Here is a 72,089-nt window from a genome sequence, read left to right as displayed (position 1 = left end):
ATATATATATATATATATATATATATATATATATATATATATATATATATATATAACAATATATGGCTTGGGAACAAGATTGAATGGTCCCCAAGCCAATATGCAATTGAAAACTCCACACCCATGAAGGATTCGAACCCAGACAGCCAGGAGAGCTCTTCATCCCAAAGAGGGGGGGAACCGGGGCAGTGGTGCAGGTGAAACAGGGATGAAGAGGGGGAACAGGGGGAGAGGTGCAGGTGGAACTGGGATGAAGAGGGGGAACAGGGGGAGAGGTGCAGGTGAAAAAGGAATGAAGAGGGGGAACAGGGGGAGTGGTGCAGGTGAAACTGGGATGAAGAAGGGGAACAGGGGGAGAGGTGCAGGTGAAACTGGGATGAAGAGGGGGAACAGGGGGAGAGGTGCAGGTGAAAGAAGGATGAAGAGGGGGAACAGGGGGAGTGGTGCAGGCGAAAAAGGGATGAAGAGGGGGAACAGGGGGAGAGGTGCAGGTGAAAGAGGGATGAAGAGGGGGAACAGGGGGAGAGGTGCAGGTGAAAGAGGGATGAAGAGGGGGGAACAAGGGGAGTTGTACAGGTGAAAAAGGGATGAAATGGAGGTGAAGGAGGTGCAGGAAGGGGGGCAGAGAGTGTGATGTAGGAGGGAGGGAGGACGATGGGAAGGGATGGCGGCGGGAGGGAAGACTACATGATGGGTAAGAAGGGAAGGTGAGTGAACGAAGGGAAGGACTAGCAACGGGAGGGAGGAAAAACAGAGGGAAGGGCGAGAGTGAGAAGCGGCGGAAGACATGAGAACGAAGGGATGGATCTGCGGCGAGAGGGAAGACGATGGGAAGGGCGGGATGGGAGAGGGGCGGGAGTGGGAAGGGCAAAAGGATGGAGGATGAGCAGGTTTATGAGAGGGAGGAAAAGGGAAGGAGAAGGTGCCAGAACGAAAGGAGGGAGTTTGGTAGTAAAATAGGAGAGGGAGTGGGGAGGGTGTTGATAGATGCTTATGATAAATGGATAGATTAATGGAAAATTTATATAGGTAGATAGATGGATGGATACATTGATTGCTAAATATATATATTGACGGATAGACGTATGCATAGATGAGTTGATGGACGGAAAGACAGATGACTATATGGATGGATAGAAAGATGAGTTGATGGACGGATACATGGATAGATAGATGTATATAATGATAAATGGTTGGTTTAATGGGAAGATAGATTGATGGATTGACAGATATAAGTAGATAGATAGATGGATACATTGATGGATACATTTGTGCTAGGTGAACAGTCGAATCAGGCTAAAGAATATCTTTCGATTTGCTATTGCATAAACCGGGATTCGATCGGGGACCATTAGGATTATAACCATCGAACTCTCTCTATTTAGACGCTACGCCTCCAGTTTGTGTGTGTGTGTGTGTGTGTGTGTGTGTGTATGTGTGTGTGTGTGTGTGTACTCACCTAGTTGTACTCACCTAGTTGTGTTTGCGGGGGTTGAGCTCTGGCTTTTTGGTCCCGCCTCTCAACCGTCAATCAACATGTGTACAGATTCCTGAGCCTATCGGGCTCTGTCATATCTACACTTGAAACTGTGTATGGAGTCAGCCTCCACCACATCACCCCCTAATGCATTCCATTTGTCAACCACTCTGACACTAAAAAAGTTCTTTCTAATATCTCTGTGGCTCATTTGGGCACTCAGTTTCCACCTGTGTCCCCTTGTGCGTGTTCCCCTTGTGTTAAATAGACTGTCTTTATCTACCCAATCAATCCCCTTCAGAATCTTGAATGTGGTGATCATGTCCCCCCTAACTCTTCTGTCTTCCAGCGAAGTGAGGTTTAATTCCCGTAGTCTCTCCTCGTAGCTCATACCTCTCAGCTCGGGTACTAGTCTGGTGGCAAACCTTTGAACCTTTTCCAGTTTAGTCTTATCCTTGACTAGATATGGACTCCATGCTGGGGCTGCATACTCCAGGATTGGCCTGACATATGTGGTATACAAAGTTCTGAATGATTCTTTACACAAGTTTCTGAATGCCGTTCGTATGTTGGCCAGCCTGGCATATGCCGCAAATGTTATCCGCTTGATATGTGCTGCAGGAGACAGGTCTGGCGTGATATCAACCCCCAAGTCTTTTTCCTTCTCTGACTCCTGAAGAATTTCCTCTCCCAGATGAAACCTTGTATCTGGCCTCCTGCTCCCTACACCTATCTTCATTACATTACATTTGGTTGGGTTAAACTCTAACAACCACATGTTCGACCATTCCTTCAGCTTGTCTACGTCTTCTTGAAGCCTCAAACAGTCCTCTTCTGTTTTAATCCTTCTCATAATTTTAGCATCGTCCGCAAACATTGAGAGAAATGAATCGATACCCTCCGGGAGATCATTTACATATATCAGAAACAAGATAGGACCGAGTACAGAGCCCTGTGGGACTCCACTGGTGACTTCACGCCAATCGGAGGTCTCACCCCTCACCGTAACTCCCTGCTTCCTATTGCTTAGATACTCCCTTATCCACTGGAGCACCTTACCAGATACACCTGCCTGTCTCTCCAGCTTATGTACCAGCCTCTTATGCGGTACTGTGTCAAAGGCTTTTCGACAATCCAAGAAAATGCAGTCCGCCCAGCATTTGTATATGTGTATGTTTGTGTGTGTGTTAGTTAGAGAGAAATAGATGTAGTAGATATAAAAGAGGATAAATACATTTATTTGATAGGCGGGGTCCAAGAGCTAATAACTCGATTCTGCAGATACATATAGTAAATATAAGGATAAAACACACACACACACACACACACACACACACTAGTTGATAATGGACTGTTTTGTGTTCGTATCCATGTGTACTATTGTCATGACCGACAGACACGTGAAGCTATATGTGTTTATGTGTACCTGTAATTAAACTGACATGTGTACGGTAATTATCTGTATGTGTCCATTTTAAAGGTACATATTAGTGAATGTTTATTTATGTAAGTTGATTGACATATGTACGTATGCGCGCGTTTAGTGTTACTGTAATTTATATGGTTAACATGTATACGTTTGAATGACATAGTTTCCCATTATTGTCACATTTTTTGTTACTGTTTCGCTGTTCACTCTCACTCTCTGACCCCCGTCGACTAATTGTGCTCACGTGTGTTTGTTCAAGGTACGGTAACCATTGGCTTTTTACCCAATAATTTACAACTATTTGCAAACAAACATTTCTAAAGAACATCTATGTTTCTGATAAATATTCTTTTTCCTAACATACAAGTAAATCACACAGTACCTAACCTCAGTCAGAAACACTTTTCTTACTATCTCTCACAACGTCTTTTGCATATATATCCTATCTTAATAAATTTATAATTTAAATTCATAACTGGCAACCCTCTTCCAGCGCCTTAAAGGCCACCAAACATCATTCTTTTCCATTAACCTCTCCCAAATTATCTTTTGCACCAGTACACACACTAGGGGGCTTTATAACTGAGTGGACAGCGCTCTCGACTCGTAATCCTAGTGTCAAAGTTCGATCCCCCGGTGATGGCGCCAACGAAAATCAGCAGAGTTTCATTCATTCATGATGCTCCTCTTACCTAGCAGTACATAGGTACTTGGGCATTAGACACCTGTTACGGGCTGCTTCCTGGGTGTGTGTATGTGGAATTTTTTTTTTTATTAGCTAGTAAAAATTGATTGATTCACAGTTGAGAGGCGGGCCGAAAGAGCAGAGCTCAACCCTCGCAAGAACAACTAGGTGAACACAACAAGATAAATAATGACTAACCAAGATCTCGTATAATCTACTACATACGCTACCACCTCCCCCAGTACCTCCCCACCTCCCCCCACTCCTTAAATCACTCTACCTAAGTCATTAAAAATATAAAACAAATCAATTAATACACAAAAAATACTAACTATAAATAAAGGAACCAAATTTTAAACATACAGCGACTCCAGCGTGGTCTAGTCGGAGGAGAACGTGTTCTCATCTGGATAGATTGCGATCGAGCCTGTCGGAACGGTTGTGTAACTGCAGGGCACAAATATTTGTGTGTGTCCCCTCCTGTAGCTGCCTCTGTTTCGACAGGTTCCCTGGATAGCTGGAATTGGCCTGGCCCAAGGAAAGTGGGGAAGGGGTGAAATCCGTTGGGCCCACGGATGGATACCTTGGATCCATAGACCTAGGGTAGGTCTAATCACCTGGGATTCGAACCCACGGTGGGAATAAGGGAGGAGATTTGGGGGAGGAGGGGACACAAATGGTTCCTGGAACCAAACCTCACATAAATCCGGACACTCACACACACACACGCACACACACACACACCCTTATCCGAACATTCACAGGGACACTCACACACACACATCCATAGACTGTCATAAGGGAGACCATCTGAGGGGAAACAGATGGCCTCCTGAAACCACAGATGTAACCGGACACATAATCATCCGGACACTCACAGGGACACCCACACTCACCCGGACACTCACAGTGTCTCACACACTGACACACATCCATAGACACAAACTGTGATAAGGGAGACCATCTGAGGGGACACAGATGGCCTCCTGAAACCACAGATGTAACCGGACACATAATCATCCGGACACTCACAGGAACAACCACACTCACCCGGACACTCACAGTGACTCACACACTGACACACATCCATAGACACAAACTGTGATAAGGGAGACCATCTGAGGGGACACAGATGGCCTCCTGGACCCACAGGGTCCATATCCACAGGCTCAGATCAATATTTAAATATACATATATATTTATATATATAAAATTTTTAAAGAAAATACACACACACATATATATATATATATATATATATATATATATATATATATATATATACATATATATATATATATATATATATATATATATATATATATGCAATAAATATGTATATAATACAATATATATATATATATATATATATAATATATATAATAATATATATATATACAATAAATATATAAACAATAAGTAAATACATGACGAACTAAAAATCGAATCATAACACTTATTAAATGAATGAAAATATAATAAAAAATAATAAATTGAATAAAAAAAATAAAAAAATGTCAATGACACATAAAGGAATAAAAATATTTTATTCATAATTATTATAATACAATATATAATACAATATTTAAATATAATATATATATATATATTATAAATATATTTATATATATATATATAAATATATATATATATATATATATATATATATATATATATATATATATATATATATATATATATATATATATATATATGTCGTACCTATTAGCCAGAACTCACTTCTCAGCCTACTATGCAAGGCCCGATTGGCCTAATAAGCCACGTTTTCATGAATTAATGGTTTTTCAACTACCTAACCTACCTAACCTAACCTAACCTAACTTTTTCGGCTACCTAACCTAACCTAACCTATACAGATAGGTTAGGTTAGGTTAGGTTAGGTAGGGTTGATTAGGTTCAGTCATATATCTACGTTGATTTTAACTCCAATAAAAAAAAATTGTCCTCAAACATAATGAAATAGGTAGCTTTATCATTTCATAAGAAAAAAAATTAGAGAAAATATATTAATTAAGGAAAACTTGGCTTATTAGGCAAATCGGGCCTTGCATAGTAGGCTGAGAAGTGCGTTCTGGCTACTAGGTGCGACATATATATATATATATATATATATATATATATATATATATATATATATATATATATATATATATATATATATATATATATATATATATATATATTTATATATATATATATATAGATTTTTTTAAACCTAGAAAGGGTATCACCTCTAGTGCAAGTGTAGGGACCCATAGCCTTGGAGAAGAAAATAAAGAGTACTCAGAGAAGACCTTGTGGATCCTCACTGACCACCTTGATACTTTCTTCTCTTCTCTAATATATATATATATATATATATATATATATATATATATATATATATATATATATATATATATATATATATATATATATATAACAATATATGGCTTGGGAACAAGATTGAATGGTCCCCAAGCCAATATGCAATTGAAAACTCCACACCCATGAAGGATTCGAACCCAGACAGCCAGGAGAGCTCTTCATCCCAAAGAGGGGGGGAACCGGGGCAGTGGTGCAGGTGAAACAGGGATGAAGAGGGGGAACAAAGGGGAGAGGTGCAGGTGGAACTGGGATGAAGAGGGGGAACAGGGGGAGAGGTGCAGGTGAAAAAGGAATGAAGAGGGGGAACAGGGGGAGTGGTGCAGGTGAAACTGGGATGAAGAAGGGGAACAGGGGGAGAGGTGCAGGTGAAACTGGGATGAAGAGGGGGAACAGGGGGAGAGGTGCAGGTGAAAGAAGGATGAAGAGGGGGAACAGGGGGAGTGGTGCAGGCGAAAAAGGGATGAAGAGGGGGAACAGGGGGAGAGGTGCAGGTGAAAGAGGGATGAAGAGGGGGAACAGGGGGAGAGGTGCAGGTGAAAGAGGGATGAAGAGGGGGGAACAAGGGGAGTTGTACAGGTGAAAAAGGGATGAAATGGAGGTGAAGGAGGTGCAGGAAGGGGGGCAGAGAGTGTGATGTAGGAGGGAGGGAGGACGATGGGAAGGGATGGCGGCGGGAGGGAAGACTACATGATGGGTAAGAAGGGAAGGTGAGTGAACGAAGGGAAGGACTAGCAACGGGAGGGAGGAAAAACAGAGGGAAGGGCGAGAGTGAGAAGCGGCGGAAGACATGAGAACGAAGGGATGGATCTGCGGCGAGAGGGAAGACGATGGGAAGGGCGGGATGGGAGAGGGGCGGGAGTGGGAAGGGCAAAAGGATGGAGGATGAGCAGGTTTATGAGAGGGAGGAAAAGGGAAGGAGAAGGTGCCAGAACGAAAGGAGGGAGTTTGGTAGTAAAATAGGAGAGGGAGTGGGGAGGGTGTTGATAGATGCTTATGATAAATGGATAGATTAATGGAAAATTTATATAGGTAGATAGATGGATGGATACATTGATTGCTAAATATATATATTGACGGATAGACGTATGCATAGATGAGTTGATGGACGGAAAGACAGATGACTATATGGATGGATAGAAAGATGAGTTGATGGACGGATACATGGATAGATAGATGTATATAATGATAAATGGTTGGTTTAATGGGAAGATAGATTGATGGATTGACAGATATAAGTAGATAGATAGATGGATACATTGATGGATACATTTGTGCTAGGTGAACAGTCGAATCAGGCTAAAGAATATCTTTCGATTTGCTATTGCATAAACCGGGATTCGATCGGGGACCATTAGGATTATAACCATCGAACTCTCTCTATTTAGACGCTACGCCTCCAGTTTGTGTGTGTGTGTGTGTGTGTGTGTGTGTATGTGTGTGTGTGTGTGTGTACTCACCTAGTTGTACTCACCTAGTTGTGTTTGCGGGGGTTGAGCTCTGGCTTTTTGGTCCCGCCTCTCAACCGTCAATCAACATGTGTACAGATTCCTGAGCCTATCGGGCTCTGTCATATCTACACTTGAAACTGTGTATGGAGTCAGCCTCCACCACATCACCCCCTAATGCATTCCATTTGTCAACCACTCTGACACTAAAAAAGTTCTTTCTAATATCTCTGTGGCTCATTTGGGCACTCAGTTTCCACCTGTGTCCCCTTGTGCGTGTTCCCCTTGTGTTAAATAGACTGTCTTTATCTACCCTATCAATCCCCTTCAGAATCTTGAATGTGGTGATCATGTCCCCCCTAACTCTTCTGTCTTCCAGCGAAGTGAGGTTTAATTCCCGTAGTCTCTCCTCGTAGCTCATACCTCTCAGCTCGGGTACTAGTCTGGTGGCAAACCTTTGAACCTTTTCCAGTTTAGTCTTATCCTTGACTAGATATGGACTCCATGCTGGGGCTGCATACTCCAGGATTGGCCTGACATATGTGGTATACAAAGTTCTGAATGATTCTTTACACAAGTTTCTGAATGCCGTTCGTATGTTGGCCAGCCTGGCATATGCCGCAAATGTTATCCGCTTGATATGTGCTGCAGGAGACAGGTCTGGCGTGATATCAACCCCCAAGTCTTTTTCCTTCTCTGACTCCTGAAGAATTTCCTCTCCCAGATGAAACCTTGTATCTGGCCTCCTGCTCCCTACACCTATCTTCATTACATTACATTTGGTTGGGTTAAACTCTAACAACCACATGTTCGACCATTCCTTCAGCTTGTCTACGTCTTCTTGAAGCCTCAAACAGTCCTCTTCTGTTTTAATCCTTCTCATAATTTTAGCATCGTCCGCAAACATTGAGAGAAATGAATCGATACCCTCCGGGAGATCATTTACATATATCAGAAACAAGATAGGACCGAGTACAGAGCCCTGTGGGACTCCACTGGTGACTTCACGCCAATCGGAGGTCTCACCCCTCACCGTAACTCCCTGCTTCCTATTGCTTAGATACTCCCTTATCCACTGGAGCACCTTACCAGATACACCTGCCTGTCTCTCCAGCTTATGTACCAGCCTCTTATGCGGTACTGTGTCAAAGGCTTTTCGACAATCCAAGAAAATGCAGTCCGCCCAGCATTTGTATATGTGTATGTTTGTGTGTGTGTTAGTTAGAGAGAAATAGATGTAGTAGATATAAAAGAGGATAAATACATTTATTTGATAGGCGGGGTCCAAGAGCTAATAACTCGATTCTGCAGATACATATAGTAAATATAAGGATAAAACACACACACACACACACACACACACACACACACACACACACACTAGTTGATAATGGACTGTTTTGTGTTCGTATCCATGTGTACTATTGTCATGACCGACAGACACGTGAAGCTATATGTGTTTATGTGTACCTGTAATTAAACTGACATGTGTACGGTAATTATCTGTATGTGTCCATTTTAAAGGTACATATTAGTGAATGTTTATTTATGTAAGTTGATTGACATATGTACGTATGCGCGCGTTTAGTGTTACTGTAATTTATATGGTTAACATGTATACGTTTGAATGACATAGTTTCCCATTATTGTCACATTTTTTGTTACTGTTTCGCTGTTCACTCTCACTCTCTGACCCCCGTCGACTAATTGTGCTCACGTGTGTTTGTTCAAGGTACGGTAACCATTGGCTTTTTACCCAATAATTTACAACTATTTGCAAACAAACATTTCTAAAGAACATCTATGTTTCTGATAAATATTCTTTTTCCTAACATACAAGTAAATCACACAGTACCTAACCTCAGTCAGAAACACTTTTCTTACTATCTCTCACAACGTCTTTTGCATATATATCCTATCTTAATAAATTTATAATTTAAATTCATAACTGGCAACCCTCTTCCAGCGCCTTAAAGGCCACCAAACATCATTCTTTTCCATTAACCTCTCCCAAATTATCTTTTGCACCAGTACACACACTAGGGGGCTTTATAACTGAGTGGACAGCGCTCTCGACTCGTAATCCTAGTGTCAAAGTTCGATCCCCCGGTGATGGCGCCAACGAAAATCAGCAGAGTTTCATTCATTCATGATGCTCCTCTTACCTAGCAGTACATAGGTACTTGGGCATTAGACACCTGTTACGGGCTGCTTCCTGGGTGGTGTATGTGGAATTTTTTTTTTTATTAGCTAGTAAAAATTGATTGATTCACAGTTGAGAGGCGGGCCGAAAGAGCAGAGCTCAACCCTCGCAAGAACAACTAGGTAAACACAACAAGATAAATAATGACTAACCAAGATCTCGTATAATCTACTACATACGCTACCACCTCCCCCAGTACCTCCCCACCTCCCCCCACTCCTTAAATCACTCTACCTAAGTCATTAAAAATATAAAACAAATCAATTAATACACAAAAAATACTAACTATAAATAAAGGAACCAAATTTTAAACATACAGCGACTCCAGCGTGGTCTAGTCGGAGGAGAACGTGTTCTCATCTGGATAGATTGCGATCGATTCTGTCGGAACGGTTGTGTAACTGCAGGGCACAAATATTTGTGTGTGTCCCCTCCTGTAACTGCCTCTGTTTCGACAGGTTCCCTGGATAGCTGGAATTGGCCTGGCCCTAGGAAAGTGGGGAAGGGGTGAAATCCGTTGGGCCCACGGATGGATACCTTGGATCCATAGACCTAGGGTAGGTCTAATCACCTGGGATTCGAACCCACGGTGGGAATAAGGGAGGAGATTTGGGGGAGGAGGGGACACAAATGGTTCCTGGAACCACACCTCACATAAATCCGGACACTCACACACACACACGCACACACACACACACCCTTATCCGAACATTCACAGGGACACTCACACACACACATCCATAGACTGTCATAAGGGAGACCATCTGAGGGGAAACAGATGGCCTCCTGAAACCACAGATGTAACCGGACACATAATCATCCGGACACTCACAGGGACACCCACACTCACCCGGACACTCACAGTGTCTCACACACTGACACACATCCATAGACACAAACTGTGATAAGGGAGACCATCTGAGGGGACACAGATGGCCTCCTGAAACCACAGATGTAACCGGACACATAATCATCCGGGCACTCACAGGGACACCCACACTCACCAGGACACTCACAGTGACTCACACACTGACACACATCCATAGACACAAACTGTGATAAGGGAGACCATCTGAGGGGACACAGATGGCCTCCTGGACCCACAGGGTCCATATCCACAGGCTCAGATCAATATTTAAATATACATATATATTTATATATATAAAATTTTTAAAGAAAATACACACACATATATATATATATATATATATATATATATATATATATATATATATATATATATATATATATATATATATATTTATATATATATATATATATATATATATATATATATATATATATATATGCAATAAATATATATATAATACAATATATATATATAATATATATAATAATATATATATATACAATAAATATATAAACAATAAGTAAATACATGACGAACTAAAAATCGAATCATAACACTTATTAAATGAATGAAAATATAATAAAAAATAATAAATTGAATAAAAAAAATAAAAAAATGTCAATGACACATAAAGGAATAAAAATATTTTATTCATAATTATTATAATACAATATATAATACAATATTTAAATATAATATATATATATTATAAATATATTTATATATATATATATAAATATATATATATATATATATATATATATATATATATATATATATATATATATATATATATATATATATATATATATATATATATATATATATGTCGTACCTATTAGCCAGAACTCACTTCTCAGCCTACTATGCAAGGCCCGATTGGCCTAATAAGCCACGTTTTCATGAATTAATGGTTTTTCAGCTACCTAACCTACCTAACCTAACCTAACCTAACTTTTTCGGCTACCTAACCTAACCTAACCTATACAGATAGGTTAGGTTAGGTTAGGTTAGGTAGGGTTGATTAGGTTCAGTCATATATCTACGTTGATTTTAACTCCAATAAAAAAAAATTGTCCTCAAACATAATGAAATAGGTAGCTTTATCATTTCATAAGAAAAAAATTAGAGAAAATATATTAATTAAGGAAAACTTGGCTTATTAGGCAACTCGGGCCTTGCATAGTAGGCTGAGAAGTGCGTTCTGGCTACTAGGTGCGACATATATATATATATATATATATATATATATATATATATATATATATATATATATATATATATATATATATATATATATATTTATATATATATATATATATATATATATAGATTTTTTTAAACCTAGAAAGGGTATCACCTCTAGTGCAAGTGTAGGGACCCATAGCCTTGGAGAAGAAAATAAAGAGTACTCAGAGAAGACCTTGTGGATCCTCACTGACCACCTTGATACTTTCTTCTCTTCTCTAATATATATATATATATATATATATATATATATATATATATATATATATATATATATATATATATATATATATATATATATATATATATATATATATATATATATATATATATATAACAATATATGGCTTGGGAACAAGATTGAATGGTCCCCAAGCCAATATGCAATTGAAAACTCCACACCCATGAAGGATTCGAACCCAGACAGCCAGGAGAGCTCTTCATCCCAAAGAGGGGGGGAACCGGGGCAGTGGTGCAGGTGAAACAGGGATGAAGAGGGGGAACAGGGGGAGAGGTGCAGGTGGAACTGGGATGAAGAGGGGGAACAGGGGGAGAGGTGCAGGTGAAAAAGGAATGAAGAGGGGGAACAGGGGGAGTGGTGCAGGTGAAACTGGGATGAAGAAGGGGAACAGGGGGAGAGGTGCAGGTGAAACTGGGATGAAGAGGGGGAACAGGGGGAGAGGTGCAGGTGAAAGAAGGATGAAGAGGGGGAACAGGGGGAGTGGTGCCGGCGAAAAAGGGATGAAGAGGGGGAACAGGGGGAGAGGTGCAGGTGAAAGAGGGATGAAGAGGGGGAACAGGGGGAGAGGTGCAGGTGAAAGAGGGATGAAGAGGGGGGAACAAGGGGAGTTGTACAGGTGAAAAAGGGATGAAATGGAGGTGAAGGAGGTGCAGGAAGGGGGGCAGAGAGTGTGATGTAGGAGGGAGGGAGGACGATGGGAAGGGATGGCGGCGGGAGGGAAGACTACATGATGGGTAAGAAGGGAAGGTGAGTGAACGAAGGGAAGGACTAGCAACGGGAGGGAGGAAAAACAGAGGGAAGGGCGAGAGTGAGAAGCGGCGGAAGACATGAGAACGAAGGGATGGATCTGCGGCGAGAGGGAAGACGATGGGAAGGGCGGGATGGGAGAGGGGCGGGAGTGGGAAGGGCAAAAGGATGGAGGATGAGCAGGTTTATGAGAGGGAGGAAAAGGGAAGGAGAAGGTGCCAGAACGAAAGGAGGGAGTTTGGTAGTAAAATAGGAGAGGGAGTGGGGAGGGTGTTGATAGATGCTTATGATAAATGGATAGATTAATGGAAAATTTATATAGGTAGATAGATGGATGGATACATTGATTGCTAAATATATATATTGACGGATAGACGTATGCATAGATGAGTTGATGGACGGAAAGACAGATGACTATATGGATGGATAGAAAGATGAGTTGATGGACGGATACATGGATAGATAGATGTATATAATGATAAATGGTTGGTTTAATGGGAAGATAGATTGATGGATTGACAGATATAAGTAGATAGATAGATGGATACATTGATGGATACATTTGTGCTAGGTGAACAGTCGAATCAGGCTAAAGAATATCTTTCGATTTGCTATTGCATAAACCGGGATTCGATCGGGGACCATTAGGATTATAACCATCGAACTCTCTCTATTTAGACGCTACGCCTCCAGTTTGTGTGTGTGTGTGTGTGTGTGTGTGTGTGTATGTGTGTGTGTGTGTGTGTACTCACCTAGTTGTACTCACCTAGTTGTGTTTGCGGGGGTTGAGCTCTGGCTTTTTGGTCCCGCCTCTCAACCGTCAATCAACATGTGTACAGATTCCTGAGCCTATCGGGCTCTGTCATATCTACACTTGAAACTGTGTATGGAGTCAGCCTCCACCACATCACCCCCTAATGCATTCCATTTGTCAACCACTCTGACACTAAAAAAGTTCTTTCTAATATCTCTGTGGCTCATTTGGGCACTCAGTTTCCACCTGTGTCCCCTTGTGCGTGTTCCCCTTGTGTTAAATAGACTGTCTTTATCTACCCTATCAATCCCCTTCAGAATCTTGAATGTGGTGATCATGTCCCCCCTAACTCTTCTGTCTTCCAGCGAAGTGAGGTTTAATTCCCGTAGTCTCTCCTCGTAGCTCATACCTCTCAGCTCGGGTACTAGTCTGGTGGCAAACCTTTGAACCTTTTCCAGTTTAGTCTTATCCTTGACTAGATATGGACTCCATGCTGGGGCTGCATACTCCAGGATTGGCCTGACATATGTGGTATACAAAGTTCTGAATGATTCTTTACACAAGTTTCTGAATGCCGTTCGTATGTTGGCCAGCCTGGCATATGCCGCAAATGTTATCCGCTTGATATGTGCTGCAGGAGACAGGTCTGGCGTGATATCAACCCCCAAGTCTTTTTCCTTCTCTGACTCCTGAAGAATTTCCTCTCCCAGATGAAACCTTGTATCTGGCCTCCTGCTCCCTACACCTATCTTCATTACATTACATTTGGTTGGGTTAAACTCTAACAACCACATGTTCGACCATTCCTTCAGCTTGTCTACGTCTTCTTGAAGCCTCAAACAGTCCTCTTCTGTTTTAATCCTTCTCATAATTTTAGCATCGTCCGCAAACATTGAGAGAAATGAATCGATACCCTCCGGGAGATCATTTACATATATCAGAAACAAGATAGGACCGAGTACAGAGCCCTGTGGGACTCCACTGGTGACTTCACGCCAATCGGAGGTCTCACCCCTCACCGTAACTCCCTGCTTCCTATTGCTTAGATACTCCCTTATCCACTGGAGCACCTTACCAGATACACCTGCCTGTCTCTCCAGCTTATGTACCAGCCTCTTATGCGGTACTGTGTCAAAGGCTTTTCGACAATCCAAGAAAATGCAGTCCGCCCAGCATTTGTATATGTGTATGTTTGTGTGTGTGTTAGTTAGAGAGAAATAGATGTAGTAGATATAAAAGAGGATAAATACATTTATTTGATAGGCGGGGTCCAAGAGCTAATAACTCGATTCTGCAGATACATATAGTAAATATAAGGATAAAACACACACACACACACACACACACACACACACACACACACACTAGTTGATAATGGACTGTTTTGTGTTCGTATCCATGTGTACTATTGTCATGACCGACAGACACGTGAAGCTATATGTGTTTATGTGTACCTGTAATTAAACTGACATGTGTACGGTAATTATCTGTATGTGTCCATTTTAAAGGTACATATTAGTGAATGTTTATTTATGTAAGTTGATTGACATATGTACGTATGCGCGCGTTTAGTGTTACTGTAATTTATATGGTTAACATGTATACGTTTGAATGACATAGTTTCCCATTATTGTCACATTTTTTGTTACTGTTTCGCTGTTCACTCTCACTCTCTGACCCCCGTCGACTAATTGTGCTCACGTGTGTTTGTTCAAGGTACGGTAACCATTGGCTTTTTACCCAATAATTTACAACTATTTGCAAACAAACATTTCTAAAGAACATCTATGTTTCTGATAAATATTCTTTTTCCTAACATACAAGTAAATCACACAGTACCTAACCTCAGTCAGAAACACTTTTCTTACTATCTCTCACAACGTCTTTTGCATATATATCCTATCTTAATAAATTTATAATTTAAATTCATAACTGGCAACCCTCTTCCAGCGCCTTAAAGGCCACCAAACATCATTCTTTTCCATTAACCTCTCCCAAATTATCTTTTGCACCAGTACACACACTAGGGGGCTTTATAACTGAGTGGACAGCGCTCTCGACTCGTAATCCTAGTGTCAAAGTTCGATCCCCCGGTGATGGCGCCAACGAAAATCAGCAGAGTTTCATTCATTCATGATGCTCCTCTTACCTAGCAGTACATAGGTACTTGGGCATTAGACACCTGTTACGGGCTGCTTCCTGGGTGTGTGTATGTGGAATTTTTTTTTTTATTAGCTAGTAAAAATTGATTGATTCACAGTTGAGAGGCGGGCCGAAAGAGCAGAGCTCAACCCTCGCAAGAACAACTAGGTGAACACAACAAGATAAATAATGACTAACCAAGATCTCGTATAATCTACTACATACGCTACCACCTCCCCCAGTACCTCCCCACCTCCCCCCACTCCTTAAATCACTCTACCTAAGTCATTAAAAATATAAAACAAATCAATTAATACACAAAAAATACTAACTATAAATAAAGGAACCAAATTTTAAACATACAGCGACTCCAGCGTGGTCTAGTCGGAGGAGAACGTGTTCTCATCTGGATAGATTGCGATCGAGCCTGTCGGAACGGGTGTGTAACTGCAGGGCACAAATATTTGTGTGTGTCCCCTCCTGTAGCTGCCTCTGTTTCGACAGGTTCCCTGGATAGCTGGAATTGGCCTGGCCCAAGGAAAGTGGGGAAGGGGTGAAATCCGTTGGGCCCACGGATGGATACCTTGGATCCATAGACCTAGGGTAGGTCTAATCACCTGGGATTCGAACCCACGGTGGGAATAAGGGAGGAGATTTGGGGGAGGAGGGGACACAAATGGTTCCTGGAACCAAACCTCACATAAATCCGGACACTCACACACACACACGCACACACACACACACCCTTATCCGAACATTCACAGGGACACTCACACACACACATCCATAGACTGTCATAAGGGAGACCATCTGAGGGGAAACAGATGGCCTCCTGAAACCACAGATGTAACCGGACACATAATCATCCGGACACTCACAGGGACACCCACACTCACCCGGACACTCACAGTGTCTCACACACTGACACACATCCATAGACACAAACTGTGATAAGGGAGACCATCTGAGGGGACACAGATGGCCTCCTGAAACCACAGATGTAACCGGACACATAATCATCCGGACACTCACAGGAACAACCACACTCACCCGGACACTCACAGTGACTCACACACTGACACACATCCATAGACACAAACTGTGATAAGGGAGACCATCTGAGGGGACACAGATGGCCTCCTGGACCCACAGGGTCCATATCCACAGGCTCAGATCAATATTTAAATATACATATATATTTATATATATAAAATTTTTAAAGAAAATACACACACACATATATATATATATATATATATATATATATATATATATATATATATATATATATATATATATATATATACATATATATATATATATATATATATATATATGCAATAAATATGTATATAATACAATATATATATATATATATATATATAATATATATAATAATATATATATATACAATAAATATATAAACAATAAGTAAATACATGACGAACTAAAAATCGAATCATAACACTTATTAAATGAATGAAAATATAATAAAAAATAATAAATTGAATAAAAAAAATAAAAAAATGTCAATGACACATAAAGGAATAAAAATATTTTATTCATAATTATTATAATACAATATATAATACAATATTTAAATATAATATATATATATATTATAAATATATTTATATATATATATATAAATATATATATATATATATATATATATATATATATATATATATATATATATATATATATATATGTCGTACCTAGTAGCCAGAACTCACTTTTTGGCCTACTATTCAAGGCCCGATTTGCCTTATAAGCCAAGTTTTCCTGAATTAATATATTTTTTCTAATTTTTTTCTTATGAAATGATAAAGCTACCCATTTCATTATGTATGAGGTCAATTTTTTTTTATTGGAGTTAAAATTAACGTAGATATATGTCCGAACCTAACCAACCCTACCTAACCTAACCTAACCTATATTTATAGGTAAGGTTAGGTTAGGTAGCCAAAAAAAGCTAGGTTAGGTTAGGTTAGGTAGGTTAGGTAGACGAAAAAACATTAATTCATGAAAACTTGGCTTATTAGGCAAATCGGGCCTTGAATAGTAGGCTGAGAAGTGCGTTCTGGCTATTAGGTACGACATATATATATATATATATATGTCGTACCTATTAGCCAGAACTCACTTCTCAGCCTACTATGCAAGGCCCGATTGGCCTAATAAGCCACGTTTTCATGAATTAATGGTTTTTCAACTACCTAACCTACCTAACCTAACCTAACCTAACTTTTTCGGCTACCTAACCTAACCTAACCTATACAGATAGGTTAGGTTAGGTTAGGTTAGGTAGGGTTGATTAGGTTCAGTCATATATCTACGTTGATTTTAACTCCAATAAAAAAAAATTGTCCTCAAACATAATGAAATAGGTAGCTTTATCATTTCATAAGAAAAAAATTAGAGAAAATATATTAATTAAGGAAAACTTGGCTTATTAGGCAAATCGGGCCTTGCATAGTAGGCTGAGAAGTGCGTTCTGGCTACTAGGTGCGACATATATATATATATATATATATATATATATATATATATATATATATATATATATATATATATATATATATATATATATATATTTATATATATATATATATAGATTTTTTTAAACCTAGAAAGGGTATCACCTCTAGTGCAAGTGTAGGGACCCATAGCCTTGGAGAAGAAAATAAAGAGTACTCAGAGAAGACCTTGTGGATCCTCACTGACCACCTTGATACTTTCTTCTCTTCTCTAATATATATATATATATATATATATATATATATATATATATATATATATATATATATATATATATATATATATATATATATATAACAATATATGGCTTGGGAACAAGATTGAATGGTCCCCAAGCCAATATGCAATTGAAAACTCCACACCCATGAAGGATTCGAACCCAGACAGCCAGGAGAGCTCTTCATCCCAAAGAGGGGGGGAACCGGGGCAGTGGTGCAGGTGAAACAGGGATGAAGAGGGGGAACAGGGGGAGAGGTGCAGGTGGAACTGGGATGAAGAGGGGGAACAGGGGGAGAGGTGCAGGTGAAAAAGGAATGAAGAGGGGGAACAGGGGGAGTGGTGCAGGTGAAACTGGGATGAAGAAGGGGAACAGGGGGAGAGGTGCAGGTGAAACTGGGATGAAGAGGGGGAACAGGGGGAGAGGTGCAGGTGAAAGAAGGATGAAGAGGGGGAACAGGGGGAGTGGTGCAGGCGAAAAAGGGATGAAGAGGGGGAACAGGGGGAGAGGTGCAGGTGAAAGAGGGATGAAGAGGGGGAACAGGGGGAGAGGTGCAGGTGAAAGAGGGATGAAGAGGGGGGAACAAGGGGAGTTGTACAGGTGAAAAAGGGATGAAATGGAGGTGAAGGAGGTGCAGGAAGGGGGGCAGAGAGTGTGATGTAGGAGGGAGGGAGGACGATGGGAAGGGATGGCGGCGGGAGGGAAGACTACATGATGGGTAAGAAGGGAAGGTGAGTGAACGAAGGGAAGGACTAGCAACGGGAGGGAGGAAAAACAGAGGGAAGGGCGAGAGTGAGAAGCGGCGGAAGACATGAGAACGAAGGGATGGATCTGCGGCGAGAGGGAAGACGATGGGAAGGGCGGGATGGGAGAGGGGCGGGAGTGGGAAGGGCAAAAGGATGGAGGATGAGCAGGTTTATGAGAGGGAGGAAAAGGGAAGGAGAAGGTGCCAGAACGAAAGGAGGGAGTTTGGTAGTAAAATAGGAGAGGGAGTGGGGAGGGTGTTGATAGATGCTTATGATAAATGGATAGATTAATGGAAAATTTATATAGGTAGATAGATGGATGGATACATTGATTGCTAAATATATATATTGACGGATAGACGTATGCATAGATGAGTTGATGGACGGAAAGACAGATGACTATATGGATGGATAGAAAGATGAGTTGATGGACGGATACATGGATAGATAGATGTATATAATGATAAATGGTTGGTTTAATGGGAAGATAGATTGATGGATTGACAGATATAAGTAGATAGATAGATGGATACATTGATGGATACATTTGTGCTAGGTGAACAGTCGAATCAGGCTAAAGAATATCTTTCGATTTGCTATTGCATAAACCGGGATTCGATCGGGGACCATTAGGATTATAACCATCGAACTCTCTCTATTTAGACGCTACGCCTCCAGTTTGTGTGTGTGTGTGTGTGTGTGTGTGTGTATGTGTGTGTGTGTGTGTGTACTCACCTAGTTGTACTCACCTAGTTGTGTTTGCGGGGGTTGAGCTCTGGCTTTTTGGTCCCGCCTCTCAACCGTCAATCAACATGTGTACAGATTCCTGAGCCTATCGGGCTCTGTCATATCTACACTTGAAACTGTGTATGGAGTCAGCCTCCACCACATCACCCCCTAATGCATTCCATTTGTCAACCACTCTGACACTAAAAAAGTTCTTTCTAATATCTCTGTGGCTCATTTGGGCACTCAGTTTCCACCTGTGTCCCCTTGTGCGTGTTCCCCTTGTGTTAAATAGACTGTCTTTATCTACCCAATCAATCCCCTTCAGAATCTTGAATGTGGTGATCATGTCCCCCCTAACTCTTCTGTCTTCCAGCGAAGTGAGGTTTAATTCCCGTAGTCTCTCCTCGTAGCTCATACCTCTCAGCTCGGGTACTAGTCTGGTGGCAAACCTTTGAACCTTTTCCAGTTTAGTCTTATCCTTGACTAGATATGGACTCCATGCTGGGGCTGCATACTCCAGGATTGGCCTGACATATGTGGTATACAAAGTTCTGAATGATTCTTTACACAAGTTTCTGAATGCCGTTCGTATGTTGGCCAGCCTGGCATATGCCGCAAATGTTATCCGCTTGATATGTGCTGCAGGAGACAGGTCTGGCGTGATATCAACCCCCAAGTCTTTTTCCTTCTCTGACTCCTGAAGAATTTCCTCTCCCAGATGAAACCTTGTATCTGGCCTCCTGCTCCCTACACCTATCTTCATTACATTACATTTGGTTGGGTTAAACTCTAACAACCACATGTTCGACCATTCCTTCAGCTTGTCTACGTCTTCTTGAAGCCTCAAACAGTCCTCTTCTGTTTTAATCCTTCTCATAATTTTAGCATCGTCCGCAAACATTGAGAGAAATGAATCGATACCCTCCGGGAGATCATTTACATATATCAGAAACAAGATAGGACCGAGTACAGAGCCCTGTGGGACTCCACTGGTGACTTCACGCCAATCGGAGGTCTCACCCCTCACCGTAACTCCCTGCTTCCTATTGCTTAGATACTCCCTTATCCACTGGAGCACCTTACCAGATACACCTGCCTGTCTCTCCAGCTTATGTACCAGCCTCTTATGCGGTACTGTGTCAAAGGCTTTTCGACAATCCAAGAAAATGCAGTCCGCCCAGCATTTGTATATGTGTATGTTTGTGTGTGTGTTAGTTAGAGAGAAATAGATGTAGTAGATATAAAAGAGGATAAATACATTTATTTGATAGGCGGGGTCCAAGAGCTAATAACTCGATTCTGCAGATACATATAGTAAATATAAGGATAAAACACACACACACACACACACACACACACACTAGTTGATAATGGACTGTTTTGTGTTCGTATCCATGTGTACTATTGTCATGACCGACAGACACGTGAAGCTATATGTGTTTATGTGTACCTGTAATTAAACTGACATGTGTACGGTAATTATCTGTATGTGTCCATTTTAAAGGTACATATTAGTGAATGTTTATTTATGTAAGTTGATTGACATATGTACGTATGCGCGCGTTTAGTGTTACTGTAATTTATATGGTTAACATGTATACGTTTGAATGACATAGTTTCCCATTATTGTCACATTTTTTGTTACTGTTTCGCTGTTCACTCTCACTCTCTGACCCCCGTCGACTAATTGTGCTCACGTGTGTTTGTTCAAGGTACGGTAACCATTGGCTTTTTACCCAATAATTTACAACTATTTGCAAACAAACATTTCTAAAGAACATCTATGTTTCTGATAAATATTCTTTTTCCTAACATACAAGTAAATCACACAGTACCTAACCTCAGTCAGAAACACTTTTCTTACTATCTCTCACAACGTCTTTTGCATATATATCCTATCTTAATAAATTTATAATTTAAATTCATAACTGGCAACCCTCTTCCAGCGCCTTAAAGGCCACCAAACATCATTCTTTTCCATTAACCTCTCCCAAATTATCTTTTGCACCAGTACACACACTAGGGGGCTTTATAACTGAGTGGACAGCGCTCTCGACTCGTAATCCTAGTGTCAAAGTTCGATCCCCCGGTGATGGCGCCAACGAAAATCAGCAGAGTTTCATTCATTCATGATGCTCCTCTTACCTAGCAGTACATAGGTACTTGGGCATTAGACACCTGTTACGGGCTGCTTCCTGGGTGTGTGTATGTGGAATTTTTTTTTTTATTAGCTAGTAAAAATTGATTGATTCACAGTTGAGAGGCGGGCCGAAAGAGCAGAGCTCAACCCTCGCAAGAACAACTAGGTGAACACAACAAGATAAATAATGACTAACCAAGATCTCGTATAATCTACTACATACGCTACCACCTCCCCCAGTACCTCCCCACCTCCCCCCACTCCTTAAATCACTCTACCTAAGTCATTAAAAATATAAAACAAATCAATTAATACACAAAAAATACTAACTATAAATAAAGGAACCAAATTTTAAACATACAGCGACTCCAGCGTGGTCTAGTCGGAGGAGAACGTGTTCTTATCTGGATAGATTGCGATCGAGCCTGTCGGAACGGTTGTGTAACTGCAGGGCACAAATATTTGTGTGTGTCCCCTCCTGTAGCTGCCTCTGTTTCGACAGGTTCCCTGGATAGCTGGAATTGGCCTGGCCCAAGGAAAGTGGGGAAGGGGTGAAATCCGTTGGGCCCACGGATGGATACCTTGGATCCATAGACCTAGGGTAGGTCTAATCACCTGGGATTCGAACCCACGGTGGGAATAAGGGAGGAGATTTGGGGGAGGAGGGGACACAAATGGTTCCTGGAACCAAACCTCACATAAATCCGGACACTCACACACACACACGCACACACACACACACCCTTATCCGAACATTCACAGGGACACTCACACACACACATCCATAGACTGTCATAAGGGAGACCATCTGAGGGGAAACAGATGGCCTCCTGAAACCACAGATGTAACCGGACACATAATCATCCGGACACTCACAGGGACACCCACACTCACCCGGACACTCACAGTGTCTCACACACTGACACACATCCATAGACACAAACTGTGATAAGGGAGACCATCTGAGGGGACACAGATGGCCTCCTGAAACCACAGATGTAACCGGACACATAATCATCCGGACACTCACAGGAACAACCACACTCACCCGGACACTCACAGTGACTCACACACTGACACACATCCATAGACACAAACTGTGATAAGGGAGACCATCTGAGGGGACACAGATGGCCTCCTGGACCCACAGGGTCCATATCCACAGGCTCAGATCAATATTTAAATATACATATATATTTATATATATAAAATTTTTAAAGAAAATACACACACACATATATATATATATATATATATATATATATATATATATATATATATATATATATATATACATATATATATATATATATATATATATATATATATGCAATAAATATGTATATAATACAATATATATATATATATATATATATATATAATATATATAATAATATATATATATACAATAAATATATAAACAATAAGTAAATACATGACGAACTAAAAATCGAATCATAACACTTATTAAATGAATGAAAATATAATAAAAAATAATAAATTGAATAAAAAAAATAAAAAAATGTCAATGACACATAAAGGAATAAAAATATTTTATTCATAATTATTATAATACAATATATAATACAATATTTAAATATAATATATATATATATATATTATAAATATATTTATATATATATATATAAATATATATATATATATATATATATATATATATATATATATATATATATATATATATATATATATATATATATATATATATATATATATATATATATGTCGTACCTATTAGCCAGAACTCACTTCTCAGCCTACTATGCAAGGCCCGATTGGCCTAATAAGCCACGTTTTCATGAATTAATGGTTTTTCAACTACCTAACCTACCTAACCTAACCTAACCTAACTTTTTCGGCTACCTAACCTAACCTAACCTATACAGATAGGTTAGGTTAGGTTAGGTTAGGTAGGGTTGATTAGGTTCAGTCATATATCTACGTTGATTTTAACTCCAATAAAAAAAAATTGTCCTCAAACATAATGAAATAGGTAGCTTTATCATTTCATAAGAAAAAAATTAGAGAAAATATATTAATTAAGGAAAACTTGGCTTATTAGGCAAATCGGGCCTTGCATAGTAGGCTGAGAAGTGCGTTCTGGCTACTAGGTGCGACATATATATATATATATATATATATATATATATATATATATATATATATATATATATATATATATATATATATATATATATATATTTATATATATATATATATAGATTTTTTTAAACCTAGAAAGGGTATCACCTCTAGTGCAAGTGTAGGGACCCATAGCCTTGGAGAAGAAAATAAAGAGTACTCAGAGAAGACCTTGTGGATCCTCACTGACCACCTTGATACTTTCTTCTCTTCTCTAATATATATATATATATATATATATATATATATATATATATATATATATATATATATATATATATATATATATATAACAATATATGGCTTGGGAACAAGATTGAATGGTCCCCAAGCCAATATGCAATTGAAAACTCCACACCCATGAAGGATTCGAACCCAGACAGCCAGGAGAGCTCTTCATCCCAAAGAGGGGGGGAACCGGGGCAGTGGTGCAGGTGAAACAGGGATGAAGAGGGGGAACAGGGGGAGAGGTGCAGGTGGAACTGGGATGAAGAGGGGGAACAGGGGGAGAGGTGCAGGTGAAAAAGGAATGAAGAGGGGGAACAGGGGGAGTGGTGCAGGTGAAACTGGGATGAAGAAGGGGAACAGGGGGAGAGGTGCAGGTGAAACTGGGATGAAGAGGGGGAACAGGGGGAGAGGTGCAGGTGAAAGAAGGATGAAGAGGGGGAACAGGGGGAGTGGTGCAGGCGAAAAAGGGATGAAGAGGGGGAACAGGGGGAGAGGTGCAGGTGAAAGAGGGATGAAGAGGGGGAACAGGGGGAGAGGTGCAGGTGAAAGAGGGATGAAGAGGGGGGAACAAGGGGAGTTGTACAGGTGAAAAAGGGATGAAATGGAGGTGAAGGAGGTGCAGGAAGGGGGGCAGAGAGTGTGATGTAGGAGGGAGGGAGGACGATGGGAAGGGATGGCGGCGGGAGGGAAGACTACATGATGGGTAAGAAGGGAAGGTGAGTGAACGAAGGGAAGGACTAGCAACGGGAGGGAGGAAAAACAGAGGGAAGGGCGAGAGTGAGAAGCGGCGGAAGACATGAGAACGAAGGGATGGATCTGCGGCGAGAGGGAAGACGATGGGAAGGGCGGGATGGGAGAGGGGCGGGAGTGGGAAGGGCAAAAGGATGGAGGATGAGCAGGTTTATGAGAGGGAGGAAAAGGGAAGGAGAAGGTGCCAGAACGAAAGGAGGGAGTTTGGTAGTAAAATAGGAGAGGGAGTGGGGAGGGTGTTGATAGATGCTTATGATAAATGGATAGATTAATGGAAAATTTATATAGGTAGATAGATGGATGGATACATTGATTGCTAAATATATATATTGACGGATAGACGTATGCATAGATGAGTTGATGGACGGAAAGACAGATGACTATATGGATGGATAGAAAGATGAGTTGATGGACGGATACATGGATAGATAGATGTATATAATGATAAATGGTTGGTTTAATGGGAAGATAGATTGATGGATTGACAGATATAAGTAGATAGATAGATGGATACATTGATGGATACATTTGTGCTAGGTGAACAGTCGAATCAGGCTAAAGAATATCTTTCGATTTGCTATTGCATAAACCGGGATTCGATCGGGGACCATTAGGATTATAACCATCGAACTCTCTCTATTTAGACGCTACGCCTCCAGTTTGTGTGTGTGTGTGTGTGTGTGTGTGTATGTGTGTGTGTGTGTGTGTACTCACCTAGTTGTACTCACCTAGTTGTGTTTGCGGGGGTTGAGCTCTGGCTTTTTGGTCCCGCCTCTCAACCGTCAATCAACATGTGTACAGATTCCTGAGCCTATCGGGCTCTGTCATATCTACACTTGAAACTGTGTATGGAGTCAGCCTCCACCACATCACCCCCTAATGCATTCCATTTGTCAACCACTCTGACACTAAAAAAGTTCTTTCTAATATCTCTGTGGCTCATTTGGGCACTCAGTTTCCACCTGTGTCCCCTTGTGCGTGTTCCCCTTGTGTTAAATAGACTGTCTTTATCTACCCTATCAATCCCCTTCAGAATCTTGAATGTGGTGATCATGTCCCCCCTAACTCTTCTGTCTTCCAGCGAAGTGAGGTTTAATTCCCGTAGTCTCTCCTCGTAGCTCATACCTCTCAGCTCGGGTACTAGTCTGGTGGCAAACCTTTGAACCTTTTCCAGTTTAGTCTTATCCTTGACTAGATATGGACTCCATGCTGGGGCTGCATACTCCAGGATTGGCCTGACATATGTGGTATACAAAGTTCTGAATGATTCTTTACACAAGTTTCTGAATGCCGTTCGTATGTTGGCCAGCCTGGCATATGCCGCAAATGTTATCCGCTTGATATGTGCTGCAGGAGACAGGTCTGGCGTGATATCAACCCCCAAGTCTTTTTCCTTCTCTGACTCCTGAAGAATTTCCTCTCCCAGATGAAACCTTGTATCTGGCCTCCTGCTCCCTACACCTATCTTCATTACATTACATTTGGTTGGGTTAAACTCTAACAACCACATGTTCGACCATTCCTTCAGCTTGTCTACGTCTTCTTGAAGCCTCAAACAGTCCTCTTCTGTTTTAATCCTTCTCATAATTTTAGCATCGTCCGCAAACATTGAGAGAAATGAATCGATACCCTCCGGGAGATCATTTACATATATCAGAAACAAGATAGGACCGAGTACAGAGCCCTGTGGGACTCCACTGGTGACTTCACGCCAATCGGAGGTCTCACCCCTCACCGTAACTCCCTGCTTCCTATTGCTTAGATACTCCCTTATCCACTGGAGCACCTTACCAGATACACCTGCCTGTCTCTCCAGCTTATGTACCAGCCTCTTATGCGGTACTGTGTCAAAGGCTTTTCGACAATCCAAGAAAATGCAGTCCGCCCAGCATTTGTATATGTGTATGTTTGTGTGTGTGTTAGTTAGAGAGAAATAGATGTAGTAGATATAAAAGAGGATAAATACATTTATTTGATAGGCGGGGTCCAAGAGCTAATAACTCGATTCTGCAGATACATATAGTAAATATAAGGATAAAACACACACACACACACACACACACACACACACACACACACACACACACACACACACACACACACACACACACACACCCTTATCCGAACATTCACAGGGACACTCACACACACACATCCATAGACTGTCATAAGGGAGACCATCTGAGGGGAAACAGATGGCCTCCTGAAACCACAGATGTAACCGGACACATAATCATCCGGACACTCACAGGGACACCCACACTCACCCGGACACTCACAGTGTCTCACACACTGACACACATCCATAGACACAAACTGTGATAAGGGAGACCATCTGAGGGGACACAGATGGCCTCCTGAAACCACAGATGTAACCGGACACATAATCATCCGGGCACTCACAGGGACACCCACACTCACCAGGACACTCACAGTGACTCACACACTGACACACATCCATAGACACAAACTGTGATAAGGGAGACCATCTGAGGGGACACAGATGGCCTCCTGGACCCACAGGGTCCATATCCACAGGCTCAGATCAATATTTAAATATATATATATATTTATATATATAAAATTTTTAAAGAAAATACACACACATATATATATATATATATATATATATATATATATATATATATATATATATATATATATATATATATATATATATATATTTATATATATATATATATATATATATATATATATATATATATATGCAATAAATATATATATAATACAATATATATATATATAATATATATAATAATATATATATATACAATAAATATATAAACAATAAGTAAATACATGACGAACTAAAAATCGAATCATAACACTTATTAAATGAATGAAAATATAATAAAAAATAATAAATTGAATAAAAAAAATAAAAAAATGTCAATGACACATAAAGGAATAAAAATATTTTATTCATAATTATTATAATACAATATATAATACAATATTTAAATATAATATATATATATTATAAATATATTTATATATATATATAAATATATATATATATATATAAATATATATATATATATATATATATATATATATATATATATATATATATATATATATATATATATATATATATATATATATATATGTCGTACCTATTAGCCAGAACTCACTTCTCAGCCTACTATGCAAGGCCCGATTGGCCTAATAAGCCACGTTTTCATGAATTAATGGTTTTTCAACTACCTAACCTACCTAACCTAACCTAACCTAACTTTTTCGGCTACCTAACCTAACCTAACCTATACAGATAGGTTAGGTTAGGTTAGGTTAGGTAGGGTTGATTAGGTTCAGTCATATATCTACGTTGATTTTAACTCCAATAAAAAAAAATTGTCCTCAAACATAATGAAATAGGTAGCTTTATCATTTCATAAGAAAAAAATTAGAGAAAATATATTAATTAAGGAAAACTTGGCTTATTAGGCAACTCGGGCCTTGCATAGTAGGCTGAGAAGTGCGTTCTGGCTACTAGGTGCGACATATATATATATATATATATATATATATATATATATATATATATATATATATATATATATATATATATATATATATATATATATATATATATATATTTATATATATATATATATATATATATATATATATATAGATTTTTTTAAACCTAGAAAGGGTATCACCTCTAGTGCAAGTGTAGGGACCCATAGCCTTGGAGAAGAAAATAAAGAGTACTCAGAGAAGACCTTGTGGATCCTCACTGACCACCTTGATACTTTCTTCTCTTCTCTAATATATATATATATATATATATATATATATATATATATATATATGTCGTACCTAATAGCCAGAACGCACTTCTCAGCCTACTATTCAAGGCCCGATTTGCCTAATAAGCCAAGTTTTCATGAATTAATGTTTTTTCGTCTACCTAACCTACCTAACCTAACCTAACCTAGCTTTTTTTGGCTACCTAACCTAACCTTACCTATAAATATAGGTTAGGTTAGGTTAGGTAGGGTTGGTTAGGTTCGGTCATATATCTACGTTAATTTTAACTCCAATATAAAAAAATTGACCTCACACATAGAGAAAAGGGTTGCTTTATCATTTCATAAGAAAAAAATTATAGTAAATATATTAATTCAGGAAAACTTGGCTTATTAGGCAAATCAGGCCTTGAATAGTAGGCTGAGAAGTGAGTTCTGGCTACTAGGTACGACATATGTCTATATATATATATATATATATATATATATATATATATATATATATATATATATATATATATATATATATATATATATATATATATATATATATATAACAATATATGGCTTGGGAACAAGATTGAATGGTCCCCAAGCCAATATGCAATTGAAAACTCCACACCCATGAAGGATTCGAACCCAGACAGCCAGGAGAGCTCTTCATCCCAAAGAGGGGGGGAACCGGGGCAGTGGTGCAGGTGAAACAGGGATGAAGAGGGGGAACAGGGGGAGAGGTGCAGGTGGAACTGGGATGAAGAGGGGGAACAGGGGGAGAGGTGCAGGTGAAAAAGGAATGAAGAGGGGGAACAGGGGGAGTGGTGCAGGTGAAACTGGGATGAAGAAGGGGAACAGGGGGAGAGGTGCAGGTGAAACTGGGATGAAGAGGGGGAACAGGGGGAGAGGTGCAGGTGAAAGAAGGATGAAGAGGGGGAACAGGGGGAGTGGTGCAGGCGAAAAAGGGATGAAGAGGGGGAACAGGGGGAGAGGTGCAGGTGAAAGAGGGATGAAGAGGGGGAACAGGGGGAGAGGTGCAGGTGAAAGAGGGATGAAGAGGGGGGAACAAGGGGAGTTGTACAGGTGAAAAAGGGATGAAATGGAGGTGAAGGAGGTGCAGGAAGGGGGCAGAGAGTGTGATGTAGGAGGGAGGGAGGACGATGGGAAGGGATGGCGGCGGGAGGGAAGACTACATGATGGGTAAGAAGGGAAGGTGAGTGAACGAAGGGAAGGACTAGCAACGGGAGGGAGGAAAAACAGAGGGAAGGGCGAGAGTGAGAAGCGGCGGAAGACATGAGAACGAAGGGATGGATCTGCGGCGAGAGGGAAGACGATGGGAAGGGCGGGATGGGAGAGGGGCGGGAGTGGGAAGGGCAAAAGGATGGAGGATGAGCAGGTTTATGAGAGGGAGGAAAAGGGAAGGAGAAGGTGCCAGAACGAAAGGAGGGAGTTTGGTAGTAAAATAGGAGAGGGAGTGGGGAGGGTGTTGATAGATGCTTATGATAAATGGATAGATTAATGGAAAATTTATATAGGTAGATAGATGGATGGATACATTGATTGCTAAATATATATATTGACGGATAGACGTATGCATAGATGAGTTGATGGACGGAAAGACAGATGACTATATGGATGGATAGAAAGATGAGTTGATGGACGGATACATGGATAGATAGATGTATATAATGATAAATGGTTGGTTTAATGGGAAGATAGATTGATGGATTGACAGATATAAGTAGATAGATAGATGGATACATTGATGGATACATTTGTGCTAGGTGAACAGTCGAATCAGGCTAAAGAATATCTTTCGATTTGCTATTGCATAAACCGGGATTCGATCGGGGACCATTAGGATTATAACCATCGAACTCTCTCTATTTAGACGCTACGCCTCCAGTTTGTGTGTGTGTGTGTGTGTGTGTGTGTATGTGTGTGTGTGTGTGTGTACTCACCTAGTTGTACTCACCTAGTTGTGTTTGCGGGGGTTGAGCTCTGGCTTTTTGGTCCCGCCTCTCAACCGTCAATCAACATGTGTACAGATTCCTGAGCCTATCGGGCTCTGTCATATCTACACTTGAAACTGTGTATGGAGTCAGCCTCCACCACATCACCCCCTAATGCATTCCATTTGTCAACCACTCTGACACTAAAAAAGTTCTTTCTAATATCTCTGTGGCTCATTTGGGCACTCAGTTTCCACCTGTGTCCCCTTGTGCGTGTTCCCCTTGTGTTAAATAGACTGTCTTTATCTACCCTATCAATCCCCTTCAGAATCTTGAATGTGGTGATCATGTCCCCCCTAACTCTTCTGTCTTCCAGCGAAGTGAGGTTTAATTCCCGTAGTCTCTCCTCGTAGCTCATACCTCTCAGCTCGGGTACTAGTCTGGTGGCAAACCTTTGAACCTTTTCCAGTTTAGTCTTATCCTTGACTAGATATGGACTCCATGCTGGGGCTGCATACTCCAGGATTGGCCTGACATATGTGGTATACAAAGTTCTGAATGATTCTTTACACAAGTTTCTGAATGCCGTTCGTATGTTGGCCAGCCTGGCATATGCCGCAAATGTTATCCGCTTGATATGTGCTGCAGGAGACAGGTCTGGCGTGATATCAACCCCCAAGTCTTTTTCCTTCTCTGACTCCTGAAGAATTTCCTCTCCCAGATGAAACCTTGTATCTGGCCTCCTGCTCCCTACACCTATCTTCATTACATTACATTTGGTTGGGTTAAACTCTAACAACCACATGTTCGACCATTCCTTCAGCTTGTCTACGTCTTCTTGAAGCCTCAAACAGTCCTCTTCTGTTTTAATCCTTCTCATAATTTTAGCATCGTCCGCAAACATTGAGAGAAATGAATCGATACCCTCCGGGAGATCATTTACATATATCAGAAACAAGATAGGACCGAGTACAGAGCCCTGTGGGACTCCACTGGTGACTTCACGCCAATCGGAGGTCTCACCCCTCACCGTAACTCCCTGCTTCCTATTGCTTAGATACTCCCTTATCCACTGGAGCACCTTACCAGATACACCTGCCTGTCTCACCAGCTTATGTACCAGCCTCTTATGCGGTACTGTGTCAAAGGCTTTTCGACAATCCAAGAAAATGCAGTCCGCCCAGCATTTGTATATGTGTATGTTTGTGTGTGTGTTAGTTAGAGAGAAATAGATGTAGTAGATATAAAAGAGGATAAATACATTTATTTGATAGGCGGGGTCCAAGAGCTAATAACTCGATTCTGCAGATACATATAGTAAATATAAGGATAAAACACACACACACACACACACACACACACACACACACACACACTAGTTGATAATGGACTGTTTTGTGTTCGTATCCATGTGTACTATTGTCATGACCGACAGACACGTGAAGCTATATGTGTTTATGTGTACCTGTAATTAAACTGACATGTGTACGGTAATTATCTGTATGTGTCCATTTTAAAGGTACATATTAGTGAATGTTTATTTATGTAAGTTGATTGACATATGTACGTATGCGCGCGTTTAGTGTTACTGTAATTTATATGGTTAACATGTATACGTTTGAATGACATAGTTTCCCATTATTGTCACATTTTTTGTTACTGTTTCGCTGTTCACTCTCACTCTCTGACCCCCGTCGACTAATTGTGCTCACGTGTGTTTGTTCAAGGTACGGTAACCATTGGCTTTTTACCCAATAATTTACAACTATTTGCAAACAAACATTTCTAAAGAACATCTATGTTTCTGATAAATATTCTTTTTCCTAACATACAAGTAAATCACACAGTACCTAACCTCAGTCAGAAACACTTTTCTTACTATCTCTCACAACGTCTTTTGCATATATATCCTATCTTAATAAATTTATAATTTAAATTCATAACTGGCAACCCTCTTCCAGCGCTTAAAGGCCACCAAACATCAGTCTTTTCCATTAACCTCTCCCAAATTATCTTTTGCACCAGTACACACACTAGGGGGCTTTATAACTGAGTGGACAGCGCTCTCGACTCGTAATCCTAGTGTCAAAGTTCGATCCCCCGGTGATGGCGCCAACGAAAATCAGCAGAGTTTCATTCATTCATGATGCTCCTCTTACCTAGCAGTACATAGGTACTTGGGCATTAGACACCTGTTACGGGCTGCTTCCTGGGTGTGTGTATGTGGAATTTTTTTTTTATTAGCTAGTAAAAATTGATTGATTCACAGTTGAGAGGCGGGCCGAAAGAGCAGAGCTCAACCCTCGCAAGAACAACTAGGTGAACACAACAAGATAAATAATAACTAACCAAGATCTCGTATAATCTACTACATACGCTACCACCTCCCCCAGTACCTCCCCACCTCCCCCCACTCCCTAAATCACTCTACCTAAGTCATTAAAAATATAAAACAAATCAATTAATACACAAAAAATACTAACTATAAATAAAGGAACCAAATTTTAAACATACAGCGACTCCAGCGTGGTCTAGTCGGAGGAGAACGTGTTCTCATCTGGATAGATTGCGATCGAGCCTGTCGGAACGGTTGTGTAACTGCAGGGCACAAATATTTGTGTGTGTCCCCTCCTGTAGCTGCCTCTGTTTCGACAGGTTCCCTGGATAGCTGGAATTGGCCTGGCCCTAGGAAAGTGGGGAAGGGGTGAAATCCGTTGGGCCCACGGATGGATACCTTGGATCCATAGACCTAGGGTAGGTCTAATCACCTGGGATTCGAACCCACGGTGGGAATAAGGGAGGAGATTTGGAGGAGGAAGGGACACAAATGGTTCCTGGAACCAAACCTCACATAAATCCGGACACTCACACACACACACGCACACACACACACACCCTTATCCGAACATTCACAGGGACACTCACACACACACATCCATAGACTGTCATAAGGGAGACCATCTGAGGGGAAACAGATGGCCTCCTGAAACCACAGATGTAACCGGACACATAATCATCCGGACACTCACAGGGACACCCACACTCACCCGGACACTCACAGTGTCTCACACACTGACACACATCCATAGACACAAACTGTGATAAGGGAAACCATCTGAGGGGACACAGATGGCCTCCTGAAACCACAGATGTAACCGGACACATAATCATCCGGACACTCACAGGGACACCCACACTCACCCGGACACTCACAGTGACTCACACACTGACACACATCCATAGACACAAACTGTGATAAGGGAGACCATCTGAGGGGACACAGATGGCCTCCTAGACCCACAGGGTCCATATCCACAGGCTCAGATCAATATTTAAATATACATATATATTTATATATATAAAATTTTTAAAGAAAATACACACATACATATATATATATATATATATATATATATATATATATATATATATATATATATGCAATAAATATATATATAATACAATATATATATATATATATATAATATATAATAATATATATATATACAATAAATATATAAACAATAAGTAAATACATGACGAACTAAAAATCGAATCATAACACTTATTAAATGAATGAAAATATAATAAAAAATAATAAATTGAATAAAAAAAATAAAAAAATGTCAATGACACATAAAGGAATAAAAATATTTTATTCATAATTATTATAATACAATATATAATACAATATTTAAATATAATATATATATATATTATAAATATATTTATATATATATATATAAATATATATATATTTATATATATATATAAATATATATATATATATATATATATATATATATATATATATATATATATATATATATATATATATATATATATATATATATATATATATATATATATATATATATATATGTCGTACCTATTAGCCAGAACTCACTTCTCAGCCTACTATGCAAGGCCCGATTGGCCTAATAAGCCACGTTTTCATGAATTAATGGTTTTTCAACTACCTAACCTACCTAACCTAACCTAACCTAACTTTTTCGGCTACCTAACCTAACCTAACCTATACAGATAGGTTAGGTTAGGTTAGGTTAGGTAGGGTTGATTAGGTTCAGTCATATATCTACGTTGATTTTAACTCCAATAAAAAAAAATTGTCCTCAAACATAATGAAATAGGTAGCTTTATCATTTCATAAGAAAAAAATTAGAGAAAATATATTAATTAAGGAAAACTTGGCTTATTAGGCAAATCGGGCCTTGCATAGTAGGCTGAGAAGTGCGTTCTGGCTACTAGGTGCGACATATATATATATATATATATATATATATATATATATATATATATATATATATATATATATATAATATATATATATATATATATATATATATATATATATATATATATTTATATATATATATATATAGATTTTTTTAAACCTAGAAAGGGTATCACCTCTAGTGCAAGTGTAGGGACCCATAGCCTTGGAGAAGAAAATAAAGAGTACTCAGAGAAGACCTTGTGGATCCTCACTGACCACCTTGATACTTTCTTCTCTTCTCTAATATATATATATATATATATATATATATATATATATATATATATATATATATATATATATATATATATAACAATATATGGCTTGGGAACAAGATTGAATGGTCCCCAAGCCAATATGCAATTGAAAACTCCACACCCATGAAGGATTCGAACCCAGACAGCCAGGAGAGCTCTTCATCCCAAAGAGGGGGGAATCGGGGCAGTGGTGCAGGTGAAACAGGGATGAAGAGGGGGAACAGGGGGAGAGGTGCAGGTGGAACTGGGATGAAGAGGGGGAACAGGGGGAGAGGTGCAGGTGAAAAAGGAATGAAGAGGGGGAACAGGGGGAGTGGTGCAGGTGAAACTGGGATGAAGAAGGGGAACAGGGGGAGAGGTGCAGGTGAAACTGGGATGAAGAGGGGGAACAGGGGGAGAGGTGCAGGTGAAAGAAGGATGAAGAGGGGGAACAGGGGGAGTGGTGCAGGCGAAAAAGGGATGAAGAGGGGGAACAGGGGGAGAGGTGCAGGTGAAAGAGGGATGAAGAGGGGGAACAGGGGGAGAGGTGCAGGTGAAAGAGGGATGAAGAGGGGGGAACAAGGGGAGTTGTACAGGTGAAAAAGGGATGAAATGGAGGTGAAGGAGGTGCAGGAAGGGGGGCAGAGAGTGTGATGTAGGAGGGAGGGAGGACGATGGGAAGGGATGGCGGCGGGAGGGAAGACTACATGATGGGTAAGAAGGGAAGGTGAGTGAACGAAGGGAAGGACTAGCAACGGGAGGGAGGAAAAACAGAGGGAAGGGCGAGAGTGAGAAGCGGCGGAAGACATGAGAACGAAGGGATGGATCTGCGGCGAGAGGGAAGACGATGGGAAGGGCGGGATGGGAGAGGGGCGGGAGTGGGAAGGGCAAAAGGATGGAGGATGAGCAGGTTTATGAGAGGGAGGAAAAGGGAAGGAGAAGGTGCCAGAACGAAAGGAGGGAGTTTGGTAGTAAAATAGGAGAGGGAGTGGGGAGGGTGTTGATAGATGCTTATGATAAATGGATAGATTAATGGAAAATTTATATAGGTAGATAGATGGATGGATACATTGATTGCTAAATATATATATTGACGGATAGACGTATGCATAGATGAGTTGATGGACGGAAAGACAGATGACTATATGGATGGATAGAAAGATGAGTTGATGGACGGATACATGGATAGATAGATGTATATAATGATAAATGGTTGGTTTAATGGGAAGATAGATTGATGGATTGACAGATATAAGTAGATAGATAGATGGATACATTGATGGATACATTTGTGCTAGGTGAACAGTCGAATCAGGCTAAAGAATATCTTTCGATTTGCTATTGCATAAACCGGGATTCGATCGGGGACCATTAGGATTATAACTATCGAACTCTCTCTATTCAGACGCTACGCCTCCAGTTTGTGTGTGTGTGTGTGTGTGTGTATGTGTGTGTGTGTGTGTACTCACCTAGTTGTGTTTGCGGGGGTTGAGCTCTGGCTTTTTGGTCCCGCCTCTCAACCGTCAATCAACATGTGTACAGATTCCTGAGCCTATCGGGCTCTGTCATATCTACACTTGAAACTGTGTATGGAGTCAGCCTCCACCACATCACCCCCTAATGCATTCCATTTGTCAACCACTCTGACACTAAAAAAGTTCTTTCTAATATCTCTGTGGCTCATTTGGGCACTCAGTTTCCACCTGTGTCCCCTTGTGCGTGTTCCCCTTGTGTTAAATAGACTGTCTTTATCTACCCTATCAATCCCCTTCAGAATCTTGAATGTGGTGATCATGTCCCCCCTAACTCTTCTGTCTTCCAGCGAAGTGAGGTTTAATTCCCGTAGTCTCTCCTCGTAGCTCATACCTCTCAGCTCGGGTACTAGTCTGGTGGCAAACCTTTGAACCTTTTCCAGTTTAGTCTTATCCTTGACTAGATATGGACTCCATGCTGGGGCTGCATACTCCAGGATTGGCCTGACATATGTGATATACAAAGTTCTGAATGATTCTTTACACAAGTTTCTGAATGCCGTTCGTATGTTGGCCAGCCTGGCATATGCCGCAAATGTTATCCACTTGATATGTGCTGCAGGAGACAGGTCTGGCGTGATATCAACCCCCAAGTCTTTTTCCTTCTCTGACCCCTCAAGAATTTCCTCTCCCAGATGATACCTTGTATCTGGCCTCCTGCTCCCTTCACCTATCTTCATTACATTACATTTGGTTGGGTTAAACTCTAACAACCACATGTTCGACCATTCCTTCAGCTTGTCTACGTCTTCTTGAAGCCTCAAACAGTCCTCTTCTGTTTTAATCCTTCTCATAATTTTAGCATCGTCCGCAAACATTGAGAGAAATGAATCGATACCCTCCGGGAGATCATTTACATATATCAGAAACAAGATAGGACCGAGTACAGAGCCCTGTGGGACTCCACTGGTGACTTCACGCCAATCGGAGGTCTCACCCCTCACCGTAACTCCCTGCTTCCTATTGCTTAGATACTCCCATATCCACTGGAGCACCTTACCAGATACACCTGCCTGTCTCTCCAGCTTATGTACCAGCCTCTTATGCGGTACTGTGTCAAAGGCTTTTCGACAATCCAAGAAAATGCAGTCCGCCCAGCATTTGTATATGTGTATGTTTGTGTGTGTGTTAGTTAGAGAGAAATAGATGTAGTAGATATAAAAGAGGATAAATACATTTATTTGATAGGCGGGGTCCAAGAGCTAATAACTCGATTCTGCAGATACATATAGTAAATATAAGGATAAAACACACACACACACACACACACACACACACACACTAGTTGATAATGGACTGTTTTGTGTTCGTATCCATGTGTACTATTGTCATGACCGACAGACACGTGAAGCTATATGTGTTTATGTGTACCTGTAATTAAACTGACATGTGTACGGTAATTATCTGTATGTGTCCATTTTAAAGGTACATATTAGTGAATGTTTATTTATGTAAGTTGATTGACATATGTACGTATGCGAGCGTTTAGTGTTACTGTAATTTATATGGTTAACATGTATACGTTTGAATGACATAGTTTCCCATTATTGTCACATTTTTTGTTACTGTTTCGCTGTTCACTCTCACTCTCTGACCCCCGTCGACTAATTGTGCTCACGTGTGTTTGTTCAAGGTACGGTAACCATTGGCTTTTTACCCAATAATTTACAACTATTTGCAAACAAACATTTCTAAAGAACATCTATGTTTCTGATAAATATTCTTTTTCCTAACATACAAGTAAATCACACAGTACCTAACCTCAATCAGAAACACTTTTCTTACTATCTCTCACAACGTCTTTTGCATATATATCCTATCTTAATAAATTTATAATTTAAATTCATAACTGGCAACCCTCTTCCAGCGCCTTAAAGGCCACCAAACATCATTCTTTTCCATTAACCTCTCCCAAATTATCTTTTGCACCAGTACACACACTAGGGGGCTTTATAACTGAGTGGACAGCGCTCTCGACTCGTAATCCTAGTGTCAAAGTTCGATCCCCCGGTGATGGCGCCAACGAAAATCAGCAGAGTTTCATTCATTCATGATGCTCCTCTTACCTAGCAGTACATAGGTACTTGGGCATTAGACACCTGTTACGGGCTGCTTCCTGGGTGTGTGTATGTGGAATTTTTTTTTATTAGCTAGTAAAAATTGATTGATTCACAGTTGAGAGGCGGGCCGAAAGAGCAGAGCTCAACCCTCGCAAGAACAACTAGGTGAACACAACAAGATAAATAATAACTAACCAAGATCTCGTATAATCTACTACATACGCTACCACCTCCCCCAGTACCTCCCCACCTCCCCCCACTCCCTAAATCACTCTACCTAAGTCATTAAAAATATAAAACAAATCAATTAATACACAAAAAATACTAACTATAAATAAAGGAACCAAATTTTAAACATACAGCGACTCCAGCGTGGTCTAGTCGGAGGAGAACGTGTTCTCATCTGGATAGATTGCGATCGAGCCTGTCGGAACGGTTGTGTAACTGCAGGGCACAAATATTTGTGTGTGTCCCCTCCTGTAGCTGCCTCTGTTTCGACAGGTTCCCTGGATAGCTGGAATTGGCCTGGCCCTAGGAAAGTGGGGAAGGGGTGAAATCCGTTGGGCCCACGGATGGATACCTTGGATCCATAGACCTAGGGTAGGTCTAATCACCTGGGATTCGAACCCACGGTGGGAATAAGGGAGGAGATTTGGGGGAGGAGGGGACACAAATGGTTCCTGGAACCAAACCTCACATAAATCCGGACACTCACACACACACACACACACACACACACACCCTTATCCGAACATTCACAGGGACACTCACACACACACATCCATAGACTGTCATAAGGGAGACCATCTGAGGGGAAACAGATGGCCTCCTGAAACCACAGATGTAACCGGACACATAATCATCCGGACACTCACAGGGACACCCACACTCACCCGGACACTCACAGTGTCTCACACACTGACACACATCCATAGACACAAACTGTGATAAAGGAGACCATCTGAGGGGACACAGATGGCCTCCTGAAACCACAGATGTAACCGGACACATAATCATCCGGACACTCACAGGGACACCCACACTCACCCGGACACTCACAGTGACTCACACACTGACACACATCCATAGACACAAACTGTGATAAGGGAGACCATCTGAGGGGACACAGATGGCCTCCTGGACCCACAGGGTCCATATCCACAGGCTCAGATCAATATTTAAATATACATATATATTTATATATATAAAATTTTTAAAGAAAATACACACACACATATATATATATATATATATATATATATATATATATATATATATATATATATATATATATATATATATATATATACAATAAATATATATATAATACAATATATATATATATATATAATATATATAATAATATATATATATATACAATAAATATATAAACAATAAGTAAATACATGACGAACTAAAAATCGAATCATAACACTTATTAAATGAATGAAAATATAATAAAAAATAATAAATTGAATAAAAAAAATAAAAAAATGTCAATGACACATAAAGGAATAAAAATATTTTATTCATAATTATTATAATACAATATATATATTATAAATATATTTATATATATATATATATATATATATAAATATATATATATATAAATATAATATATATATATATATAAATATATATATATATAAATATATATATATATATATATATATATATATATATATATATATATATATATATATATATATATATATATATATATATATATATATATATATATATATATATATGTCGTACCTATTAGCCAGAACTCACTTCTCAGCCTACTATGCAAGGCCCGATTGGCCTAATAAGCCACGTTTTCATGAATTAATGGTTTTTCAACTACCTAACCTACCTAACCTAACCTAACCTAACTTTTTCGGCTACCTAACCTAACCTAACCTATACAGATAGGTTAGGTTAGGTTAGGTTAGGTAGGGTTGATTAGGTTCAGTCATATATCTACGTTGATTTTAACTCCAATAAAAAAAAATTGTCCTCAAACATAATGAAATAGGTAGCTTTATCATTTCATAAGAAAAAAATTAGAGAAAATATATTAATTAAGGAAAACTTGGCTTATTAGGCAAATCGGGCCTTGCATAGTAGGCTGAGAAGTGCGTTCTGGCTACTAGGTGCGACATATATATATATATATATATATATATATATATATATATATATATATATATATATATATATTTATATATATATATATAGATTTTTTTAAACCTAGAAAGGGTATCACCTCTAGTGCAAGTGTAGGGACCCATAGCCTTGGAGAAGAAAATAAAGAGTACTCAGAGAAGACCTTGTGGATCCTCACTGACCACCTTGATACTTTCTTCTCTTCTCTAATATATATATATATATATATATATATATATATATATATATATATATATATATATATATATATATATATATATATATATATATATGTCGTACCTAGTAGCCAGAACTCACTTCTCAGCCTACTATTCAAGGCCCGATTTGCCTAATAAGCCAAGTTTTCCTGAATTAATATATTTACTATAATTTTTTCTTATGAAATGATAAAGCAAGCCTTTTCTCTATGTATGAGGTCAATTTTTTTTTATTGGAGCTAAAATTAACGTAGATATATGACCGAACCTAACCAACCCTACCTAACCTAACCTAACCTATATTTATAGGTAAGGTTAGGTTAGGTAGCCAAAAAAAGCTAGGTTAGGTTAGGTTAGGTAGGTTAGGTAGACGAAAAAACATTAATTCATGAAAACTTGGCTTATTAGGCAAATCGGGCCTTGAATAGTAGGCTGAGAAGTGCGTTCTGGCTATTAGGTACGACATATATATATATATAACAATATATGGCTTGGGAACAAGATTGAATGGTCCCCAAGCCAATATGCAATTGAAAACTCCACACCCATGAAGGATTCGAACCCAGACAGCCAGGAGAGCTCTTCATCCCAAAGAGGGGGGGAACAGGGGCAGTGGTGCAGGTGAAACAGGGATGAAGACGGGGAACAGGGGGAGAGGTGCAGGTGGAACTGGGATGAAGAGGGGGAACAGGGGGAGAGGTGAAGGTGAAAAAGGAATGAAGAGGGGGAACAGGGGGAGTGGTGCAGGTGAAACTGGGATGAAGAAGGGGAACAGGGGGAGAGGTGCAGGTGAAACTGGGATGAAGAGGGGGAACAGGGGGAGAGGTGCAGGTGAAAGAAGGATGAAGAGGGGGAACAGGGGGAGTGGTGCAGGCGAAAAAGGGATGAAGAGGGGGAACAGGGGGAGAGGTGCAGGTGAAAGAGGGATGAAGAGGGGGAACAGGGGGAGAGGTGCAGGTGAAAGAGGGATGAAGAGGGGGGAACAAGGGGAGTTGTACAGGTGAAAAAGGGATGAAATGGAGGTGAAGGAGGTGCAGGAAGGGGGGCAGAGAGTGTGATGTAGGAGGGAGGGAGGACGATGGGAAGGGATGGCGGCGGGAGGGAAGACTACATGATGGGTAAGAAGGGAAGGTGAGTGAACGAAGGGCGGGAGTGGGAAGGCAAAAGGATGGAGGATGAGCAGGTTTATGAGAGGGAGGAAAAGGGAAGGAGAAGGTGCCAGAACGAAAGGAGGGAGTTTGGTAGTAAAATAGGAGAGGGAGTGGGGAGGGTGTTGATAGATGCTTATGATAAATGGATAGATTAATGGAAAATTTATATAGGTAGATAGATGGATGGATACATTGATTGCTAAATATATATATTGACGGATAGACGTATGCATAGATGAGTTGATGGACGGAAAGACAGATGACTATATGGATGGATAGAAAGATGAGTTGATGGACGGATACATGGATAGATAGATGTATATAATGATAAATGGTTGGTTTAATGGGAAGATAGATTGATGGATTGACAGATATAAGTAGATAGATAGATGGATACATTGATGGATACATTTGTGCTAGGTGAACAGTCGAATCAGGCTAAAGAATATCTTTCGATTTGCTATTGCATCAACCGGGATTCGATCGGGGACCATTAGGATTATAACCATCGAACTCTCTCTATTTAGACGCTACGCCTCCAGTTTGTGTGTGTGTGTGTGTGTGTGTGTGTGTGTGTGTATGTGTGTGTGTGTGTGTACTCACCTAGTTGTACTCACCTAGTTGTGTTTGCGGGGGTTGAGCTCTGGCTTTTTGGTCCCGCCTCTCAACCGTCAATCAACATGTGTACAGATTCCTGAGCCTATCGGGCTCTGTCATATCTACACTTGAAACTGTGTATGGAGTCAGCCTCCACCACATCACCCCCTAATGCATTCCATTTGTCAACCACTCTGACACTAAAAAAGTTCTTTCTAATATCTCTGTGGCTCATTTGGGCACTCAGTTTCCACCTGTGTCCCCTTGTGCGTGTTCCCCTTGTGTTAAATAGACTGTCTTTATCTACCCTATCAATCCCCTTCAGAATCTTGAATGTGGTGATCATGTCCCCCCTAACTCTTCTGTCTTCCAGCGAAGTGAGGTTTAATTCCCGTAGTCTCTCCTCGTAGCTCATACCTCTCAGCTCGGGTACTAGTCTGGTGGCAAACCTTTGAACCTTTTCCAGTTTAGTCTTATCCTTGACTAGATATGGACTCCATGCTGGGGCTGCATACTCCAGGATTGGCCTGACATATGTGGTATACAAAGTTCTGAATGATTCTTTACACAAGTTTCTGAATGCCGTTCGTATGTTGGCCAGCCTGGCATATGCCGCAAATGTTATCCACTTGATATGTGCTGCAGGAGACAGGTCTGGCGTGATATCAACCCCCAAGTCTTTTTCCTTCTCTGACTCCTGAAGAATTTCCTCTCCCAGATGATACCTTGTATCTGGCCTCCTGCTCCCTACACCTATCTTCATTACATTACATTTGGTTGGGTTAAACTCTAACAACCACATGTTCGACCATTCCTTCAGCTTGTCTACGTCTTCTTGAAGCCTCAAACAGTCCTCTTCTGTTTTAATCCTTCTCATAATTTTAGCATCGTCCGCAAACATTGAGAGAAATGAATCGATACCCTCCGGGAGATCATTTACATATATCAGAAACAAGATAGGACCGAGTACAGAGCCCTGTGGGACTCCACTGGTGACTTCACGCCAATCGGAGGTCTCACCCCTCACCGTAACTCCCTGCTTCCTATTGCTTAGATACTCCCTTATCCACTGGAGCACCTTACCAGATACACCTGCCTGTCTCTCCAGCTTATGTACCAGCCTCTTATGCGGTACTGTGTCAAAGGCTTTTCGACAATCCAAGAAAATGCAGTCCGCCCAGCATTTGTATATGTGTATGTTTGTGTGTGTGTTAGTTAGAGAGAAATAGATGTAGTAGATATAAAAGAGGATAAATACATTTATTTGATAGGCGGGGTCCAAGAGCTAATAACTCGATTCTGCAGATACATATAGTAAATATAAGGATAAAACACACACACACACACACACACACACACACACACACACACTAGTTGATAATGGACTGTTTTGTGTTCGTATCCATGTGTACTATTGTCATGACCGACAGACACGTGAAGCTATATGTGTTTATGTGTACCTGTAATTAAACTGACATGTGTACGGTAATTATCTGTATGTGTCCATTTTAAAGGTACATATTAGTGAATGTTTATTTATGTAAGTTGATTGACATATGTACGTATGCGCGCGTTTAGTGTTAATGTAATTTATATGGTTAACATGTATACGTTTGAATGACATAGTTTCCCATTATTGTCACATTTTTTGTTACTGTTTCGCTGTTCACTCTCACTCTCTGACCCCCGTCGACTAATTGTGCTCACGTGTGTTTGTTCAAGGTACGGTAACCATTGGCTTTTTACCCAATAATTTACAACTATTTGCAAACAAACATTTCTAAAGAACATCTATGTTTCTGATAAATATTCTTTTTCCTAACATACAAGTAAATCACACAGTACCTAACCTCAATCAGAAACACTTTTCTTACTATCTCTCACAACGTCTTTTGCATATATATCCTATCTTAATAAATTTATAATTTAAATTCATAACTGGCAACCCTCTTCCAGCGCCTTAAAGGCCACCAAACATCATTCTTTTCCATTAACCTCTCCCAAATTATCTTTTGCACCAGTACACACACTAGGGGGCTTTATAACTGAATGGACAGCGCTCTCGACTCGTAATCCTAGTGTCAAAGTTCGATCCCCCGGTGATGGCGCCAACGAAAATCAGCAGAGTTTCATTCATTCATGATGCTCCTCTTACCTAGCAGTACATAGGTACTTGGGCATTAGACACCTGTTACGGGCTGCTTCCTGGGTGTGTGTATGTGGAATTTTTTTTTTATTAGCTAGTAAAAATTGATTGATTCACAGTTGAGAGGCGGGCCGAAAGAGCAGAGCTCAACCCTCGCAAGAACAACTAGGTGAACACAACAAGATAAATAATAACTAACCAAGATCTCGTATAATCTACTACATACTCTACCACCTCCCCCAGTACCTCCCCACCTCCCCCCACTCCCTAAATCACTCTACCTAAGTCATTAAAAATATAAAACAAATCAATTAATACACAAAAAATACAAACTATGAATAAAGGAACCAAATTTTAAACATACAGCGACTCCAGCGTGGTCTAGTCGGAGGAGAACGTGTTCTCATCTGGATAGATTGCGATCGAGCCAGTCGGAACGGTTGTGTAACTGCAGGGCACAAATATTTGTGTGTGTCCCCTCCTGTAGCTGCCTCTGTTTCGACAGGTTCCCTGGATAGCTGGAATTGGCCTGGCCCTAGGAAAGTGGGGAAGGGGTGAAATCCGTTGGGCCCACGGATGGATACCTTGGATCCATAGACCTAGGGTAGGTCTAATCACCTGGGATTCGAACCCACGGTGGGAATAAGGGAGGAGATTTGGGGGAGGAGGGGACACAAATGGTTCCTGGAACCAAACCTCACATAAATCCGGACACTCACACACACACACACACACACACACACACCCTTATCCGAACATTCACAGGGACACTCACACACACACATCCATAGACTGTCATAAGGGAGACCATCTGAGGGGAAACAGATGGCCTCCTGAAACCACAGATGTAACCGGACACATAATCATCCGGACACTCACAGGGACACCCACACTCACCCGGACACTCACAGTGTCTCACACACTGACACACATCCATAGACACAAACTGTGATAAGGGAGACCATCTGAGGGGACACAGATGGCCTCCTGAAACCACAGATGTAACCGGACACATAATCATCCGGACACTCACAGGGACACCCACACTCACCCGGACACTCACAGTGACTCACACACTGACACACATCCATAGACACAAACTGTGATAAGGGAGGCCATCTGAGGGGACACAGATGGCCTCCTGGACCCACAGGGTCCATATCCACAGGCTCAGATCAATATTTAAATATACATATATATTTATATATATAAAATTTTTAAAGAAAATACACACACACACATATATATATATATATATATATATATATATATATATATATATATATATATATATACAATAAATATATATATAATACAATATATATATATATATAATATATATAATAATATATATATATACAATAAATATATAAACAATAAGTAAATACATGACGAACTAAAAATCGAATCATAACACTTATTAAATGAATGAAAATATAATAAAAAATAATAAATTGAATAAAAAAAATAAAAAAATGTCAATGACACATAAAGGAATAAAAATATATTATTCATAATTATTATAATACAATATATATATTATAAATATATTTATATATATATATATAAATATATATATATATATATATATATATATATATATATATATATATATATATATATATATATATATATATATATATATATATATATATATATATATATGTCGTACCTATTAGCCAGAACTCACTTCTCAGCCTATTATGCAAGGCCCGATTGGCCTAATAAGCCACGTTTTCATGAATTAATGGTTTTTCAACTACCTAACCTACCTAACCTAACCTAACCTAACTTTTTCGGCTACCTAACCTAACCTAACCTATACAGATAGGTTAGGTTAGGTTAGGTTAGGTAGGGTTGATTAGGTTCAGTCATATATCTACGTTGATTTTAACTCCAATAAAAAAAAATTGTCCTCAAACATAATGAAATAGGTAGCTTTATCATTTCATAAGAAAAAAATTAGAGAAAATATATTAATTAAGGAAAACTTGGCTTATTAGGCAAATCGGGCCTTGCATAGTAGGCTGAGAAGTGCGTTCTGGCTACTAGGTGCGACATATATATATATATATATATATATATATATATATATATATATATATATATATATATATATATATATATATATATATTATATATATATATATATAGATTTTTTTAAACCTAGAAAGGGTATCACCTCTAGTGCAAGTGTAGGGACCCATAGCCTTGGAGAAGAAAATAAAGAGTACTCAGAGAAGACCTTGTGGATCCTCACTGACCACCTTGATACTTTCTTCTCTTCTCTAATATATATATATATATATATATATATATATATATATATATATATATATATATATATATATATATATATATATATATATATATATATATATATATATATATATAACAATATATGGCTTGGGAACAAGATTGAATGGTCCCCAAGCCAATATGCAATTGAAAACTCCACACCCATGAAGGATTCGAACCCAGACAGCCAGGAGAGCTCTTCATCCCAAAGAGGGGGGGAACAGGGGCAGTGGTGCAGGTGAAACAGGGATGAAGAGGGGGAACAGGGGGAGAGGTGCAGGTGGAACTGGGATGAAGAGGGGGAACAGGGGGAGAGGTGAAGGTGAAAAAGGAATGAAGAGGGGGAACAGGGGGAGTGGTGCAGGTGAAACTGGGATGAAGAAGGGGAACAGGGGGAGAGGTGCAGGTGAAACTGGGATGAAGAGGGGGAACAGGGGGAGAGGTGCAGGTGAAAGAAGGATGAAGAGGGGGAACAAGGGGAGTGGTGCAGGCGAAAAAGGGATGAAGAGGGGGAACAGGGGGAGAGGTGCAGGTGAAAGAGGGATGAAGAGGGGGAACAGGGGGAGAGGTGCAGGTGAAAGAGGGATGAAGAGGGGGGAACAAGGGGAGTTGTACAGGTGAAAAAGGGATGAAATGGAGGTGAAGGAGGTGCAGGAAGGGGGGCAGAGAGTGTGATGTAGGAGGGAGGGAGGACGATGGGAAGGGATGGCGGCGGGAGGGAAGACTACATGATGGGTAAGAAGGGAAGGTGAGTGAACGAAGGGAAGGACTAGCAACGGGAGGGAGGAAAAACAGAGGGAAGGGCGAGAGTGAGAAGCGGCGGAAGACATGAGAACGAAGGGATGGATCTGCGGCGAGAGGGAAGACGATGGGAAGGGCGGGATGGGAGAGGGGCGGGAGTGGGAAGGGCAAAAGGATGGAGGATGAGCAGGTTTATGAGAGGGAGGAAAAGGGAAGGAGAAGGTGCCAGAACGAAAGGAGGGAGTTTGGTAGTAAAATAGGAGAGGGAGTGGGGAGGGTGTTGATAGATGCTAATGATAAATGGATAGATTAATGGAAAATTTATATAGGTAGATAGATGGATGGATACATTGATTGCTAAATATATATATTGACGGATAGACGTATGCGTAGATGAGTTGATGGACGGAAAGACAGATGACTATATGGATGGATAGAAAGATGAGTTGATGGACGGATACATGGATAGATAGATGTATATAATGATAAATGGTTGGTTTAATGGGAAGATAGATTGATGGATTGACAGATATAAGTAGATAGATAGATGGATACATTGATGGATACATTTGTGCTAGGTGAACAGTCGAATCAGGCTAAAGAATATCTTTCGATTTGCTATTGCATCAACCGGGATTCGATCGGGGACCATTAGGATTATAACCATCGAACTCTCTCTATTTAGACGCTACGCCTCCAGTTTGTGTGTGTGTGTGTGTGTGTGTGTGTGTGTATGTGTGTGTGTGTGTGTACTCACCTAGTTGTACTAACCTAGTTGTGTTTGCGGGGGTTGAGCTCTGGCTTTTTGGTCCCGCCTCTCAACCGTCAATCAACATGTGTACAGATTCCTGAGCCTATCGGGCTCTGTCATATCTACACTTGAAACTGTGTATGGAGTCAGCCTTCACCACATCACCCCCTAATGCATTCCATTTGTCAACCACTCTGACACTAAAAAAGTTCTTTCTAATATCTCTGTGGCTCATTTGGGCACTCAGTTTCCACCTGTGTCCCCTTGTGCGTGTTCCCTTTTGTGTTAAATAGACTGTCTTTATCTACCCTATCAATCCCCTTCAGAATCTTGAATGTGGTGATCATGTCCCCCCTAACTCTTCTGTCTTCCAGCGAAGTGAGGTTTAATTCCCGTAGTCTCTCCTCGTAGCTCATACCTCTCAGCTCGGGTACTAGTCTGGTGGCAAACCTTTGAACCTTTTCCAGTTTAGTCTTATCCTTGACTAGATATGGACTCCATGCTGGGGCTGCATACTCCAGGATTGGCCTGACATATGTGGTATACAAAGTTCTGAATGATTCTTTACACAAGTTTCTGAATGCCGTTCGTATGTTGGCCAGCCTGGCATATGCCGCAAATGTTATCCACTTGATATGTGCTGCAGGAGACAGGTCTGGCGTGATATCAACCCCCAAGTCTTTTTCCTTCTCTGACTCCTGAAGAATTTCCTCTCCCAGATGATACCTTGTATCTGGCCTCCTGCTCCCTACACCTATCTTCATTACATTACATTTGGTTGGGTTAAACTCTAACAACCACATGTTCGACCATTCCTTCAGCTTGTCTACGTCTTCTTGAAGCCTCAAACAGTCCTCTTCTGTTTTAATCCTTCTCATAATTTTAGCATCGTCCGCAAACATTGAGAGAAATGAATCGATACCCTCCGGGAGATCATTTACATATATCAGAAACAAGATAGGACCGAGTACAGAGCCCTGTGGGACTCCACTGGTGACTTCACGCCAATCGGAGGTCTCACCCCTCACCGTAACTCCCTGCTTCCTATTGCTTAGATACTCCCTTATCCACTGGAGCACCTTACCAGATACACCTGCCTGTCTCTCCAGCTTATGTACCAGCCTCTTATGCGGTACTGTGTCAAAGGCTTTTCGACAATCCAAGAAAATGCAGTCCGCCCAGCATTTGTATATGTGTATGTTTGTGTGTGTGTTAGTTAGAGAGAAATAGATCTAGTAGATATACTCTTGTCTTGTGAGAGACAAGTTAGTTAGTTAGAGAGCTAGTTAGTTAGTTAGTTAGTTAGTTAGTTAGTTAGAGCTAACTCTCTAGTTAGAGAGAAATAGATCTAGTAGATATACTCTTGTCTTGTGACCATCGTGTTGGGTGGACGTGGGTTGGGAGCTCCTGTCTCACTAGTTGAGTGGGAGGGGTAATCAGGCAACTTCGAAGTGAAAAAGTGTGTACAAGTGAATGAAAAAACCTTGAGTTTTGGCCAGAGCCATAAGGTAGTGAAGAAAAACAGTTTAAATAGCGTAATTCAAAATAGTTGAGGAAGTAATTGTGGCAGTGTGGGAGCAGACCTCACCGACCTCTGACCGCGTGACCTCACCCCGGCAGCAACCTTCTATCACCACGCGGGACGACGCTTGGAGATTCACTCACCTATTGTGTTAGCAGGACGGTAAGATACTTGGAACCCCTGTGGGTAAGGTTGCAGTATAGCAATGACTAGGTCAGGAAGGGTGTCTAGGTCCAACAGTATTATGATTGAGGAAGAAGATAGGTTTGTGGAGAAGATGATTGGGAAATTTGTAGAGAAGAGGGATGTTTGGATAGGTGATCTAATCCAGGGGATTAAAAGTGAAGTCTTTAATAAGATACAGGGCGAGGTTCAAAGACTCAAACAAGAGTTTATGGATTATATTCAAGAGGAAATCAGGAAGAGCAGGGTAGAATGGCAAGGAGAAATATCTAGGCTTACTAATGAATTTGGCAGGAATAAGGGAAGCTTGGCAGGGGAAGGGGGAGTAGTAGTAGGTGGAGTAGCGGGTGTAGGAGGGGTGGGGGTCAGCCAGGGAGAGGGCCACCAGCATGACCATGAACTGAGAAAGAGGACAATCATAATCCATGGATTACTTGAAGCCAGGGCACCATCGAGGCAGGAAAGGATGGAGATTGAGGATTTGGAACTACAGGGGATCTTGAGAGACATGAGAGCCCAGATGGCAGGGAATGAGGTGCAAGTCCACCGACGCATTGGACCATACAACTGTAACAGGAAACGACCTGTCCTGGTACAGTTCACTAACGAAGAGGCAGTGGATTACATACTGCATCACAAACACCTACTCAGAGGTAGCGAAAATTACTACAACGTATTTATTGACAAATTCATGACGAAGGAGGAACAGATTGCCCACAGAGCAAGCAAACAACAGTACGACTCTTCCCATTTGAGCGCAGCTACACACCCCAGTGCTAAACCACCCCATGCTAACCAGCTCACACGTGCTTCTCAGGTCACCCCTTTCCCAAATCAGCCGCCCCTGCTTATCTCCCCAGCACATCCCTTGACCCCTCTGACCCCACTGGAGTCAAATTCATCCCACATTCCAAGGACCCCCTCATCACCTCAGCCCCCAAAACCCGTCCAGCCCTCATCCCCTCAACCCCCAAAACCCACCCAGCTCTCATCCCCTCAACCCCCAAAACCCATCCAGACCTCATCCCCTCAACCCCAAGAACCCACCCAGACCTCATCCTCTCAACACCCAAAGCCTACCCAGCCCTCACCCCTCCTCATCCCCTCTCCTTCCATGTGACCCCCCACCCTTGCGAGGGAGGTGGGAGGTCCCCCCCACCCCCTCTATCCTTCCCCCTCCCAACCTCTCAACCTCTATCTGTCTCCCAACCTTACGCTATCTCCCAACCGCTCTATGCCCTCCCCAATCTTCAGACCCAGTATGCCCTTCCTACTCCAGACCTACCTACCCAGGCCCTACCCCAGACCCTCCTACCTACCTTCCTAGAAGCCCAGCCCCCAGTAGCCCCCCAAGCACTCTTTCTGAACACCCCCCTCCTGAACTCTTTCACCCCCCATACACCCCCCGGACCCCCCCAGACACCCCCCGGATCCCCCCGGACATCCCCCGGACCCTCCCCGCCCCCAGTCATCCCCCAGACACCCCCCAGATCCCCCAGATCCCCTCTGCCCCCAGTCACCCCCCAGACATCCCCCAGATCCCCCCAGACCCCCAGAGAAAGGGAGAACTCTGGTACAAGAGTTTCCATGAAGAATCTCAAGGTTTGGTACACCAATGCTGATGGGGTATCTAATAAAGCAGAAGAGATAAAAGAAAGAGTGAGTGAAGCAGATCCTGACATAGTTGCAATTGTGGAAACTAAAATTAATGACATGATCTCAGATGCAATCTTTCCTGAAGGGTACCAGGTGATACGAAAAGAGAGGACACAGAGACAGGGAGGGGGAGTAGCACTCCTAATAAAGCGGAAATGGAAGTTTGAAGACCTGGGAAATCGAGTTACCAATGAGTGCACAAGCTTCATACATGGAACTCTGACAGTAGATGGGAGGAAGATTGTGATCCTGGTAATCTACAATCCCCCACCAAACAGTAGAAGACCCAGGCAGGAGTATGATGACAACAACAAAGCATGTATAGATGAACTGCAGAAGGCAGCAACACTAGCCCACAGAATGAGAGCGAAGCTGCTGATCATGGGGGACCTAAATCATGGAGAGATAAATTGGGAATCAAGGAATCCCCATGGAGGGGACGAAACGTGGGGAGCAAAATTAGTAGATGTTATAGACAGGAATTTCCTGACACAACATGTGAAGGAAGACACAAGGGAAAGAGGAGGAGATGCACCGAGCCTATTAGACCTGATTTTCACCCAGAACGTAGAAGATATCGAGAATTTAGAGCATGAAATACCTCTAGGGGCCAGTGACCATTGTGTCCTAGTCTTTGACTACATGATGGAATTCAAACTTATGACCATGGGACAAGAGATCTGGGAAAGGAGAGCTGACTACAGGAAAGGGGACTATATGAGGATAAGGGACTATCTGGGTGAAGTGCAGTGGGAGGAAGAAATTAGAGGAAAAACAGTCCAAGATATGATGGACCTAGTCATACAGAAATGCCAGGAGGCCGAAGAGAGATTTATACCAACGGTAAAGGGAAAAAATAAGAAGGAATATAATAACCCATGGTTTAATAGACAGTGTCAGGAAGCAAAAATGGCCAGCAGACGGGAGTGGAGGAAGTACAGAAGACAAAGAACAGAGGACAACAGAAGCAGATACAACAGAGCTAGGAACGATTACATTAACATAAGACGAACATCGGAAAGGGACTATGAGAACGATATTGCAATCAAAGCGAAAAAACAACCCAAGTTACTACACAGTCATATAAGAAGAAAAATGTCGGTGAACGACCAAGTGACAAGACTAAGGAAGACAGAGGGGGCATATACTGAAAGTGACAAGGAAATCTGCGAGGCACTGAATGCCAGTTTCCATGGAGTGTTCACTACCGAGCCTGAGCAGCTCCCATTGTTGGAAGGGGTTACCCTAGATGAAAGACTATCAGATATAGAGGTGACAGCAGAGGAGGTAATGAAACAGTTGACAACTCTAGATGCAACTAAAGCAGTTGGACCAGACAAAGTATCACCGTGGATACTAAAAGAAGCAGCACAGGCCCTCAGCGTGCCTCTGGCAATGATCTTTAATGAGTCACTTATGTCAGGAGAATTGCCCAGTTGCTGGAAGAAGGCAAATGTCGTGCCGATCTTCAAGAAAGGAGATAGGGAGGAGGCACTTAACTACAGACCTGTATCACTGACAAGCATCCCCTGTAAAATACTGGAAAGAATAATTAGGCTGCGACTGGTTGCACACCTGGAGAACATTAGGTTTGTGAACAAACATCAACATGGGTTCTGGACAGGGAAATCGTGCCTAACAAACCTTCTGGAATTCTATGATAAAATAACGAGGATAAGACAGGACAGAGATGGTTGGGCAGACTGCATATTTCTGGACTGCCAAAAAGCCTTTGATACAGTACCGCACATGAGACTGCTGTTCAAGCTCGAGAGGCAGGCGGGGGTGGGGGGAAAGGTCCTAGAATGGATAAGGAACTACCTAACAGGAAGGAGCCAAAGAGTTACGGTAAGGGGCGAGAAGTCGGACTGGCGAACAGTAACAAGTGGAGTACCACAAGGATCGGTGCTGGGACCAATTCTATTTCTTGTATATGTTAACGACATGTTTACAGGCGTAGAGTCCTACATGTCGATGTTTGCGGATGATGCAAAGTTGATGAGAAGAGTTGTGACAGATGAGGATTGCAGGATCCTCCAAGAGGACCTGAACAGATTGCAGAGATGGTCAGAGAAATGGCTACTAGAATTCAACACGAGCAAATGTAAAGTTATGGAAATGGGACTAGGAGATAGGAGACCAAAGGGACAGTACACAATGAAGGGGAACAGCCTACCTGTAACGACGCGTGAAAGAGACCTGGGGGTGGACGTAACACCTAATCTATCTCCTGAGGCACATATTAATAGGATAATGACAGCAGCGTACTCTACACTGGCAAAAGTTAGAACATCATTCAGAAACCTAAGTAAGGAGGCATTTAGGGCGCTTTACACTGCCTACGTAAGGCCAGTCTTAGAGTATGCCGCCTCATCATGGAGTCCCCATCTGAAGAAACATATAATGAAACTGGAAAAGGTTCAGAGGTTTGCAACGAGACTCGTCCCAGAGCTACGAGGGATGGGGTATGAAGAGCGCCTGAGGGAATTGTGCCTTACGACACTAGAAAGAAGAAGGGAGAGGGGGGACATGATAGGAACGTATAAGATACTCAGAGGAATTGACAGAGTGGACATAGACGAAATGTTCACACGGAATAGTAACAGAACGAGAGGACATGGATGGAAGCTTGAAACTCAGATGAGTCACAGAGATGTTAGGAAGTTTTCTTTTAGCGTGAGAGTAGTGGGGAAATGGAATGCACTTCAGGAACAGGTTGTGGAAGCAAATACTATTCATAATTTTAAAACCAGGTATGATAGGGAAATAGGACAGGAGTCATTGCTGTAAACAACCGATGCTCGAAAGGCGGGATCCAAGAGTCAATGCTCGATCCTGCAGACACAACTAGGTGAGTACAACTAGGTGAGTACACTAGTTGATAATGGACTGTTTTGTGTTCGTATCCATGTGTACTATTGTCATGACCGACAGACACGTGAAGCTATATGTGTTTATGTGTACCTGTAATTAAACTGACATGTGTACGGTAATTATCTGTATGTGTCCATTTTAAAGGTACATATTAGTGAATGTTTATTTATGTAAGTTGATTGACATATGTACGTATGCGCGCGTTTAGTGTTACTGTAATTTATATGGTTAACATGTATACGTTTGAATGACATAGTTTCCCATTATTGTCACATTTGTTGTTACTGTTTCGCTGTTCACTCTCACTCTCTGACCCCCGTCGACTAATTGTGCTCACGTGTGTTTGTTCAAGGTACGGTAACCATTGGCTTTTTACCCAATAATTTACAACTATTTGCAAACAAACATTTCTAAAGAACATCTATGTTTCTGATAAATATTCTTTTTCCTAACATACAAGTAAATCACACAGTACCTAACCTCAGTCAGAAACACTTTTCTTACTATCTCTCACAACGTCTTTTGCATATATATCCTATCTTAATAAATTTATAATTTAAATTCATAACTGGCAACCCTCTTCCAGCGCCTTAAAGGCCACCAAACATCATTCTTTTCCATTAACCTCTCCCAAATTATCTTTTGCACCAGTACACACACTAGGGGGCTTTATAACTGAGTGGACAGCGCTCTCGACTCGTAATCCTAGTGTCAAAGTTCGATCCCCCGGTGATGGCGCCAACGAAAATCAGCAGAGTTTCATTCATTCATGATGCTCCTCTTACCTAGCAGTACATAGGTACTTGGGCATTAGACACCTGTTACGGGCTGCTTCCTGGGTGTGTGTATGTGGAATTTTTTTTTTATTAGCTAGTAAAAATTGATTGATTCACAGTTGAGAGGCGGGCCGAAAGAGCAGAGCTCAACCCTCGCAAGAACAACTAGGTGAACACAACAAGATAAATAATAACTAACCAAGATCTCGTATAATCTACTACATACGCTACCACCTCCCCCAGTACCTCCCCACCTCCCCCCACTCCCTAAATCACTCTACCTAAGTCATTAAAAATATAAAACAAATCAATTAATACACAAAAAATACTAACTATAAATAAAGGAACCAAATTTTAAACATACAGCGACTCCAGCGTGGTCTAGTCGGAGGAGAACGTGTTCTCATCTGGATAGATTGCGATCGAGCCTGTCGGAACGGTTGTGTAACTGCAGGGCACAAATATTTGTGTGTGTCCCCTCCTGTAGCTGCCTCTGTTTCGACAGGTTCCCTGGATAGCTGGAATTGGCCTGGCCCTAGGAAAGTGGGGAAGGGGTGAAATCCGTTGGGCCCACGGATGGATACCTTGGATCCATAGACCTAGGGTAGGTCTAATCACCTGGGATTCGAACCCACGGTGGGAATAAGGGAGGAGATTTGGGGGAGGAGGGGACACAAATGGTTCCTGGAACCAAACCTCACATAAATCCGGACACTCACACACACACACGCACACACACACACACCCTTATCCGAACATTCACAGGGACACTCACACACACACATCCATAGACTGTCATAAGGGAGACCATCTGAGGGGAAACAGATGGCCTCCTGAAACCACAGATGTAACCGGACACATAATCATCCGGACACTCACAGGGACACCCACACTCACCCGGACACTCACAGTGTCTCACACACTGACACACATCCATAGACACAAACTGTGATAAGGGAGACCATCTGAGGGGACACAGATGGCCTCCTGAAACCACAGATGTAACCGGACACATAATCATCCGGACACTCACAGGGACACCCACACTCACCCGGACACTCACAGTGACTCACACACTGACACACATCCATAGACACAAACTGTGATAAGGGAGACCATCTGAGGGGACACAGATGGCCTCCTGGACCCACAGGGTCCATATCCACAGGCTCAGATCAATATTTAAATATACATATATATTTATATATATAAAATTTTTAAAGAAAATACACACATATATATATATATATATATATATATATATATATATACAATAAATATATATATATATATATATAATATATATAATAATATATATATATACAATAAATATATAAACAATAAGTAAATACATGACGAACTAAAAATCGAATCATAACACTTATTAAATGAATGAAAATATAATAAAAAATAATAAATTGAATAAAAAAAATAAAAAAATGTCAATGACACATAAAGAAATAAAAATATTTTATTCATAATTATTATAATACAATATATATATTATAAATATATTTATATATATATATATAAATATATATATATATATATATATATATATATATATATATATATATATATATATATATATATATATATATATATATATATATATATATATATGTCGTACCTATTAGCCAGAACTCACTTCTCAGCCTACTATGCAAGGCCCGATTGGCCTAATAAGCCACGTTTTCATGAATTAATGGTTTTTCAACTATATAACCTACCTAACCTAACCTAACCTACCTAACCTAACCTAACCTAACTTTTTCGGCTACCTAACCTAACCTAACCTATACAGATAGGTTAGGTTAGGTTAGGTTAGGTAGGGTTGATTAGGTTCAGTCATATATCTACGTTGATTTTAACTCCAATAAAAAAAATTGTCCTCAAACATAATGAAATAGGTAGCTTTATCATTTCATAAGAAAAAAATTAGAGAAAATATATTAATTAAGGAAAACTTGGCTTATTAGGCAAATCGGGCCTTGCATAGTAGGCTGAGAAGTGCGTTCTGGCTACTAGGTGCGACATATATATATATATATATATATATATATATATATATATATATATATATATATATATATATATATATATATATATATATATATATATATATATATATATATATATATATATATATATATATATATATATATATTTATATATATATATATATAGATTTTTTTAAACCTAGAAAGGGTATCACCTCTAGTGCAAGTGTAGGGACCCATAGCCTTGGAGAAGAAAATAAAAAGTACTCAGAGAAGACCTTGTGGATCCTCACTGACCACCTTGATACTTTCTTCTCTTCTCTAATATATATATATATATATATATATATATATATATATATATATATATATATATATATATATATATATATATATATATATATATAACAATATATGGGTTGAGAACAAGATTGAATGGTCCCCAAGCCAATATGCAATTGAAAACTCCACACCCATGAAGGATTCGAACCCAGACAGCCAGGAGAGCTCTTCATCCCAAAGAGGGGGGGAACAGGGGCAGTGGTGCAGGTGAAACAGGGATGAAGAGGGGGAACAGGGGGAGAGGTGCAGGTGGAACTGGGATGAAGAGGGGGAACAGGGGGAGAGGTGAAGGTGAAAAAGGAATGAAGAGGGGGAACAGGGGGAGTGGTGCAGGTGAAACTGGGATGAAGAAGGGGAACAGGGGGAGAGGTGCAGGTGAAACTGGGATGAAGAGGGGGAACAGGGGGAGAGGTGCAGGTGAAAGAAGGATGAAGAGGGGGAACAGGGGGAGTGGTGCAGGCGAAAAAGGGATGAAGAGGGGGAACAGGGGGAGAGGTGCAGGTGAAAGAGGGATGAAGAGGGGGAACAGGGGGAGAGGTGCAGGTGAAAGAGGGATGAAGAGGGGGGAACAAGGGGAGTTGTACAGGTGAAAAAGGGATGAAATGGAGGTGAAGGAGGTGCAGGAAGGGGGGCAGAGAGTGTGATGTAGGAGGGAGGGAGGACGATGGGAAGGGATGGCGGCGGGAGGGAAGACTACATGATGGGTAAGAAGGGAAGGTGAGTGAACGAAGGGAAGGACTAGCAACGGGAGGGAGGAAAAACAGAGGGAAGGGCGAGAGTGAGAAGCGGCGGAAGACATGAGAACGAAGGGATGGATCTGCGGCGAGAGGGAAGACGATGGGAAGGGCGGGATGGGAGAGGGGCGGGAGTGGGAAGGGCAAAAGGATGGAGGATGAGCAGGTTTATGAGAGGGAGGAAAAGGGAAGGAGAAGGTGCCAGAACGAAAGGAGGGAGTTTGGTAGTAAAATAGGAGAGGGAGTGGGGAGGGTGTTGATAGATGCTAATGATAAATGGATAGATTAATGGAAAATTTATATAGGTAGATAGATGGATGGATACATTGATTGCTAAATATATATATTGACGGATAGACGTATGCGTAGATGAGTTGATGGACGGAAAGACAGATGACTATATGGATGAATAGAAAGATGAGTTGATGGACGGATACATGGATAGATAGATGTATATAATGATAAATGGTTGGTTTAATGGGAAGATAGATTGATGGATTGACAGATATAAGTAGATAGATAGATGGATACATTGATGGATACATTTGTGCTAGGTGAACAGTCGAATCAGGCTAAAGAATATCTTTCGATTTGCTATTGCATCAACCGGGATTCGATCGGGGACCATTAGGATTATAACCATCGAACTCTCTCTATTTAGACGCTACGCCTCCAGTTTGTGTGTGTGTGTGTGTGTGTGTGTGTATGTGTGTGTGTGTGTGTACTCACCTAGTTGTACTCACCTAGTTGTGTTTGCGGGGGTTGAGCTCTGGCTTTTTGGTCCCGCCTCTCAACCGTCAATCAACATGTGTACAGATTCCTGAGCCTATCGGGCTCTGTCATATCTACACTTGAAACTGTGTATGGAGTCAGCCTTCACCACATCACCCCCTAATGCATTCCATTTGTCAACCACTCTGACACTAAAAAAGTTCTTTCTAATATCTCTGTGGCTCATTTGGGCACTCAGTTTCCACCTGTGTCCCCTTGTGCGTGTTCCCCTTGTGTTAAATAGACTGTCTTTATCTACCCTATCAATCCCCTTCAGAATCTTGAATGTGGTGATCATGTCCCCCCTAACTCTTCTGTCTTCCAGCGAAGTGAGGTTTAATTCCCGTAGTCTCTCCTCGTAGCTCATACCTCTCAGCTCGGGTACTAGTCTGGTGGCAAACCTTTGAACCTTTTCCAGTTTAGTCTTATCCTTGACTAGATATGGACTCCATGCTGGGGCTGCATACTCCAGGATTGGCCTGACATATGTGGTATACAAAGTTCTGAATGATTCTTTACACAAGTTTCTGAATGCCGTTCGTATGTTGGCCAGCCTGGCATATGCCGCAAATGTTATCCACTTGATATGTGCTGCAGGAGACAGGTCTGGCGTGATATCAACCCCCAAGTCATTTTCCTTCTCTGACTCCTGAAGAATTTCCTCTCCCAGATGATACCTTGTATCTGGCCTCCTGCTCCCTACACCTATCTTCATTACATTACATTTGGTTGGGTTAAACTCTAACAACCACATGTTCGACCATTCCTTCAGCTTGTCTACGTCTTCTTGAAGCCTCAAACAGTCCTCTTCTGTTTTAATCCTTCTCATAATTTTAGCATCGTCCGCAAACATTGAGAGAAATGAATCGATACCCTCCGGGAGATCATTTACATATATCAGAAACAAGATAGGACCGAGTACAGAGCCCTGTGGGACTCCACTGGTGACTTCACGGCAATCGGAGGTCTCACCCCTCACCGTAACTCCCTGCTTCCTATTGCTTAGATACTCCCTTATCCACTGGAGCACCTTACCAGATACACCTGCCTGTCTCTCCAGCTTATGTACCAGCCTCTTATGCGGTACTGTGTCAAAGGCTTTTCGACAATCCAAGAAAATGCAGTCCGCCCAGCATTTGTATATGTGTATGTTTGTGTGTGTGTTAGTTAGAGAGAAATAGATCTAGTAGATATAAAAGAGGATAAATACATTTATTTGATAGGCGGGGTCCAAGAGCTAATAACTCGATTCTGCAGATACATATAGTAAATATAAGGATAAAACACACACACACACACACACACACACGCACACACACTAGTTGATAATGGACTGTTTTGTGTTCGTATCCATGTGTACTATTGTCATGACCGACAGACACGTGAAGCTATATGTGTTTATGTGTACCTGTAATTAAACTGACATGTGTACGGTAATTATCTGTATGTGTCCATTTTAAAGGTACATATTAGTGAATGTTTATTTATGTAAGTTGATTGACATATGTACGTATGCGCGCGTTTAGTGTTACTGTAATTTATATGGTTAACATGTATACGTTTGAATGACATAGTTTCCCATTATTGTCACATTTGTTGTTACTGTTTCGCTGTTCACTCTCACTCTCTGACCCCCGTCGACTAATTGTGCTCACGTGTGTTTGTTCAAGGTACGGTAACCATTGGCTTTTTACCCAATAATTTACAACTATTTGCAAACAAACATTTCTAAAGAACATCTATGTTTCTGATAAATATTCTTTTTCCTAACATACAAGTAAATCACACAGTACCTAACCTCAGTCAGAAACACTTTTCTTACTATCTCTCACAACGTCTTTTGCATATATATCCTATCTTAATAAATTTATAATTTAAATTCATAACTGGCAACCCTCTTCCAGCGCCTTAAAGGCCACCAAACATCATTCTTTTCCATTAACCTCTCCCAAATTATCTTTTGCACCAGTACACACACTAGGGGGCTTTATAACTGAGTGGACAGCGCTCTCGACTCGTAATCCTAGTGTCAAAGTTCGATCCCCCGGTGATGGCGCCAACGAAAATCAGCAGAGTTTCATTCATTCATGATGCTCCTCTTACCTAGCAGTACATAGGTACTTGGGCATTAGACACCTGTTACGGGCTGCTTCCTGGGTGTGTGTATGTGGAATTTTTTTTTTATTAGCTAGTAAAAATTGATTGATTCACAGTTGAGAGGCGGGCCGAAAGAGCAGAGCTCAACCCTCGCAAGAACAACTAGGTGAACACAACAAGATAAATAATAACTAACCAAGATCTCGTATAATCTACTACATACGCTACCACCTCCCCCAGTACCTCCCCACCTCCCCCCACTCCCTAAATCACTCTACCTAAGTCATTAAAAATATAAAACAAATCAATTAATACACAAAAAATACTAACTATAAATAAAGGAACCAAATTTTAAACATACAGCGACTCCAGCGTGGTCTAGTCGGAGGAGAACGTGTTCTCATCTGGATAGATTGCGATCGAGCCTGTCGGAACGGTTGTGTAACTGCAGGGCACAAATATTTGTGTGTGTCCCCTCCTGTAGCTGCCTCTGTTTCGACAGGTTCCCTGGATAGCTGGAATTGGCCTGGCCCTAGGAAAGTGGGGAAGGGGTGAAATCCGTTGGGCCCACGGATGGATACCTTGGATCCATAGACCTAGGGTAGGTCTAATCACCTGGGATTCGAACCCACGGTGGGAATAAGGGAGGAGATTTGGGGGAGGAGGGGACACAAATGGTTCCTGGAACCAAACCTCACATAAATCCGGACACTCACACACACACACACACACACACACACCCTTATCCGAACATTCACAGGGACACTCACACACACACATCCATAGACTGTCATAAGGGAGACCATCTGAGGGGAAACAGATGGCCTCCTGAAACCACAGATGTAACCGGACACATAATCATCCGGACACTCACAGGGACACCCACACTCACCCGGACACTCACAGTGTCTCACACACTGACACACATCCATAGACACAAACTGTGATAAGGGAGACCATCTGAGGGGACACAGATGGCCTCCTGAAACCACAGATGTAACCGGACACATAATCATCCGGACACTCACAGGGACACCCACACTCACCCGGACACTCACAGTGACTCACACACTGATACACATCCATAGACACAAACTGTGATAAGGGAGACCATCTGAGGGGACACAGATGGCCTCCTGGACCCACAGGGTCCATATCCACAGGCTCAGATCAATATTTAAATATACATATATATTTATATATATAAAATTTTTAAAGAAAATACACACATATATATATATATATATATATATATATATATATATATATATATATATATATATATATATATATATATATATATATACAATAAATATATATATAATACAATATATATATATATATAATATATATAATAATATATATATATACAATAAATATATAAACAATAAGTAAATACATGACGAACTAAAAATCGAATCATAACACTTATTAAATGAATGAAAATATAATAAAAAATAATAAATTGAATAAAAAAAATAAAAAAATGTCAATGACACATAAAGGAATAAAAATATTTTATTCATAATTATTATAATACAATATATATATTATAAATATATTTATATATATATATATATATATATATATATATATATATATATATGTCGTACCTAATAGCCAGAACGCACTTCTCAGCCTACTATTCAAGGCCCGATTTGCCTAATAAGCCAAGTTTTCATGAATTAATGTTTTTTCGTCTACCTAACCTACCTAACCTAACCTAACCTAGCTTTTTTTGGCTACCTAACCTAACCTTACCTATAAATATAGGTTAGGTTAGGTTAGGTAGGGTTGGTTAGGTTCGGTCATATATCTACGTTAATTTTAACTCCAATAAAAAAAAATTGACCTCATACATAGAGAAAAGGGTTGCTTTATCATTTCATAAGAAAAAAATTATAGTAAATATATTAATTCAGGAAAACTTGGCTTATTAGGCAAATCGGGCCTTGAATAGTAGGCTGAGAAGTGAGTTCTGGCTACTAGGTACGACATATATATATATATATATATATATATATATGTCGTACCTATTAGCCAGAACTCACTTCTCAGCCTACTATGCAAGGCCCGATTGGCCTAATAAGCCACGTTTTCATGAATTAATGGTTTTTCAACTACCTAACCTACCTAACCTAACCTAACCTAACTTTTTCGGCTACCTAACCTAACCTAACCTATACAGATAGGTTAGGTTAGGTTAGGTTAGGTAGGGTTGATTAGGTTCAGTCATATATCTACGTTGATTTTAACTCCAATAAAAAAAATTGTCCTCAAACATAATGAAATAGGTAGCTTTATCATTTCATAAGAAAAAAATTAGAGAAAAAATATTAATTAAGGAAAACTTGGCTTATTAGGCAAATCGGGCCTTGCATAGTAGGCTGAGAAGTGCGTTCTGGCTACTAGGTGCGACATATATATATATATATATATATATATATATATATATATATATATATATATATATATATATATATATATATATATATATATATATATATATATATATATATATTTATATATATATATATATATATATATAGATTTTTTTAAACCTAGAAAGGGTATCACCTCTAGTGCAAGTGTAGGGACCCATAGCCTTGGAGAAGAAAATAAAGAGTACTCAGAGAAGACCTTGTGGATCCTCACTGACCACCTTGATACTTTCTTCTCTTCTCTAATATATATATATATATATATATATATATATATATATATATATATATATATATATATATATATATATATATATAACAATATATGGCTTGGGAACAAGATTGAATGGTCCCCAAGCCAATATGCAATTGAAAACTCCACACCCATGAAGGATTCGAGCCCAGACAGCCAGGAGAGCTCTTCATCCCAAAGAGGGGGGGAACAGGGGCAGTGGTGCAGGTGAAACAGGGATGAAGAGGGGGAACAGGGGGAGAGGTGCAGGTGGAACTGGGATGAAGAGGGGGAACAGGGGGAGAGGTGAAGGTGAAAAAGGAATGAAGAGGGGGAACAGGGGGAGTGGTGCAGGTGAAACTGGGATGAAGAAGGGGAACAGGGGGAGAGGTGCAGGTGAAACTGGGATGAAGAGGGGGAACAGGGGGAGAGGTGCAGGTGAAAGAAGGATGAAGAGGGGGAACAGGGGGAGTGGTGCAGGCGAAAAAGGGATGAAGAGGGGGAACAGGGGGAGAGGTGCAGGTGAAAGAGGGATGAAGAGGGGGAACAGGGGGAGAGGTGCAGGTGAAAGAGGGATGAAGAGGGGGGAACAAGGGGAGTTGTTCAGGTGAAAATGGGATGAAATGGAGGTGAAGGAGGTGCAGGAAGGGGGGCAGAGAGTGTGGTGTAGGAGGGAGGGAGGACGATGGGAAGGGATGGCGGCGGGAGGGAAGACTACATGATGGGTAAGAAGGGAAGGTGAGTGAACGAAGGGAAGGACTAGCAACGGGAGGGAGGAAAAACAGAGGGAAGGGCGAGAGTGAGAAGCGGCGGAAGACATGAGAACGAAGGGATGGATCTGCGGCGAGAGGGAAGACGATGGGAAGGGCGGGATGGGAGAGGGGCGGGAGTGGGAAGGGCAAAAGGATGGAGGATGAGCAGGTTTATGAGAGGGAGGAAAAGGGAAGGAGAAGGTGCCAGAACGAAAGGAGGTAGTTTGGTAGTAAAATAGGAGAAGGAGTGGGGAGGGTGTTGATAGATGCTTATGATAAATGGATAGATTAATGGAAACTTTATATAGGTAGATAGATGGACGGATACATTGATTGCTAAATATATATATTGACGGATAGACGTATGCATAGATGAGTTGATGGACGGAAAGACAGATGACTATATGGATGGATAGAAAGATGAGTTGATGGACGGATACATGGATAGATAGATGTATATAATGATAAATGGTTGGTTTAATGGGAAGATAGATTGATGGATTGACAGATATAAGTAGATAGATAGATGGATACATTGATGGATACATTTGTGCTAGGTGAACAGTCGAATCAGGCTAAAGAATATCTTTCGATTGGCTATTGCATCAACCGGGATTCGATCGGGGACCATTAGGATTATAACCATCGAACTCTCTCTATTTAGACGCTACGCCTCCAGTTTGTGTGTGTGTGTGTGTGTGTGTGTGTGTATGTGTGTGTGTGTGTGTACTCACCTAGTTGTACTCACCTAGTTGTGTTTGCAGGGGTTGAGCTCTGGCTTTTTGGTCCCGCCTCTCAACCGTCAATCAACATGTGTACAGATTCCTGAGCCTATCGGGCTCTGTCATATCTACACTTGAAACTGTGTATGGAGTCAGCCTCCACCACATCACCCCCTAATGCATTCCATTTGTCAACCACTCTGACACTAAAAAAGTTCTTTCTAATATCTCTGTGGCTCATTTGGGCACTCAGTTTCCACCTGTGTCCCCTTGTGCGTGTTCCCCTTGTGTTAAATAGACTGTCTTTATCTACCCTATCAATCCCCTTCAGAATCTTGAATGTGGTGATCATGTCCCCCCTAACTCTTCTGTCTTCCAGCGAAGTGAGGTTTAATTCCCGTAGTCTCTCCTCGTAGCTCATACCTCTCAGCTCGGGTACTAGTCTGGTGGCAAACCTTTGAACCTTTTCCAGTTTAGTCTTATCCTTGACTAGATATGGACTCCATGCTGGGGCTGCATACTCCAGGATTGGCCTGACATATGTGGTATACAAAGTTCTGAATGATTCTTTACACAAGTTTCTGAATGCCGTTCGTATGTTGGCCAGCCTGGCATATGCCGCAAATGTTATCCACTTGATATGTGCTGCAGGAGACAGGTCTGGCGTGATATCAACCCCCAAGTCTTTTTCCTTCTCTGACTCCTGAAGAATTTCCTCTCCCAGATGATACCTTGTATCTGGCCTCCTGCTCCCTACACCTATCTTCATTACATTACATTTGGTTGGGTTAAACTCTAACAACCACATGTTCGACCATTCCTTCAGCTTGTCTACGTCTTCTTGAAGCCTCAAACAGTCCTCTTCTGTTTTAATCCTTCTCATAATTTTAGCATCGTCCGCAAACATTGAGAGAAATGAATCGATACCCTCCGGGAGATCATTTACATATATCAGAAACAAGATAGGACCGAGTACAGAGCCCTGTGGGACTCCACTGGTGACTTCACGCCAATCGGAGGTCTCACCCCTCACCGTAACTCCCTGCTTCCTATTGCTTAGATACTCCCTTATCCACTGGAGCACCTTACCAGATACACCTGCCTGTCTCTCCAGCTTATGTACCAGCCTCTTATGCGGTACTGTGTCAAAGGCTTTTCGACAATCCAAGAAAATGCAGTCCGCCCAGCATTTGTATATGTGTATGTTTGTGTGTGTGTTAGTTAGAGAGAAATAGATGTAGTAGATATAAAAGAGGATAAATACATTTATTTGATAGGCGGGGTCCAAGAGCTAATAACTCGATTCTGCAGATACATATAGTAAATATAAGGATAAAACACACACACACACACTAGTTGATAATGGACTGTTTTGTGTTCGTATCCATGTGTACTATTGTCATGACCGACAGACACGTGAAGCTATATGTGTTTATGTGTACCTGTAATTAAACTGACATGTGTACGGTAATTATCTGTATGTGTCCATTTTAAAGGTACATATTAGTGAATGTTTATTTATGTAAGTTGATTGACATATGTACGTATGCGCGCGTTTAGTGTTACTGTAATTTATATGGTTAACATGTATACGTTTGAATGACATAGTTTCCCATTATTGTCACATTTTTTGTTACTGTTTCGCTGTTCACTCTCACTCTCTGACCCCCGTCGACTAATTGTGCTCACGTGTGTTTGTTCAAGGTACGGTAACCATTGGCTTTTTACCCAATAATTTACAACTATTTGCAAACAAACATTTCTAAAGAACATCTATGTTTCTGATAAATATTCTTTTTCCTAACATACAAGTAAATCACACAGTACCTAACCTCAGTCAGAAACACTTTTCTTACTATCTCTCACAACGTCTTTTGCATATATATCCTATCTTAATAAATTTATAATTTAAATTCATAACTGGCAACCCTCTTCCAGCGCCTTAAAGGCCACCAAACATCATTCTTTTCCATTAACCTCTCCCAAATTATCTTTTGCACCAGTACACACACTAGGGGGCTTTATAACTGAGTGGACAGCGCTCTCGACTCGTAATCCTAGTGTCAAAGTTCGATCCCCCGGTGATGGCGCCAACGAAAATCAGCAGAGTTTCATTCATTCATGATGCTCCTCTTACCTAGCAGTACATAGGTACTTGGGCATTAGACACCTGTTACGGGCTGCTTCCTGGGTGTGTGTATGTGGAATTTTTTTTTTATTAGCTAGTAAAAATTGATTGATTCACAGTTGAGAGGCGGGCCGAAAGAGCAGAGCTCAACCCTCGCAAGAACAACTAGGTGAACACAACAAGATAAATAATAACTAACCAAGATCTCGTATAATCTACTACATACGCTACCACCTCCCCCAGTACCTCCCCACCTCCCCCCACTCCCTAAATCACTCTACCTAAGTCATTAAAAATATAAAACAAATCAATTAATACACAAAAAATACTAACTATAAATAAAGGAACCAAATTTTAAACATACAGCGACTCCAGCGTGGTCTAGTCGGAGGAGAACGTGTTCTCATCTGGATAGATTGCGATCGAGCCTGTCGGAACGGTTGTGTAACTGCAGGGCACAAATATTTGTGTGTGTCCCCTCCTGTAGCTGCCTCTGTTTCGACAGGTTCCCTGGATAGCTGGAATTGGCCTGGCCCTAGGAAAGTGGGGAAGGGGTGAAATCCGTTGGGCCCACGGATGGATACCTTGGATCCATAGACCTAGGGTAGGTCTAATCACCTGGGATTCGAACCCACGGTGGGAATAAGGGAGGAGATTTGGGGGAGGAGGGGACACAAATGGTTCCTGGAACCAAACCTCACATAAATCCGGACACTCACACACACACACACACACACACACACCCTTATCCGAACATTCACAGGGACACTCACACACACACATCCATAGACTGTCATAAGGGAGACCATCTGAGGGGAAACAGATGGCCTCCTGAAACCACAGATGTAACCGGACACATAATCATCCGGACACTCACAGGGACACCCACACTCACCCGGACACTCACAGTGTCTCACACACTGACACACATCCATAGACACAAACTGTGATAAGGGAGACCATCTGAGGGGACACAGATGGCCTCCTGAAACCACAGATGTAACCGGACACATAATCATCCGGACACTCACAGGGACACCCACACTCACCCGGACACTCACAGTGACTCACACACTGATACACATCCATAGACACAAACTGTGATAAGGGAGACCATCTGAGGGGACACAGATGGCCTCCTGGACCCACAGGGTCCATATCCACAGGCTCAGATCAATATTTAAATATACATATATATTTATATATATAAAATTTTTAAAGAAAATACACACATATATATATATATATATATATATATATATATATATATATATATATATATATATATATATATATATATACAATAAATATATATATATAATACAATATATATATATATATAATATATATAATAATATATATATATACAATAAATATATAAACAATAAGTAAATACATGACGAACTAAAAATCGAATCATAACACTTATTAAATGAATGAAAATATAATAAAAAATAATAAATTGAATAAAAAAAATAAAAAAATGTCAATGACACATAAAGGAATAAAAATATTTTATTCATAATTATTATAATACAATATATATATTATAAATATATTTATATATATATATATATATATATATATATATATATATATATATATATATATATATATATATATATATATATATATATATATATATATATGTCGTACCTATTAGCCAGAACTCACTTCTCAGCCTACTATGCAAGGCCCGATTGGCCTAATAAGCCACGTTTTCATGAATTAATGGTTTTTCAACTACCTAACCTACCTAACCTAACCTAACCTAACTTTTTCGGCTACCTAACCTAACCTAACCTAAACAGATAGGTTAGGTTAGGTTAGGTTAGGTAGGGTTGATTAGGTTCAGTCATATATCTACGTTGATTTTAACTCCAATAAAAAAAAATTGTCCTCAAACATAATGAAATAGGTAGCTTTATCATTTCATAAGAAAAAAATTAGAGAAAATATATTAATTAAGGAAAACTTGGCTTATTAGGCAAATCGGGCCTTGCATAGTAGGCTGAGAAGTGCGTTCTGGCTACTAGGTGCGACATATATATATATATATATATATATATATATATATATATATATGTCGTACCTAGTAGCCAGAACTCACTTCTGAGCCTACTATGCAAGGCCCGATTTGCCTAATAAGCCAAGTTTTCATGAATTAATTGCTTTTCGACTACCTAACCTACCTAACCTAACCTAACCTAACTTTTTCGGCTACCTAACCTAACCTAACCTATAGAGATAGGTTAGGTTAGGTTAGGTAGGGTTGGTTAGGTTCGGTCATATATCTACGTTAATTTTAACTCCAATAAAAAAAAATTGACCTCTTACATAATGAAATGGGTTGCTTTATCATTTCATAAGAAAAAAAATAGAGAAAATATATTATTTCATGAAAACTTGGCTTATTAGGCAAATCGGGCCTTGCATTGTAGGCTGAAAAGTGAGTTCTGGCTACTAGGTATATATATATATATATATATATATATATATATATATATTTATATATATATATATATATATATAGATTTGTTTAAACCTAGAAAGGGTATCACCTCTAGTGCAAGTGTAGGGACCCATAGCCTTGGAGAAGAAAATAAAGAGTACTCAGAGAAGACTTTGTGGATCCTCACTGACCACCTTGATACTTTCTTCTCTTCTCTAATATATATATATATATATATATATATATATATATATATATATATATATATATATATATATATATCTAATATATATATATATATATATATATATATATATCTAATATATATATATATATATATATATATATATATATATATATATATATATATATATATATATATATATAACAATATATGGCTTGGGAACAAGATTGAATGGTCCCCAAGCCAATATGCAATTGAAAACTCCACACCCATGAAGGATTCGAACCCAGACAGCCAGGAGAGCTCTTCATCCCAAAGAGGGGGGAACAGGGGCAGTGGTGCAGGTGAAACAGGGATGAAGAGGGGGAACAGGGGGAGAGGTGCAGGTGGAACTGGGATGAAGAGGGGGAACAGGGGGAGAGGTGAAGGTGAAAAAGGAATGAAGAGGGGGAACAGGGGGAGTGGTGCAGGTGAAACTGGGATGAAGAAGGGGAACAGGGGGAGAGGTGCAGGTGAAACTGGGATGAAGAGGGGGAACAGGGGGAGAGGTGCAGGTGAAAGAAGGATGAAGAGGGGGAACAGGGGGAGTGGTGCAGGCGAAAAAGGGATGAAGAGGGGGAACAGGGGGAGAGGTGCAGGTGAAAGAGGGATGAAGAGGGGGAACAGGGGGAGAGGTGCAGGTGAAAGAGGGATGAAGAGGGGGGAACAAGGGGAGTTGTACAGGTGAAAAAGGGATGAAATGGAGGTGAAGGAGGTGCAGGAAGGGGGGCAGAGAGTGTGATGTAGGAGGGAGGGAGGACGATGGGAAGGGATGGCGGCGGGAGGGAAGACTACATGATGGGTAAGAAGGGAAGGTGAGTGAACGAAGGGAAGGACTAGCAACGGGAGGGAGGAAAAACAGAGGGAAGGGCGAGAGTGAGAAGCGGCGGAAGACATGAGAACGAAGGGATGGATCTGCGGCGAGAGGGAAGACGATGGGAAGGGCGGGATGGGAGAGGGGCGGGAGTGGGAAGGGCAAAAGGATGGAGGATGAGCAGGTTTATGAGAGGGAGGAAAAGGGAAGGAGAAGGTGCCAGAACGAAAGGAGGGAGTTTGGTAGTAAAATAGGAGAGGGAGTGGGGAGGGTGTTGATAGATGCTTATGATAAATGGATAGATTAATGGAAACTTTATATAG

Source organism: Procambarus clarkii, chromosome 1 (assembly GCF_040958095.1).
Source record: "Procambarus clarkii isolate CNS0578487 chromosome 1, FALCON_Pclarkii_2.0, whole genome shotgun sequence".
In the NCBI taxonomy this organism is placed as follows: Eukaryota; Metazoa; Arthropoda; class Malacostraca; order Decapoda; family Cambaridae; genus Procambarus; species Procambarus clarkii.
This window is presented reverse-complemented; position numbering follows the sequence as displayed.